Below are 63,435 nucleotides of genomic sequence, written 5' to 3' on the forward strand. Positions count from 1 at the left end.
ATTACTCCATTATCATTTGACCCTTATGAAGGGAAAATAAGCAAATATAACTGGTAATGATCCTATTATCTCAATAATTCTCCTCAATACACAGGTCACCCTCAAAATTCACAAAGTGACTTCATTCTTTACAGACATTGTACTTGTTGCTTTGGTCCTGGGCTGTGAATGTTAGGTTGTCCACCTTCTCAATCAATTCAATTTTTAAAAGATTAAGCATTTACTATATTAAGACAGAGTGCTTATGTTGCAGAGATGTCAAACACTGGACTACAAGCCACAATACTCCTAAATGTTGCCCAAACCAGATTAAAATTTAATTGAAAAATGTTTAACAAAATAAAAATACAAGAACATAGATGATATGTGGTTAATAAGTCAATATGCAACTCACAGGGATCCTTACATGTAGTTGAGTACAGTTCTCCATTTCTATTTGTTTGACACCACTGCTATAGTAGATATCTAGCTTCAGAGAAGATAGAGCTTCAAGTCTTACCTTGACTATATACTTGTGGTATGACCCTAGGCAAGTATGACCTCGATTCCCTAGCAACTCTAAAGTGCAGACCCAGTTGCCAGTTTCCACTGGTAGAGCTAGTTTTCCTCAACAGAAATATTCTATTAATGAAATCTCAAGTCTGGACCAATTTTTTAAAATGAAGGCATTATGCTACATGATGGAGAAAATAAAGACAAAAATGAGATAATCACTGCCTTTGAGCATCTTACATTCTACTGGGAATATAAATATGTAAATATAAAAACATTAAAAATTGGGAAGATCAGAAAAATATTTAAAGGAGTAGAAGGAACCTGAACTAGACCTCGAAGAAAATGTCCTAAGATGCTTAGTAAGGAGGGCACATATTCCAAATATGGAGAGGAGGGAGAGACTGCAAAGTTACAGATGTACCAGATGGGTGCTATGTAGTAATAAGTAAATCAGTGTGATTGGAACACAAGAGTACATGAAAGGGTAGTAATAGGCAGACTTGAAAAGTAGTTTGAACCTAGCTAGTTACAAGTTTTAAATGCCAGAGTAAGGAATTTGATTTTTGACTTGGAAATACTGGGGAGCCATGGAAACTTATTTTTAGCAGAGTAATGTCAGGGTTAGACCTAAGCTATAAGAAATATCTAGGTAGTGTAGTATGTAGCATAGCCAGATTTAGAGTCAACAAGGCCTCAAGTTATTCCTCAGAGAGTAGCTGTGTGATCCTAGGCAAGTCATTTAATATTTCAGCTTCAGTTTTCTCATCTGTTAAATGGGGGAAAATAACAGCACCCATCTAGAGTTATAGTGAGGATTAAAATATATAAAGTGCTTTGTAAACTTTGACACATTAAGGTTATTTAATTGTTTTGGCAACTGCACAGAAGATAAATGAGAAGATAGACTAAAAGAAAGAATAACAATGAAAAGATTTTCATAGTCCAGGAGATAGGTTATCAGAGCCTGAAATAGGGTATTGATTTTATTGCAGAGACTATAAGCAGTGTGAGATGCTGTGGAGGAAAAAAAATATGGGAAGCAAAAGATGGAAGAATAAAGGATGGTTCTAAACTGGTGATGAAACTATTGATTAGGAAAGTAAATATAAAATTAAACAATGTCTTCTATTTTACTGTGTTGTTTCAGCTAACTACCTCAATTCTACCTCTTATCATTTAGAATAAATGCATGGTACTTATCCATCTTGTAGATTACAAAGGGAAAATTAGAAAAAAATAACCAAGAAAAATCTGAGAATTTAAGTCCTGAAAATCTTTTGGGAAAGAAATGTTTTGCAAATACTCAGCTACCTCCTAAAGAAAAGATATTAGTGCCACATAAAAAGTGGCCCTCGATCCTTTTTTGTCATCAGTTAGCCACTGGCTTCTGATTTCTTAGTTCTTCAAAAAAGTTACTTCATAGCTGACAAACCAATGATTGTTAGACAGTGGCAGATAGAAAAGCTGTCTTTCCCCATTCTCGAAAAAATAGCAACTAAAAACTAAAATGTGAAATATTTAAGAATATTATTCATTGCAGTAACCAACCCATTTCTCCAGAGGACCTCTGGTGAAGCATACTACCCAATTTTTGACAAGGTAGAGTAATTGTAGAAAAAGCCTTTGCTTAGTTTGTTTAGGTTTGTAATTGGGATGGAGAACTGAAGACAAGACATGGTTAGCAATAATGATGTGAAACAAATGTCCATATTAATATTTTTCTGAATTCACAGAAAACAAATTCAGAAGAACAGAGAAGCAGGGTAGTTTTGAAAACAATGTAGAATTTATATATAGGATTTTTTTTTTAACAAGGGTATAAAATGTCTTATTTCATATAGAATCTTATTTTTGTATTCTGCTTTATATGTGGAAGTGCTTTCTTTTTGGGGGGGTTAAGTTGAGAATTTTTTTCTCTAAAAAATTCTTAGGTAAATATAGCATCAGAGTATATGAGTATTGTGTATGAGTTTGGGGATCTTTTTCTAAAATCTAGACCAAAAGGACTAAAAGGAAAGGCTGTCCTCTTTATAGGAAAAAGACCAGACATAATACAATCCACAGGATCTTTTTTTCTTCCATAAAGAATTTAAAGGAATAGATATATAACAACCCTGTAATTATCCTTTGTTGATAGCTAACTTTTTTAATTTGGAAAAGAAAGTAGAAATCCTGTATATACTATATATTTAACTGAATTGATAAGGGAACCAAGAAAAAGGACTTGGTGAGAAACGGGGATTTAAAAAAATAAAAAAGCATCTTCACAGGAACAGAAAAAGAAACAAATAAATACAAGATAGGGGCACAGGCAAAACAAAAAGAATGCTTTTTGCCCTTGAAGAAAGATGTTCTGTGTGTACCCATGTTACCATTTTAGAAAAGGTATATACAATGATTGTTACTTTTGACTTTCGAACATTTGTCTTTTCTGCTACCTAAGGTAAGTGGAGAGATCTGCAAAGAATAGAACTATCTCATATCTCTGTTTCAATAATGCTTCTGTGTATTTCTCTTGATCAAGGGGAAGAAATTTTAAATGCCAAAATCTCAGTGGTTTAAATAAATTTAAAGCAAGAGTAATGAGACTGATATATTAGAGCCCTGTGTCTCTAAAGATGAAAAAGAGTTCAGAAATCACCAGAATCAATTGGACTAGACATCCCCTAGTCTGATGGAATTGTTTCTTGGTGAATATATTCTTCTCAGTTGCCAGAAGGAGAAATATATCACCTTGGTTGTGATTTTCCTAGAGGCTGTTAACCTATATAGATGTATAAGACTTATGTGCATGTTCACTGTCAGGGGTTTCTAAACAAAATATGGCTCACATCACTAAAAGAGGTTGTGCTATTTTATACTGAATCTGAAAGTGTTCTTACACTGCAAATAAGTGTCTAAGAACCCCATACTCATGTACCCCAAACTCTTCAAGCTCCAAAAATCACAAATATTAGCAACTATTAACATATATTCTTGCTTTCTCATCTCTACAAAATTATTTACAAAAAAAAGTTGTTCCATTTTTTACATTAGTCATTTTTAGTTATGCTCCTTTATTGAGCTTTGTAACAAAAACAGTTAAGCAAAACTAATTGATTCTTAACTATATCTGTGGTCCACCACCATTCCGAAAGGATGGAAGTTTGTTTGCTATATGTTACATCATATTTACTTTATATTTTGCTTCCTTTTAATGCTCTTTTTGATTAGAATAGTCATATTTACATTGTTACCTATTTGTTATATTAATCATATATGTCATAACCATCATTAGTTCTACTCACTTCATTTTCTATCAGTTTATTAGGTTTTCTTGTATTTCTCTGAATTTTTGATATTCATCATTTCTTTCAATGTAACGATTCATTACATTCACATACTATTCATGTTTATCAGTGAATATCTACTTATTTCTAGTTACTCCCACAAAAAATACTGTTTGAAATTTTGTTACATGGGGAAGCTTCTATTTTTGCTTTCTTGCAGGCATGCACCCATTAATGGAATATCTGGAGTCAAAGGGTATTAAATGCTTTAAGAACCTTTCTTGCAGGGTTCTAAATTGTTTTGGGGAATGGTTGAATCAATAACTCTAGTAACAGTGTATTAGTGTGCCTGTCTTTCCCCTCCTATAATGACTATTTCTCTTACCACCTTTGCCACAAGCTTGTATGACACAATATGAATAAAGGGCTGGCTTTGGATTTAGGGAGATTTAGGTTAAAATCCTGGTTCTGTCACATGACGGATTTGTGACTATTGACTAGTCATTTGTGCCCAGGGAATTCCTTAATTTACAGAAAATTGACCAAATTTTATTGGTAAAGACTTGGATAAATGAAGGACAAAGAAACCATAAATCTAGATCCCTCAAGTCATTATCATGGGTGTGGAATAAAATACACAGAAGTATTCTAATCTGTATTTCTCTTGTTAGTAATTTGGAGGTTTTTAATTTTCACATAATTGTTGATAGTTTGCAATTCTTCTCTTGAAAGCAGTTCATATGCAGAGAAGCTAAAGCAGTGGGACACCCTGAGAGAGATACCAAATGAGTCTTTCCTTATAACAAAAATAATGGACACAGTGAACTTCTTTGACACTATTCCTCTTATAGCACATGCAACAATCAACCCACATGGTTCTCCATGACAAAGAAAAATGAATAGTACATTAATCTCTTTTCCAGGACAAAAATTGAAATTATCGATCAATAAGTATTTTAAAATACCTGCAACAAGTCAAGTATGGTGCTAATCATTTTTGTTATTCAATTATTTCAGTTATGTCTGACTGTTAATGACTACATTTTGAGATTTTCTTGGAAAAGATGCTAGAGTAGTTTGCCATTTCCTTTCCCAGCTCATTTTACAGATGAAGAATGAGACTATTCGTTACAATCAGAAACAGAAGTAAAACAGTCCTGGCTGTTAAAGGCCTTACATTCTCTCAAGGGAGACAATATGTGCATAGGAATAGATACAAAATATCTAATAAAATATAAAGTAGTTTTGTGAAGGAAGGATATTAGTATCTGGGTCAGTTTGTGAAGAGATTTGAATGATAAATGGGAATTTATGTAGGATCCTAGAAGTACTTAATGGATAGGATAGTGAAATGGTTAAAACTAAACTTTAGGAAAATTTTGGTGGCAGAATGAAGGATGGATTGGAGTAGGGAGAAATAATCTAGGGAGATGAAATAGGAAGCTATTATAGTAGTTCTGGTGAGAGATAATGAAGGTATGAACTGTGTGAAGGGAAAGAAAGGATTGTTTAAAAGATGTAGAGTAAAAGTGACAAGAATTGGCAACTAAATGAATATTTGGTGTCAAAGAAACTGTTATAAAGTTGGGTGATTGAGGTATAATGGCACCCTTGATAGTAATACAGAAATTCAGAAGAGCTAAGGAGATTTGTCATTATATTTGGAAGGAGATGATAGGTTCTGTTTTTAGACATGTTTAGTCTGAGTTGCCTATGGAACATCCAATTTAAGATGTCCATTAAGTAGTTTGGGCTGAAAGACTAGAGCTAAAAAGTGATATGAGACTAGGGTGGGATGTATAGATCTAGGAATCAGTTGTTTAGAGATGATGATTAAACCATAGGAATTGAAGTCACCAAATGAGAATATAAAGAAAATAAAAAATATAAAGAACACAGTCTGGTAGTACATTACAAATAAATGCTGTGACATGACTATCCAGCAAAGGCAATTCAGAAAGTGATCAGATAGGAAGAAAACCAAGAAAGAACATCTTATAAATCCAGAATTCAGAAGGAAATGATTGTCAATAGGGTTGACTGATAAAGTGAAAAAGAATGGGAACTATAAAGGCGCTATTAGATTTGGCAATTAAGGTCATTGATAATTTGGGGGAGAGCAGTTTCAATTGCGTAATAAAAGAAGCCACACTGAACAGGTTTTAGCAGAGAATCAGAGAAGAAAAAGTGCAAAGGTGTTTCTGTTGTTTGGTGTGTTTTTCTTTTACATTATTAGTTATTGTCTATTGTGTATTGTATATTTCCTTCTATTTGCTTCATCCTGTATCTTCCCATGTTTTTCTTAATTCTTTAGATTTATATTTTTTTACAGTTTTATGGCATTCTATTATAGTTTTGCCAATTCAAGTTGTTAAACCACTTTATTAGGTCAGTATACCCCCACTTTATTTCCAGTTTTTTGCTACTCCACAAAAGTGTTGCTATGTCTATTTTTGGTATGTATATGATCTTTCTGTTTTTGACATCCTCAAAGTATATGTTTAATGACAGGATTTCTGAATCAAAAGATAAGAATGATATTGTCACTTTTCTTGAATAATATAAAATTATTGGACTAATTTTTAACTACAGTGATATATGACTATGCTTGTCTTTCTAAACTCTTCCAACAATAATTATTCCTGTCTCTTATAATTTTCACCAAATTTTTGGTGGGGAGGTAAAATCTCAGAGTTTTTATTTTCATTTCATTGCTTTGGAGCAATCTTTCAGATAATTGTTAATAGTCTATAATAATTCCTTTGAACTTCTTGTTCATACACTTTGATGATTTATCTCTTTAAAAAATGGCATTTGGTCTTGTATATCCCTGTATATTCTAGATATATGATTTTATTGGAAACATTTGTAATAAAACATTTTTTTCCAACCTCACATTTTATCCTTTATTCTAGCTCAGGTGACTTTTTTCATGCAAAAGCTTAAAATTTTGTCTTTTATCAAAATTGTTTATTTTCTTTTTAAAAAATGTTTAGAGAAAGCATTATTTAGTAGATAATATTAAGGGCTTAAAGCTGGAAAGACCAGCATTCAAATATCAGCTTTGAGAGTACTTATCCTGAACAAGTCTCTTAAACTCTGTTTCCAGGAAACTTTCTCAGATTTATCAAAGTCATAAACCAGTACGGTGGAAGAAGTTTCCACATTTGTACTTCCTGACATTGAGAAAAGCACAGATCTTTCTTTTATGCTCATCTCTCTGTCTTATTAAATTAAGAATTCCTCCCTCTGACTATTATTGCAAAAAGCATGTCCTATTTTCCTCTCATTTCTCTGAATGATGTGATTAAAAAAAAACTTAAATTTTGTATGCATTTGGAATATATTGTGGCATATGGTCTAAAATGCTAATCTAAACCTAATTCTGCCTAACTTCTTTCTATCTTTTTAAACAGCTCTTCTCAAATGTGGAATCTTTACCTTAGTAGTTTATGTTTTGAATTTACAGAATACTGCCCTGTTTGTTTGGAGTTGCTTCAGACTCTTGCTCTTTTTTTATTCTTTCCCACTAATATACTTTTCTCTTCATTAAGAACAACAAAATAGTTTCTATTGTTGCTGTTTTATAAAATAGTTTGAGATCTAGAAATGCTATTTCTACTTTCATTCATTACTTGGAATTCTTGACTAAAATATGTGAATAACCAATAAAAAGAAAACAATACATCACATACTACTGCACATACTTTAGATCCTAGAAAACCTGAAAATCTAAGGGAAATGGATAAAAATCTTTCTTGTCTGATGTTTATAACTTTATTTCTCTAGTCTTATTAGTCTAGTGCTTTTGTTTTCAGAAGTAAGGCACATACAGGGAAAGGAATAAGTTTACAACATTTCTCTAATGAAAATCATGCTAGTTCTTAATTTTACACAAGTACCTTTTGAAAAAAAAAATATTTTGAGGTTAATCCATGCCAATACTTTTTAGTTTAGCTTAGTTTTGATTTTTAGCATAAACGAAATAAAATGCAAAATTAACAAACCATGAAATAAGAGATCTTAATCCAATATGAAAAAGAAAAAAGTAAACAACAAAAGAGGGTGAAGATGGAGAAATGACGATGACCCTGCTCTAGACAGATTTACAAGTTAATATAAAATAGGTAGATATTCCATTACCTATGATACAAAGAGAAAGAAAGGATTCTACCAAATTTTGAGATAAATACAATCTTAATCCTCAAACAAGGGAGAGAGAAATCAGAAACCATTTCTATCTCATTAATATTGATTAAAAAAATAAATAATTTCCTAGCAAAGATACTACAGCAATATAAGATGTTTCAGAATTAATCATCATGAGTAAGTTGTATTTATGTCAGAAGAGCGGTGCAACATTAGGAAAAAATTTGCAGAATCTAAATCAGAGGTATCATGTGGTCCTGTGAGGAAGGAAACAGATTAAAATGTAACTGTACCTGTAAAAAATACAATAAAATATAATCTGTTGAATTTTAAAATTAAGTCAATATGCAACTTGCAGAGATCTTTGTGTATGGACTTTTGGCTCCCATTTCTAATTAAATTTGATACCACTAATCTAAACAACAGAAAACAAAAAAACTTTAAAAATACACCACTCGTTTATGCTAAAAATCAAAACTAAGCTAAACTAAAAAAGTATTGGCATAGATTAACCTCAAAATATTATTTTTTTAAAAAGGTACTTGTGTAAAATTAAGAACTAGCATGATTTTCATTAGAGAAATGTTGTAAACTTATTCCTTTTCCTGCATGTGCCTTACTTCTGAAAATAAAAGCACTAGACTAATAAGACTAGAGAAATAAAGTTATAAACATCAGACAAGAAAGATATAAATTAGGCCTATTTTAAGGAGGCGTGAGAGAAATGTATTTAGAAAACTTCAAAAAATCAATTATTAAAATGTAATTGAGACATAAACATTTTGCTAAATACAAAAACCAGAAAGTAATGATAAATTTCATTCAAAATAACAGTAAAATACATAAAATATTTAGGAATTAACTTAAGTCTTGTGAGACACATAAATATAACTTTAAAACTTTAGAGAAATAAAGGAAGATAAATAATTGGAGGAATGTTCATGTTAGGGCCATAATAAAAATGAACATGTGTGGCATGTGAAAGATGAAATGACTGAGGAAAATGAAGATTCAATTTTCAGAACATACAGATTTATTAAGTAATGTATGCCAACTGTCTAATACAGTGGTCCTCAAACTTTTGTTCTCAATATCTTTATCCTATTAAAAATGATTGAGGATCTGTCCAAAGAGTTTTTGTTTATGGTTTATAGTTATAGATATTGATCACATTAAAAATAAAAACTAATTATGAATTTGTAGACACTCTGAAAGGATTTCAGAGATTCCCAGGATGCTCTGGACCAGACTTTGAGAACCACTGGAATAAATCAGCACCTGACCCATTCCTTAACACTGGATCTCCAATACAAGGGGAGACAGACTTTTATATGTTAAAAACAAGCAAGGCCAATCAAAATGAAACAATATTAGGTAAATTGATTTCTAATATTTGTAAATAATTGAGGGAACATGGAAACTATAATTAATCAGAATGGGGCCAGTTTTCAGATAAGACATATGGATTACTTGAGATGTACAATTTTTAGAAAACTTCTTGCATCACTCTTTGGATCTGGCTATTTGGTCAGTTTAAGTCTTGTTAAGGGTCTCTAAACAGCAGGGAGAAGTGGTCCAGTTTCCTAGCCTTGGCAGGGTTAGGTTCAAACAATACAATAAAGTTTTTTTCCGATGTCTACAACTGAATAAAGTTTTCTCAAAAGACAGAAGGTGGACTAGATCCATAATAGAATTATAAAGGAAGTGAGCTAGCTCCAGAATTAAGTCACAAGATGTATCACTAGATACCCAGTCAGATTCAAAGATTGATAAAAAGTTTTTTTTTTTTTCTCACACTTCATATTCCCTTGATTGTTTGTAGATGCTTTGGAGAGTGGGATATATCTTTTTCTGATTTCAGGGAAATGCATCCGTTTTTTCTCCACCTTCCAACTTCGAAAGTCAATCTTTCATCCAATTAGAAATCAAGATTTCCTAATGTTTACTTTTAATTAATTGGCCTTATTTGATTAATTTGCTTTTAGTATATAAAAAGTCTTGCCTCTTCCTGTATTTACTGCTCTCATGGAAAATGATTTAGTCCAAAGAAAATGATTTCCAACTAAATGTTGGTGGCATGCACTAGCTCACTAAATTTATCATCAATACATTTATTTTTAAATTACCACCACAGGTGATTAAGGATCCTGACCTTTAAAGTAGGAGAAAAATTAAAATCAGTTACATTTGTGAAATTGCATAGTCCTTTCAGTAATCCCAAACTATTTATCATTGCTAAAGCCTATATCTTTATCACCAGAATTCTTTGTCATGCTTTATGTTTATGGATCATAGAAAGCATGATTTCAGAGCAATTAAAATGACAGATAATCCTCAAGGTAATGGAATATATTTGACTAGCATGAGGAAACTACAACCACCCTAATTCAAAGCTTCAGGACCTTTAACCTAAACTACTAGGGAAAAAAAAACAAAAACCCTAATTGAGCTTGTTCAGTGGCCAAAGTGACAGTACTAAATTAAAGTAAAAGCCTGATTATGTCACATGCCTCTTTAAAAAGTTCAGAGACACCTCTATTCTCTCTTGGACAAAATCCACTCTCCTTTACTTTTCAAAGTCCTTCACAATCTAGTTCTAGCCTATTCAAGCTAACTGCCCTATGCTTAACACAGAGTCTAGACACTTTTTTAAGTACAGGATTTTTCTAAGTATAGGATTTGCTAAGTGCATCCCTTTTGTGTGTACCCCATATACCCCAGGCTTGAGATGTTATTTCTTCCTTAGCTCCACCTCCCTAGATTCCCTGCCTTCCTTTGAAACACAGCTCAAATACTACTACTTAGTGAAGTCTTCTGTGAACCATTCTCTCCCTCACCTGCAGGAGAAGCTACATGATACAATGAATAGAAGGCTAAACTTGGACTCAGGAAGAACCAGATTCAGCTCAAACCTCAGACATTTAGCAGTTGTATGATCTTGGGCAAGTCACTTAACTACTGTCTGCCTCAGGAAAATGAGGCTAATAGAAGCTACTTCCCAGGTCTCCTGTGAGGATCAAATGAGATACCATTTGCAAAACTTAAACTATGAAAAAAGAAGGAAAAAAAGATTGCTGCTGTTCAGTCCTGTACTACTATGTGTGACTTCATTTGGGATTTTCTTGGATACTTAAGTAGTTTGCCATTTCCTTCTCCAGCTCATTTTACTGATGACAAACTAAGGCAAATAAGACTAAACTTAGATACTACTCTAAGGCCTGATTTGAAATTAAAAAGTGTCTTCCTGTCTCCAGACCCAACACTCTACCCATTGTCATTAGATTATTTTATTTGCCTCATATTTGCCAAAATTACCTTGTTTTTACTTTATGTATGTATTTATTCATCCATTCATTTATATATGCACGTTTCTTCCTGACAATATGTAAACTACTCGAAGTCATACTTTGATTTTTGTCTTCGTATCCCAATTACCTAGAACAGTGGTTGTTACATCGTAAGTGCTTAATAAAAGATGCAGAAGGAAGGTTCCAGGATAACTCTTAAGGTAGAGAATATAGGTATGCATATGTGGATTCAGGCATACCACAGCAGCAAGGGGAGGTAGTTAGAGATGGCTAGAGGGAAGCTATATGTGCCCGTTCTACCCGGCTTTGTCAAAGCCTAGGTCTCCCGCGTCTTTTGTTTCCTGGCCAGCCACAGCCTAGTCAGATCCTATTCACAGGAGGAGGGATGGGATGAGGAAGACCAGACGTACCCGGTTCATGAGTTACGTCTGGGTGGAATCTTGTCTAAATTACCCCACGAGCCACTGAAGAAGCCGCAGGACGTGCACGGTCACCCGGAAGATGGAGATGGGTGGGAGAGGTCCAAATCCAGCAGACAAACGGTCCTCCGCCAGTGCATAATCTCGGGGCTCCCCCAAAGCCCTCTGGGCCCCTATCTTTGTGCGAGCCCAGCGCAGTCCCACGTGAGCCTGCCTCCGCCGCCGCCATCTTTGTGCGGGGCTGGGCTTCCGTCTGGGCTGCGGGAGCAGCTCGGGGTTTTCCCCGATGGCGCCGCGGCCGCCTTCGCGGCTGCTGCTGTGGTTGCTGCTACTCCTCCCGGCGACTCAGGGCAGACGGAAAGATTCAGGTGAGCGTCTCGGAGAAGCTCAGCGCTCGCCGTTTAGAGGTGGCTAAGCTTGCCTAGCTGGGATCGGGAGGAGGAGAGAAGACTCCAGCTGTTTTCCGCTTCTACATCTGCACCGGGCTGGAGCTGGGCGCTGTGGGGCAAGGAGCCAGGTTGGAGCCGGGGCGGCCGTACAATCCTAGTGTCACCGATCATTAGAGCTAGGAAGGATCGTCTGAAGTCACCTGAAGTCCCCTCTTAGTAAACTGTTCCCCAACAGAGAGGGATATAGTCCAAGTGTCACGGCAAGCCGCGGCAGCGCGGGACGGAGCGCCTATCTCCTCCCAGGCCTTCGGGCAGCCTGATTCCGCGAACACTTCCCTAGATAGAATGAGTACGACCCGAGCGGCGCAGGAGGCAGCGGACTCGGTGTGAAATGTGGCTGTGTGGTCTAGTGGCTGTGAGCGGGACAGTCCACGGAACAGGTCTCCAAGGGGAGAAACGAGCGGATGAGTTACCCCGGGACTTGATATGCCTGTGGCGTTGCTGCTGTGTCCTCCTGGGACGTGAATCTGCCTGGGCTAAGCTGAGCTCGTTGGCCCTAGCATCCCAGAGGCTTGAATGTTTTTCTTAAAAAGGATTCTGGGAACGGGATCCCAAAGTAAAGAAATGTTAAAGGCTGGTGGGAATCAGATTAAATTTAGGTGGTTGTGTGATTCACTGGGACAACCAGAATGGAAGAGTTTGATGGGGAGTTGTGTGTGTGTGTGTGTGTGTGTGTGTGTGTGTGTGTGTGTGTGTGTGTGTGTTTTGTTTTTTACTGAGACATTGAGAGTTAGTGAATTGCTGAGAGAAATGATGAGCAGCACTAGTGAATCTTAGGAGAAAAGATTATAGTTCAAGGCTTTCATTTTACAGATAAGAAAATGGAGTATGAAGAAAGTTAAATGTTTTGTCCAGGGTCACGCGTATAAGAGATGGGATGTGAACCTCTGCTCCTAGAATCTCAGTCCTACATGTTTTGGCTATCCCTCATTTCTGTGCCCTTGTTTTAGTTAATACGGTGGTAAATGGGCAGTGGACCTCAGTGCTGGACTTGGGATCAATCCTACCTCTAACTAGCTATAAGATTTAGGCAAATCACTTCCTTTCTTATCCCTAAAATGAACTACCTCTCAGAGTGGTTATGAACATGAGATAGCTTATGTAAAAACACTTTGCAAGCACTACATAATTGTTAGCTATCATTATTATTAGTAGTATTATCTATCTTTGATTTTCCTGCTTTAGGTCCAAAGTGGAAAGAATTTATAGACCAAATTAACAAATCTGTAGAGAACTACCAGTCATGTTCAAAAGGAAACTGCAGTTGCCACCTTGGGTGAGTTTTCTTTCAATGAAACTGTTTATTTCCTGACAGATTTTGCTCCTTGCCTAAATATTAATTGTGGTGTTTAATGAATTAATCATACATTTGTTATGAGCCTAATTTCTGTACAGATTTAGAACTCATAAATGAAAATTAGAAATGTCTTTTCAGACAAATTTTAATAAGGTGCTAGAGAAGTCCTGGAAATGAGTGTCTTATTTTCCGTTGGTGTTTACTATTAGAATGGACCTTAGAAAGATCTGTTTTAACCCCCTTTTTCAGAAGTGGAAACCTAGGCCCAAAGGTTTAAATCATTTGCCCAAGGTGACATAACTAGTAAGTGGCAGAATCCGTATTTAAATCCAGATCTTCTGACTAAATCCAAATTCTTTGAATCTAGAACTTAATACTCAGTAGTAGAGTATTTGGACACATAACATCATTTATCCAGTCTTAAGCAAGTATCTTCCAAAAAGTTTTAAAACAAAAAAGATTGCAATGTCATCACCTTTTCAGATAGAGTACAGAAAATAATTTTCTTCTAAGTTACTATAATCTTATCATTCAGAATTCAGTCTCTTAAAATCTGGTGAGAGCTGTGACCAGTGTATTACTCTTTATTTCTTAACTATTTTTTCTAGTGAGTTTTTTTTTTTTAATTTTCTATAGATTCTTCTCTGCAAAGACCCAACTTGTTCTTAATAGTAGATTTTGGGGAGAGTGAAAGTGGGAAGAAGAAGGCTAGAAGGGGAAAATTCGGGGAAAAAAAAAGAAACTGTCTCTTAATAAGCATACTCTTTAGATATTATGGAATGGGTCAGCTTAATCTTTAAAAGGACAAAAATAAGATTTTTAAATATCAAAGGATTTTCAGGCACTGGATTAAATGATATCTCCTGTGTTACAATTAATTTTCTAAAGCTAAATTATCTCTTCATAAACATAGAAAACTTTCATCCCTCTATATCTAAATGTTGTACTTCATTTCAGTGGCTCTCAGGAGGGAGGGATAATCTCTGGCTATGAGATCTTAAGAAAAGTTTCATGGAGAAGGTAGGACTTGAGCTGAGTCTAGAAGGCTATAAGATAGGGAGGCACATAATAGAATGGGTGAAGGAGTGGGTTGGGGAACATGAACGGATTTGCTTTTTATTTGTATGTGGCATTAAAGGGATATTTATCATCTAACTGCCCTTAGTTTGGGGGTCTACTCTTTTTTGTAATATCTCTTCTCAGAATTATGGTTTTAAATGCAGAAAACAAAATACATACTATTACAACAGAGAACAATTTTATTGAATTGCACTTATCAAAATATATTTCAAAAATTCACCAACCCTAAGTTAAAAACCCTTACCTTAATAACAGAAAGATTATATACATCCAAAACATAGGTTTTATGCCTTCTTCCCTTCCTCGTTATACTCTCTAATTCTAACTGCACAAAAAGTTTCTGATCTCACTTTTCCTCTAACAGCGCCAGTTGTAGCCTATTCATGCTGCTCATCCTATGCTATTTCTGTTCATGTGCAAAAGTTCCCCATTGGATGTATCCTGTGTATTAGAGGGCCTTTCTCCTGAAAGATCAATGGAATATATGAGCTGTCCACTTGCCATCCCTACTCTTACCACATGACAGCAGTATTAAAAGAAGGAGAAGACAAAGTGGTGTCTTCCCTTAGTTTATCCTCATTAGTGATTTTCATTCTTTTTCAGGGTCATGGAGAAAGATCTGGCCCCCTTCCAAGGAGGCATTTCCAAAGAGGTGATGGCCAATGTGGTTAACCGGAAACTAGGGACGCACTATCAGATTATCAAGAATGAATTATACAGAGAACATGATTGCATGTTCCCTGCAAGGTAAGAGACATATAGAATTTATTTTTCTATCTTCTGGCATTGTTATACATACACATTTTATTATAGCTAAGCCTCATTTCTGGGACCTATCCTCATCTTTCACTGATTCTATAAATAATTATTATAGTATTTGTGGTTACAAAGCATTTCCTTTGATTTAACACTTTATCAAATCATAGCGCCTGGCACACAGTAGAAGCTCCATACTTGCTTAAATGATAAAAGAATAAATAATCTCATTTAATCCACATGACAACTCTGTAACCTAAGTGATATGTGATTCCTATTTTGGGGGATAAGGAAACAGGCACAGAGAAATTAAATTATTTATTTCTGGCCACTCAACAGGCAGAGCCAGAGTTAGAACACAGAGTTTCAGATCACACAGATCATTCCTTTGGCTAGTTTCCTTTTCTTTCCAATTTATTCTTTATTCTTCCTCAGCTTAAGTCTTTTAGCATCTTGTGATGTCATTGGTCCCCTGATGTATAATGCAGCTTTTCCCATGTTTTCAAGATTTTTTTGGTGGTAGAAGTCTAGGACTTAGGTTGGTCCTCAGATCGTATGACAGACATCTAACCAATCACTGTCTATATACAAACAAACATTTCCAGCTTGGAAGGACCTGCCAGAATTTATATTCTCCTAATATACCCTTCAGGCACTTACTCTCATGTCCACAATATGATGCAGTATCAGAAAATATCTCCACCTTATTCTCCTTTTCATGTCAATAATGTGGTTTTTAGACATCTGCTTTGAATAATTCATTGGGGATACAGAGATGAACAAGCCTTTGTCTTCAAGGAACATGTATTTTTTTTTAATTTTTAATTAAAGCTTTTTATTTACAAAGCATATGCATGGGTAATTTTTCAGCATTGACCCTTGCAAAACCTTCTGTTCCAACTTTTCTCCTCCTTCCCCCTACCCCCTCCCCTAGATGGCAGGTAGTCCAATACATGTTAAATATGTTAAAAGTATGTCAAAGGATATGAACAGACAATTTTCAGGTGATGAAATTGAAACTATTTCCACTTCTATGAAAGAATGTTCCAAATCACTATTGATCAGAGAAATTCAAATTAAGACAACTCTGAGATACCACTGCACACCTGTCAGATTGGCTAAGATGACAGGAAAAAATAATGATGAATGTTGGAGGGGATGTGGGAAAACTGGGACACAGATGCATGCATTGTTTGTGGAGTTATAAACGAATCCAACCATTCTGGAGAGCAATCTGGAATTATGCCCCAAAAGTTATCAAACTGTGCATACCCTTTGATCCAGCAGTGCTACTACTGGGCTTATACCCCAAAGAGATACTAAAGAAGGAAAAGGGACCTGTATGTGCCAAAATGTTTGTGGCAGCCTTTTTGTAGTGGCTAGAAACTGGAAAATGAATGGATGCCCATCAATTGGAGAATGGCTGGGTAAATTGTGGTATATGAATGTTATGGAATATTATTGTTCTGTAAGAAATGACCAGCAGGATGAATACAGAGAGGCTTGGAGAGACTTACATGAACTATTGCTTAGTGAAATGAGCAGAACCAGGAAATCATTATATACTTCAACAACTATACTCTAAGAGGATGTATTCTGATGGAAGTGGATTTCTTCGACAAAGAGAAGATCTAATGCAGTTTCAGTTGATCAATGATGGACAGAAGCAGCTACACCCAAAGAAAGAACACTGGAAAATGAATGTAAACTGTTTGCATTTTTGTTTTTCTTCCCGAGTTATTTTTACCTTCTGAATCCAATTCTCCCTGTGCAACAAGAAAACTGTTAAGTTCTCCACACATATATTGTATCTAGGATATACTGTGACATATTTAACATGTATAGGACTGCTTGCCATCTGGGGGAGGGGGTGGAGGGAGAGATGGGAAAAGTCAGAACAGAAGTGAGTGCAAGGGATAATGTTGTAAAAAATTACCCAGGCATGGGTTCTGTCAATATAAAGTTATAATTATTTTTTAAAAATATGTTTAAGTATATGTTAAATCCAATATATGTAATGTATACATATTTATACACTTACCTTGCTGCACAAGAAAAAATGATCAAGAAGGGAAAAAAAAACTTCAGAAAGAAAACAAAATGCAAGCAAACAACAACAGAAAGAGTGAGAACGCTATGTTGTGGTCCAAACTCAGTTCCTGCAGTCCTCTCTCTGGATGTAGATGAGTCAAACAGTTGGCACTGGTTTGAATCATCTCATAAAGATGATTCAAAAGAGAGCCACATCCGTCAGAATTGATCGTTGTGTAGTCTTGTTGTTGCCGTGTATAATGATCCCCTGGTTCTGCTCATCAGTTTGATAATTTGTTGAGCATAGTTCCAAATGAGCATACACTTCTAATAGGATGGTTGACAGATACAGAAGTAAGTGTAATTCAAGATAAAATGCATTAAATGTAAAGGATAGATCAATCAGAATGAGAATAGAAAATCCAAGAAGGAAGAAACCATTTTAACTGTATGTAGAGGGGAAAGTTTTATAGAGGAGGTGGCACCTGAGCTGGGCCTGAAAGGAAGAATGTAAAAATAGTTTTCAGTACTCAATTTTGTAAGACATCGTGTTCCAAATTTTTTCCCTCCTTTCTTTATCTCCCCCCTCTCCAGGACAGCAAGTATTCTGATATAGGTTAAATATGTTATGCTGGATATTTTATATATATGTATATACATACACATTTGTACATATATATTTTATATATTGTACATATACCTACATACATATGCATATATATATATAATATGTATGGGGGAGGGGGAAGAGGGCTAATGTGTATTTTGAAAATGGATCTTCCTTTTTCATCTCAGATAAGAGTTACAACAGTCATTCATAGGCCCGGTCCCACTTCTGATCATGGTGAAGGCTTTGGTATGCTATTTCTGACCTTGACTGGTTCATCCTTTCTTAGGCAGCCTTATGCCTCCCCCTTTTCCTCTTGCCATGATTTCTAAACTGTCCCAAAATGATAATAGATTTGATGTGAACATCCAGTCAACTTTAGCCCTACTGAAGCTCATATCTCCCAAGCTCAAGTGATTTACCAGTCTTAATATCATCAGGAACAGGCCACTGAAGGTATTCACAACCACACCTGATTGGAGAAAGATATATTTGAAATAAAGGTTATGTTTTTTAAAAGATAGCAATAATATTTTTAAAATTTTGGAGCAAAAAATTGCAGTTTTGTATAAAATAAATTCCCAGGAAGAAGGGGATTTTACTTCAAACACCAGAAACAAATATAAGGATGTACAAATAAGGTCCAGAGAATGGTTGCATTTAATACATTTGGTCCATTTCAAGGAATTGTAGAACTCTTCACAAGGGAGCAAAAGTTTTTGCTTCATGAGTAGGTAAAAGATTCTTTAGCAAAGTCCCTGTTACAATACTTGAAAATACTTTATTTGAAAATATTTTTACTGATATAAATTGGTAGCTGAGGAAAAGGATAAGAGCCTTTCTACAGTCTGGCCCCATCTGTTCTTCTTTTCCAGTCTTATTCCATAGTCCTCCTGTCAGCATGTTCTCTGATCCAACCAAACTAAATTACTCAGCATATCATAGACACATCTCAAGCTTTCATTATCTCACGAAAAACTATGCCTTTGTTTATATTGTTCCTTAGGTCTGGCCTTTCCACAGAGTTTGTAATTTAGTAGAAGGGCCCAAAGATACAGGGAATTCAGAATGTTTGATATTGTCTTATATGTATAAAAGAAACACCAAACTAAGGATTTTTGAGACCTGAGGAGAAAAGATCATTATTGATCAGGGGCAGTAGGAATACTTCATGGTGAAGCTGAAATTTGACATTAGCCTTAGAGGGAAAAAAAAAACCAGATTAGGAGCCTGAAAATCTGAATTCTAGTACTGATTCTGTCCTTGGTTCGCTAAGTGTGACCTTTGGCAAGTCTGGTGAGTCAAGAAACATTTATTAATCATTTACTTTGTGTAAGGTATTGTGCTAAGTCCTGGGGAAAAGCAATCTCTACCCTTAAGGAGTTCACAATCCCAGTGGGGAAGACTACATGCAGACCTACTGTGTGCACATAAGCAATATACATTATAAAAAGGAGATAATCAATAGAAAGAAGGCATTAATAATAATAATAGTAATACTGACTTGCATTTATATAAGTACTTTAAAATTTATAAATCTCTTTATAAAATATCCCAGTCCCCAATTGATGGAGGGAAGGAAATAAGCATTTATTAAGTGCCTTCTATGTACCAGGCAGTGTGTGAAAGACTTTACAAATATCTCATTTTATCTTCACAATTACCCTATAAAGTAGATGCTATTATTATCCCCATTTAGTACATGAAGAAACTGAGACAGGAAGGAAAGAAACAGGAATTTATTAAGTGCCTTTTGTGTGCCTGGTGCTATGCACAATACCATACAAATATCTCATTTTATTCTTATAACTACCCCGTAAAGTAGATGCTGTTATTATCTTCATTTAGCAAATGAGTAAACTGAGTCAGAGGTTAAGTGCCTTGCCAAGGGTCACACAGCTAATAATCATCTGAAGCCATATTTGATCTCAGGTGTTTTTGACTCCAGGCTCAGCTGTATTCATTGCAACACCATCTTGCCTTAGAGAGTTGTAGAAAGAAAATAATAGAAAGTATATAGCTAGGCTGAAGAGAGCCATCTACAACCTACAAAGAAGACCTTGGGAACTAAGTGTGAACCACAATATAGCATTCTCATTCTTTCTGTTGTTGTTTGCCTGCATTTTTTTTTCTTTCTCAGTTTTTTTTCCTTCTTGATCTAATTTTTCTTGTACAGCAAGATAACTGTATAAATATGTATACATATATTGGATTTAACATATATTTTAACATATTTAACATGTATTGGACTACCTGCCATCTAAGGGAGGGGGTGGAAAGAAAGAGAGGAAAATTTGGAACAGAAGGCTTTGTAAGGGTCAATGTTGAAAAATTACCCATGCATATGTTTCATAAATAAAAAGTTATAATAAAAAAAAGTTTTTAAAAAAGAAAGAAAAAAAGAGAAATTACCCATGCATATGTTTTATAAATAAAAAGTATAAAAAAAGAAAAAAGAGAAATTACCTATGCATATGTTTTATAAATAAAAAGTATAAAAAAAAAAAAAAAGAGAAATTACCTATGCATATGTTTTGTAAATAAAAAGCTTTAATAAAATAAAAGAATAATCCCTTTTAGGGTCTAAAAAAGAAGAGAAAGTATATAACTGGGGGCATTTAGATGGTAAAATAGATAGGCCATGTACCCTCGAGTCAAGAGGAGCTCAGTTCAAATCTTGCTTTAGGCGCTTATTAACTATGTGACCCTGGGTAAGACACTTAGCCTCAGTTATTTTCCCTCAAAAGAGAAAGCATATATCTGACTCTTCAATCTCTCTGACTCTTACTCTGTACCCTCCCAAATTTCATCAATTGTCAAGGCCTCTACAACATTCCTTTCACCAATCCCTGCTTCTACTCTAGGTCCTTCTGTGTGAACTATCACAGAAGTCTCTTAATTTGTCTTTCAGTATCTAGTCTTTTCTCTCTGATCCCTCCTTCATACAGAAACCAAAGTAATATTCTTAAAATTCAACTCTGAATGCATTATTTCCTTAGTCAAGAAATGTCAGTGTTTTATTGTCCTTAGGATAAAATACAATCATATTTGTTTTACATTGCTTAATCTTCATAGTCTGGAAGATAGAATTTGAATTAAACTTCAGAGAAAAAAGGCTTATCTATTCCGTGCTTCAGCCAAACCATACTATTTGCCATTGCAATTTGATGATATTTCTTCATTGCCTTTCATGCCTGCAGTGTCTTTCTTTTTAATTCCATTTCTTGGAACCTCTAGTTCTCTTTTGGGTAAAGTCCAAAACTATAAGTCTTTAAGAGACCTTTCTGATTTTCCCAGTTATTAGTCTCCCTTGCCCTCCTCCATCACTGTATATTTATTTTGTGTACATTCTATATATACTTTTTTGTGAATATGTATTTCTCTCTTTGAGAGCTGTTTTTTGTATTTGTATCTTCTGTGTCTAGCACAGGACTTAGCATATAGTAGATACTTAGTAGGTTTTGTTGACTGGCTACAAAAATTGAACTTTAGGTAAATAGAACCACACAAAAATTTTGAAAGAGATCAGATCTGTGCAGAAGAGAGGTTCTGGCGCTGGGATAATAATAATAATAATAATAACTAGCATTTAAATAGCATTTTGAGATTTGTAAAGCATCTTATATAATTAGAGACAATATAAATAAACCTGTAACATCACATTTTAAAATTCTAAATAAAATCTCTGTGATTTTGAAATAGGTGGGTTAACCTCTCAAAGACTGCCTTAAGGTGAATTTTCATCTTAAAACAACTTATTTAGGTCTCAGAAATTGTAATCATATAAACTACTGAGATTTTATAATCCAGGACATGATGGGAACTAAAATATCCATTCAGAATTTCAGAGATGAGCAGAGAGATTTTGTTTATCAGTGGGACAAGAGATTTTGCAAAAAAAAAAAAAATTAAACTAATACTCAAGGAACTGAATTTCAAAGAGGCAACAGCACAAGGGACTCTTTGAAGGACCTCAAATCAAAAATAATGTGTTCTACACTGTTTTGACCCTGCTTCTATAATGTAGCTGTGAGTTGTTCATAAGCTTTGTAACCTTCCTTTCAAACATTCTATCCTGGTATAATGCTAGGATGCATGGTTGAGAATAGGAGAACAGACAGAGAAGAGGATGAAAGAGGTGCATGCTAAATCTATCTTCACAAGGGCATTTTATTTTCGCTATTTTTATTTACTCTTGTGTGGCACAGGTCAGGTGCAAGACCCCTTTACCAATCCTGTTAACTAATCAGAGACATCATCAGATACAAAGAGAAAACATTTATTTAATCCCTGCAGGGAGAGGCCCAGACATACTCCCAGGAGACATCTCATGCTCCTGCGATGTGCACTTGGAACCTGACCTGCTTCCGACTTATCCGACTTATTCTGATTTATTTTTAAAAGCAAAAGACTTGAGCCTTCTCATTGGATAGACTAATAGGATGTAACCATCCTTGACCAATGATCATCCTGACCAATGATCACTAATGCTGGCTGTCTCCCAAAGGTCATCTCACTTCCTGCAACTTCTTATATCTCAGGTTCAAAGTTCATTCTTCCAGAGAGTAAATGACTTTCCCAAGGTCTCAGTTTTGGAAACAGGGATATATGACTCAATGTTGAGAAATACTTCATCCAATCAATCCCATTCAACGCTTTACTTCATGGCATATGCTTTACAAATAATAAGTGCTAGGTCAGTGGTTTTTGAATGACTGGTATAGCTACATTTTTAAAACTAAGAAATCTCTAAGGAAATCTAAACATGGTACCTATGATAATATTTATGATAATGGATTGACTCATAAATTGATTTTAATATTGTTTTTGTATTCAGATTACATGTAATGGAATTTGAGTGTGGAAATGGTCTGTAGATGTTATTGAAACTAGTCTGAGGGATAGAAGACTACTTTGAGTGTCATAATTTTGAGGTTAAAATAGTGGAATTATAATTCAGCTTCTAGAAGCCAAATCTTTGGATAAGGTATAACAGTAACAACTTAGATTTCAAATCTAATCATAGTAACAATAATTCCCATTTCATTGACCCATTAAGGTATACAGGGTACTTTCCTCACAACTTTGTATAGCACAGAGTACAGATTTTCCCATTTTGTTAATGGGGTTTAGAATGGTTAATTGACTTGCCCAGGATCATATGGCTAATAAGGGTCAGAGTTGGAATATAGTTTGAACTATAAGGAACCATAGAGATAATCAAATCCAATCCCTTCATTTTACAGGTAAAAAAATTGAGTCTCAGAGAAGTTAAATGATTTGATAAAGATGATAAGAGATGGTCGAAGAACAGGACTAGAATCTAGTCTTTCCTGCCTTACCTCTACTACTTGTGCATATATGAATGGTACTTATTGAAGACTCCCTGAAAATGGTAGACTACAAGAAAACCAAATGGGGAGAAGTGCCAAAGTGGAGGCAAAGGATCAGTATTTGTCCAGGAAAACTTGTAATAAGGGAACCAGTGTGAACAATTATTCAGCAACCTGAGCAGCTAATGCCCAAATAGATAACATGCATAATTGTATAAAGTGGAATAGATCCCGCTTCCTGAATATTAACCTTCTGTTTCCCAGAAGCTGAGTAATATAAACATGATTTTGTTTTTCCTTGAGAGGCTAATAGGGATACCACTTCTGCCTTGGAAAAAGTGTTGCTATGGTGAATTTGTGATATTTATGCTTGGCAGGTGTAGTGGTGTGGAACACTTCATTTTGGAAGTTATTAACCACCTTCCTGACATGGAGATGGTGATCAATGTACGGGATTATCCTCAGGTTCCTAAGTGGATGGAACCTACCATTCCAGTCTTCTCCTTCAGCAAGGTGAGAAAAAGGAACCCATCTTTTGAAAGCTGATGGTCACATATATGATGTGCTTTAAGATTACTCTTACTATGATATAACAAAAAGCATCAGAACTAATTCTTTCATTTTTTTACCCACCTACAATTTGCAGTGTTTCCTTGCGTTCTCTAGAACATGAAGTAGAAAGAGGATTTTTACCATATGAATATAATTTTCATATTATTCAATCGCTATAGGTATATGATAGGAATTGAGTGGATTGTGTGTGCCAGTTGTAAAGAATTTTTTTTTTCCATTTGCACATGAGAAGTGGGCAAGTTGAATGTCTTCAATAAGAGAGGTGTTAAATCCGGGCTAGCTCTTTGGAGGCCTCAGGATCAGCCAGAGTCAGGATAAGTAAAAGTCCTTGGTCTTTAGGGGGAGAAGCCGGCAAACTGCTAGGAGTTTTGCCAAAGATCTCTTCTAGATTCTGGAGTCCAGAATCTCCACCTTTCTCCTTCTGTCCTGCCCCACCAAGTGACTCTGGCTTGTCTCACCCCACCCTCTAATCCTTGCCCATAATTACCTTAAGGCCAAACCTTGAGTAAGCACCAAACAGTGAGAAGAGCCATTTTCCCCAACATATGCCAATAGAGTCATTGTCTCTTATTCAAATAGGTAATTAGCCTTAAGTGCTCTATTATCTGATTCTAGTGCACCTTTTCATAGTTTCAACCCTTTGGAAAGGTTCCTCTAAAGTAAGTTTAGTAAGTGGGAGGATACCTAGATCTTCCTGAAAAAGATGTGGGATAGCCTTTGTTTTTGTTGTTTAGTTAGTTGTTAGTAGAGTTAGATGACTCTTCATCATCCCTACAGCAGTTTTCTTGGCAAAGGCACTGGAATGATTTGCCATTTCCTTCTCTGTCTTATTTTACAGATGAAGAAACCAAGGCAAGCAGGATTAATTGACTTGCCCAGGGTCACATAGCTAGGAAGTGTCTAAGGCCACATTTGAACTCAAGAATATGAATCTTCCTGACTTTAGCCCTTGCATTCTAGCCATTGCACCAGCTAGCTGACCCTTATTTAAAGCATCCTACTTTATTCTATCCAAATTTATGTAGGTTTTGATTTGTTAAATTAGTCAACAAGTATGTATTGAGCACTCAGGAAGTGGGAAGTATAAAAAGTAGTATATATAACATAATTCCTGGCCTCAAGGAGCTTACATGTTGTTTATGTACATGTTATGTTACATAAATATGTGTGAAGGACTTTAAAGCAAGTTTTCAGAGAAAGAAGATACTAAATATCATAAATGAAACTGATAGTCCCTGAGGTCCCTCCTATACTGAGAGTCTCTACTGAATACATTGGTGAAATATTTTCTTGAATTGAAAACTCAGTAGTGTTATGCTCATCTTTCCCTTAGAAAACAGCAGTAATTTAAATTCATCCATAGCCAGCTTTGCCATTTTATTTCTAGACATTACAAAGCGGGGAACAAAATTTCTGGAACAAAGGAAAACTCGAAAAAATGAAGATCTTGTTGGGAAACTTGTGAAAATGACTATAGTTGGTTTCTTGTCACTTCATCCCAAGATCGTTTTAGAGTGATTTTTATGTTTCTGTTGAAGACTTCTGAGTACCATGATATCATGTATCCTGCATGGACATTTTGGGAAGGGGGACCTGCTGTTTGGCCAATTTATCCTACGGGTCTTGGGCGATGGGATCTTTTAAGAGAAGATCTTGCAAGGTAAGATTTTCAGGAGGTGTATTTTCCCTCTTATATTTGTTTCCTTTGCAGAACTTGTAGATAAGAAGATGAAAGTGAAAAATTTAGAAAGAAGTTATCATGTAATCTGACAGGTTTCTACTGTATTTTGCCATTATATCAAAATGCCAGTTTAGTCTATGGGCATGTATTGCATGTTTGGCCATACTTTAGAGTAAAAATGAAGTTTATAGCATTTTCATTTATCTGCTTTTGTTAACTTGTAAATAGATTTTGTCTCAACACAGCAAACATTCCCCGTAAGCTTCTTATGAAGTATATTGCATGAAAGTTTTTCAATTATTCCCAGTAATAATATGACCTTTAACTTTGACAGTGCAGTAGTAACATTGACAGTTGTTTTTGATCATAATTTTGTTGCCTCTTTAGGCTGAGTATTTACATTGTTGCAGTCAGTATGGACATTGTTCTTTTGGCTCTGCTTTCTTTGCCTGTATCATTTCATTCCACCCTTCCCCAGGTGAATTCCTCTTATTTATTCTTACAGTGTAGTAATTGTTTATTATGTTCTTACACCACATTCTCAAATTACTACCTTTTCCGAGAAAGGTGAAAAAGTTACTTTTAAGATGGAAAAACTATAGATATTTTGTGAAGCAGAAATAGGTTAATGTTACTTTTTGGAAACTCAGTAAAGTAAGAATGATTCAACATATTTATTGATGACCCTGTATTCATTTTAATTCAATAAATATTGTTTAATCAGTTGTTTCCAGAACAATGAAGTGTATAAAGAATATGAAAAGTACTAGAAGAAATACATTAAATATTAAATAAGACAAGGGCCTTGCCTCCTACTCCTTGTTCAAGTCTTTTCAATTCCAAAAAAAAAAAAAAAAAAAAAAAAAAAACCGAACAAATCTAAAAGAACCTTCTCTTGCATTTTTTTTATCCCTTCCAGTTACTGTCTGATTTTTCTTCCCTTCTTTGCTATGAAACTTTATGAAAAAGTTATCTATAGTCACTGTTTTCATTTAAATATTGAGATTTTCTTTCTCCTTTTTTTTCTCTCTTGAAAATGGAATTCTGACTTTACTATTTCTGTCTATTGTCTAATTTCTGTCTATTGAAACTACTCTGAAATCATCAGTGACCTCCTATTGATACCATATCCAATGATCTTTTTTATTCTTCATCTTCCTTAACTAACTCAAGTGTTTGATAGTATTGACTATTTCTTTCCAGAAGCATGTGATCCCTTTCATGAGCTCTTTATGTTTTTAAGACATTATTTGTTTTGTAATTTTTATTATTTGCAATGTTACTAAAAACTTGCATAAAGAATCTCATTTTGTCAAAGTATCTTTTCTCATCAACTGCTTTGTATATTTAAAATTCATTTTAAATTTTATTTTGTTAAATAGTTCCTGTTTACATATAAAAATTAACATTAAATTAAAAATTTTTGAGTTTCAAATTCACTTTCTCCTTCCTATCCCTCATCCATTGAAAAGGCAAGCAATATAACTTTGATTAGACATATGAGGTCATGTAAACCATGTTTCCATATTAGCCACATTGCAAAAGAGAAGACACAAAAACCCCCAAGAAAAATAAAGTTTAAAAAACAAGCTTCAGTCTGCACTCAGTTCATCTGTTCTCTTTTGGGAGGTAGTTAGCATTTTTTATCATGGATCTTTTGGAATTATCTTGAATCATTGTCTTGATCAGATTAGCTAAGTCTTTTACAGTTGCTCACTGTTAAAATATTGCTGTTATTGAGTATGATCTTCCCTTGCCACTGCTCACTTCACTTTGCTTCAGTTCCTATAAATCTTGTCAGATTTTTTGAAAATCATTCTGTTCATCATTTCTTAATTGCTTTATAATTTTAGAGATGTATAATCACCAAAAGTTTTTAATTCATCAGTAAAGAGAAATAGAGAATTCCCAGATAAGGCCTATAAATGGAAATGTATAGGGTGTGTATGGTGAGGAAGACAAATAGTTTAGCTTTATTATAGCATAGTGTGTATGTGTGTATATATATATATAGCAGAATAATATGAGATAAAGCTGGAAAGATAGGATGGTCCTAGATTATGGGGGACTTTGAATGCTGGAGTAAGAGATTCTCATATTACTCAATAGTGCCATTGAAGGGTTTTTGTCAGAGGAGTGACATGGCTATATCTGACCAATATGTCTGTATTTTAGGTCTGCAGAGAAGTGGCCATGGGAAAAGAAAGTATCAAGAGGATACTTTAGAGGATCTAGGTGAGTATGCTTGTTGACATCTTTGAGAGTCTCAAGTAATATCATGAAGTAATAATATAGCTTCAAAGAAGAAATAAAAAATATCCATAGGGGTAGTTCTCTTCTTTTTATAATATATAATGGTTCTCTCAGGGAGCAGGTTTCTTGGGGAGGTTTTCTGAAAGCAACCGTAGTTTCAGTTCAGAGTAATAATCACTTCAAATACAGCCAGCTGATAAAATCCAAACGTTTATTTTCTCCTTCCAAGTCCTATCTCTTTCCTTGGGCCCGGCTAGCTTTCTTAGAGGCCTCTCTCCCTCCTTGGTTCCAAGAGCTCTTGCAGCTTGTCTTTTAGCTCTTCCAGCTTCTGCCTGTAGCTCAACTCCAACTTGTGGCTTCTCAATCTCCAACTGACACTCCCGTCTCAATCTTTTCAACTGACTGACTGACTGACTGAAGCTCTAAGAGCTTCTTTATATATGAGCTCTTAAAGGTGTGAACCCAAAGGTTGACTCCTCCTCTGAGAGAGTGGGATTGTGGGTTTCTGACTTGTGAATCTCATACTGAATACTGACTTGTGAATCTCCCCAAAGTGTGAACTCCAATGAGTATTTAAATACATTAGTGAGCTAGAGAATTTGCTAAGTACCATGCTAAATTAGGCAACTGACATCACTTTGTAAGGGTTCTAACACAAAGCATTATAAATCCAAGGTAAATTCAAACCCAGTCAGAAATAAACAAAAAAACAAAATAAAACAAAACAAAAAAAGAGAATGTTAGAACTGGCAGAAAATCTAGAAAATATCTAGTCTTACCCCATCATTTAAAGCAGAGGAAACTAAAATTTAAAAAGGTGACCTGACCTATCATTTTAGCTCCTGAACACGTTGGCATTTTTTGTAAAAATTAATTTGAAGCTGATCCCTATTAGTTTACAGGGTTTGCATATACAGGATATGATCTTTCACATCTTCATTGGTTTTAAAGCAGGAAAGGAAAAGGGTATATGATTATGTGATAGATGCTCTTACACATAAAATAGTTCTCATTTTATTACAGATATTCCTTAACATTTTACCATAATAAAAGAACAAAGTCATCTCCATGAAATATCTTCTCTTACATCATTCTGCTAGCCATTTCACATGCTATTATCAAGCAAATAGGAGAGTTAGAAGGTACAGTACTTTAAAGATAAAACATCCTGATTTTTTCAATCTTCAGACTACAGGCCATTGAAACTGGATTTTAATTCTAGTCAGAATCATAGAACATATTAATAATGTTTTGTGAGCGTTTGCCTTGAGAAATAGTGATTCTTGACTAACTTAATTTTCTTTTTTGTTTTTGTTTTTTGATAGAGTTGTTATTAGCTATAGGAATGCCATAATCCCTGATCTCTAAATTTTTTTGATCACTAAAAAATTTTTGAGAACTCTCCTTATCCCAATTCCACTCCTACCCCAACACACACAGCTAGGTGACACAGTGAATAGAGCACTGGATCCGTTTCAAACAGATATTAGCTGTGTGATCCACGACAAATCAATAAACCACTGCTTGCCTCAGTTTCCTCACTTGTAAAATAGGTGTAATAATTGCATGTACTTCCCAGGTTGTCTTGAGGACCAAATGAAATTATATTTGCAAAGCACTTTGCAGATCTTAAAGCACCATATAAATGTTAGCTACTATTAGCTACTATTAAAAATGTGTATATATTTACAAAATATGTTATTGTGCTGATGCCAGTTTATGCAAAAAATAATAAATTAATAAGTTGAGATAAAAATGAAGCATATAAGTCATAATAACTAGAGAGCCATTGGAATTTATTGAGTGGATTGGTAACATCATCAAATCTCTGCTTTAGAAAAATCACTGAGCTTTATGGAGAATGGATTGATGAAGGGAGAGACTTGAGGGAAAGGACATCGGTTAAGAGACTGTTATAATACATTAATCTGGGCAAGGGGTTATCTGGGCCTAAACTTGGGTGGTGACTATGTGAGAAAATTAACAGGAACCTCTCTTGAAGGGTTGTAGGAGGCTCAAATAAAATAATGAGTAATTATCTTATTAATGCTAATAGTTAATATATAGCTCTTTAAGGTTTGCAATTATTTGATATATTATTTGATGCTCACAATAACCTTGTGAAATAGATGTTATCATTTTCATTTATATATACATAAAAGCTTTTTTAAAATGCTATGTAAATGTCATGTTATTTTTTATTATTTTCTAGTAGTCATTTTGGAGAACTTCAAAGGACTTTACATGATCTGTTTCTTTTATAGGACAAGTCCAGAGCGAGATCCCTTAATTCTTCTATCTCGGGAAAATCCAGGACTCGTTGATGCAGAGTACACTAAAAATCAGGCCTGGAAATCTGAAAAAGTAATTATTGACAGATTTTGTACAGTAGATGTTTAATACATAGAATTCCAAGCCAGATTTACTTTGGGTGGTGGGGTGAAGAGGGAGACCACTTAATATGTTAGTAATTGCTAATAAAGAGACCACTTTTTAGTTAACACTGCAAGCTAAGTCAGCATTATTCCTGGTAGTTTTTATTATGGAAAGAAAGTATGTGTCCTTATATGCCTTCATTTGCCAAAATGATGTTGATACCACCTGCCAGACAACTTTCTAATTCCTTGGAAAGATACTGACCAGAATATGACAGGTAAATGTAATCTTTTGAAATTTGGAAAGACTTATATGAATCAGTGTCATGAGTGGATTGAGCACAATAACAGAATACAATAATAAAACTATTATAAAAAACAACAATAATTTTGAAAGACTTAGGAAATCTAATCAATGCAGTGACCAACCAAGATTCCAGATAACCCAATGATAAAACATGCAAATCACCAACAAAGTAACTATAGTTTTATATGTATATGTAGCTTAAATAGTTTAACTATAGTTAAATTTTTTTCTTTTTACATGTCACTCTCATTTGAAGGAATAAAAGATTTAGAATCTAAAGGGAAATAATGACAAAAAATGCAAATATAAGGGAACATTGTATTACCAGAGTTCAATTTGTATTATAAAGGCCTATTTATCAAAATTGTTTAGTACTGGTTAAAAAAAGTAAATTAGCATACAAATTGTATAAGCAAGAAACAGAATTATTTGAAAACAATAGCTCATTATTTGATAAAGCTGGGGACATAAATCAGAGAGAAGTTCCCTTAGTTAGAAAGATGTGGATGGTATAAGGCAGTTTGACAGAATTTAGATTTGATCAGCATGCAATATGATATTATCACAATAAGCTTTCAGTGGACATACCACCCTGAGTAATTAAAGTGCTAATGGACAGGGCTCTTTTAAGGCTTACAAAGCACTTACCTGTATTATCTCTTTTGATCTTCACAGTAATCTGTGAAGTAGGTGCTGTTATCCTCATTTGACAGATGAGGAAACTAAAGTTGAAAGAGTTAAAATAAATTGTCCAGGATCATTCAGCTGGGGAGATAGGACTTGAACTCACATCCATTGACTGCAGGGTCACCATTCTATCCAGTATGCCAAACTTCCACTCTAATATAATGTGAATATAAAAAGTCACATTATTAAAAAATAAAAGAGAATGAGAGAGAAGGTATCTTTCTCCCTCTAAAATTCTTAACCAAAGTAGGCAATTATAAGTACATGAAATTAAAAAGCTTTTGCATAAATAAAACTATAGAAAGAATAAAAAGGGAACTTGAGAATGGCAAAAATATTTACATCAAATATAGATGACAAATCTCTAATATCCAGTCAGCATAAGTATAGAATTAACACAAACATATAAGACCTTAAAAGCCATTCCCCAGTACAATGAAATAGCTTTTCAGAATAATTAGAAACTTAAAATGATCTTTTGAAAACACACTACAAGTCATTACTCATAAGAAAAACAAAACAACTTGGAGGTTACAAACTTCCCTTAGACTTTGTTTCCTCATGTGTAAAATGTGGTTGGATCAAATGACTTCTGAGGTCCTTTCCATCTCTAGATCTATGATTCTATGATGCCAGACTCTTTAGATTAGCAAAGATGGCAAAAATCAGGAACAATCAGTTCTTTGGAGATACTGGTATACTAACACATTGATTATGGGGCTAGAAATTGGTTGAAACTTTACAGATATCAACTTGGAATTATGCTAAAAAAGTTTTTTAAAAAATCCATATTCTTTAACTCGGAGATTTTGCTATTGAACATATAGCCCAAAGAAGTCAAAGACAGAAACAAAGCTCCAATATATTTCAAAATATTCATAGAAGCTCAATTTCTGATAACAAAGAAACAGAAACAAAGTGGATATCTATTGATTGGAGACTTACTAAAGAAAAACTAAATTATGTAAATGTAATAGAATATTATCGTATCATAAATTATGAATATAAAGAATTCAGAGAAACATAGGAAACTTTAAATGAATTGAGAAAAAAGAACTTAAAAAATGTGCTTGATGACTACAACAATTTAAATAAAAGAATATCTGAAAGGAAGCTAGACTTTGGGAAATTAGTAACTAGTGATGGTCCTGGAGAACAAATGAAGAAACATGTTTCTCCTCATGGCAAAGAGGAAGTTAACTATGAGGAAAGAATGAATATATCAGAGACAATCCCTTTATCAAGTGGTTGTTACTTAGTTGTTTTTCCTTGTTACAAGAATTGATTCAGTTTGGAGGAGCTGGAAAGATTTTTTTTTCTTTTTCAGAAATAATTTTGATGTAAAAATGTAAGGTACCAGTAAAGTTTGAGAGGAGGAGAAGGAGGAAAAGGAACAGAAGAAGGAAAGAAAGGGGGAGAGAGAGAGAAAGAGACAGAGAGAGGGGGAGGAAGGGAGGGAGGGAGAGAAGGAGGAAGGGATGAAGAATGGAGGATGGTTTATGGAAGCTGTTTGATGAACTCTTTTTATTTTAAGGGTCTATAAATTTCATGATTTAGTTTTGAAGTTCACACACCGAGAGGTAATCAGACTTTTAGGTATAATCAGCTTCTTAAAACTTAAGTAAAACAGAATTACTAATTTGTAATGGAAGAAATATATAGTAAGAGAATCAATAACAGTAATCCATGCAAGTCCCTTCCTCTGGTTAAATAAATCCACTCCAGATTCCAAATTATAAAGATTGATATGGTTGTTTCTTAAGCAAAGGGAGTTAGATGTTGTTAAGGCAGCTCATTTAATAGCAACAGCACTAGCTCTAGTCTGTGATTCTCACTTTTTTTTGAGTCATTGACTTCTTTAGTAGTCTAGTGCAGCCTGACTCCTCAGATTCATGTTTTTAAATGCAAAAAATATATAGAATTACAAAGGAAACATTATACTGAGTTACAGATTTATTTTTCTTCCCAATCCAAATTCACATAACCCCTGAAATCTGTCTGTGGACCTCAGTTTAAAAAAAATCAGAAAGACTTGGTTTTGATTTCTCTCCCTGTCCCTTATCTAGTATGAATAAGTAATTTCTCTGCAATGTTTCTTCATTTGTAAAATGGTGATACTACTTCCTGCCTTACCTACCTCCCTACCTCATTTTCTACTTCTCAAGAGTTGTCATGGAGAAAGATCTTTGTAAATCTTAAAGCTCTGTATATGAATACAGTCTTTTTTTTTTTTTAAATTAAGAATAAGGATTATTTCCATTGAGTTAGGATAACTAGGTAAGTAATGAATTAGCCTCCATTTTAGAGATATTTCATCAAAAGAATTGATACCAGTTATCCAGAATCAAGGCACTTTCTTTTCTTCAACAGTCTTGTGTTAACAATCATTGGAAATATTTTACTTTTAGACTCTCTACTCTAGACTCTGGGCAGAGCATCACCTTTATGACATTGATTTTGTAATTAAATAAATTAAGTAATTAAGTATACATTATTCCCTTGTGGATTATTTCTACTGCTATATAATTTCATCCATTTTCCATTCATTTTTTGATGTCTTTAAATTGTAACTCCCTGTGCTATGATTTCACAGTAGTCTTTGTGAGTCAAAAAATTGAAAAAGTATAGGTCATGTACTCTTGAACTTCCATTCCAAAGCTTTTCAGCAGAAATTATTTAAAAATGAATTACATAAAATTAATTTTTAAAAATTTTCTTCTTATTTAAAGGATACTCTTGGAAAACCACCTGCTAAGGAAGTCGCACTTGTGGATCACTGCAAATACAAGTAAGACTTAAGTTAGATATTTATTTCTCTTTTCCTCCAATCAATTTAATCATTAACTCTTAGTGAGTCAGTTTTAATACTCAATACCTAATTGGAATTTAAGAACAAAAATAGAATAAAGGTGATGGAGATCTTTATTGATAATTATGCAAAAACTCCTTTGGATCACAATTCAAGCAAACATTTGCTTAGATAATTTTTTTTCCTTTTAAAAAAAATTTAATAATAGTTTTTATTTTTAAAACACATTCACTCTTGAAAAAACCTTGTATTCCAAGTTTCCCCCCAGCTCCTCTCCTAGATAGCAAGTAATCCAATATAGGTTAAACATGCACAATTCCACTATATATATTTCCACATTTATCATGCTGCACAAGAAAAATGAGAATAAAAAGGGAAAAAAAATTAGAAAGGAAAAAAAAATCAAGCAAACAGCAACAAAAAAGTTGAAAATACCATGTTGTAATCCAGATTCATTCCTCATAGTCCTCTTTCTGAATGTAGATGGCTCTCTCCTTCACAAGTCTGTTGAAATTGGCCTGAATCACTGTTGAAAAGAGCCAAGTCCATCAGAGTTGATCATCACACAATCTTGTTGCTATATACAATGTTTTCTTGGTTCTATTCACTTCACTTAGCATCAGTTCACGTAAGTCTCTCCAGGCCTCTCTGAAATCACTCTGCTGATTGTTTCTTATAGAACAATAATATTCCATAACATTCATATATCATAACTTATTCAGCCATTCTCCAACTGAGTTTCCAGTTCCTTGCCCCTACAAAAAAGAGCTACAAATATTTCTGCACATGTGGGTCCCTTTTCCTCCTTTAATATCTCTTTGGGATACAGGCCCAGTAGAGACACTCCTAGATCAAAGGGTATGCACAATTTGATAGCCCTTTCAGCACAGTTCCAAATTGCTCTCCAGAATGATTAGATCCATTCACAGTTCTACCAACAATGTATTAGTGTCCCAGTTTTTCCTGATAACATAGTTCGTCATTATCATTTCCTGTGTCTTAACCAGTCTGAGAGGGATATAGTAGTACTTCAGAGTTTTCTTAATTTGCATTTTTCTAATCAAAAGTGATTTAGAGCTTTTTTTATATGACTAGAAATGGCTTTAATTTCTTCATCAGACTATTTTTAAAATTGGGCCCTGATCATTTATGGAAACAGAAAAATGTTTGTGGCCGTTGTAAATTACTTAAAGGGAATAAGGGAGACTGTAGCAGAATTTAGAAAGAGGAGAAGAAAAATAGAAAGACATCATCAATGGGAGAAAAGAAGAAACAGACAAATAATTTTAAAAAGGTGCCATTTGTGGCCAGAAATACTTAGTATCTTTCTCTTTTTCAGATACCTTTTTAATTTTCGGGGTGTAGCTGCAAGTTTCCGGTTCAAACACCTTTTTCTGTGTGGCTCACTAGTCTTCCATGTAGGTGACGAATGGCAAGAATTCTTCTATGCACAGCTAAAACCATGGGTTCACTATATCCCAGTCAATACAGATCTATCCAATGTCAGGTATGGAGCTGCTATTATGTCAATTTACTGCTAATGATTTTACCTCTCCCTTTTATTTTTGAAAGGCTTTTATTTTAATGGAAATTTTTATTTTAGCTCTTTTAAGCCAAAATTTGAGATTCATACACACAAACATAGATATATGTACACACATATTGTGTGTGCATATATACACACATGTGTGTGTGCATGTATGTATAAAATATTTATCTTCTACATTAATTGGACCCCAAACTAGATTTGGTTTAGAAAAAAAAGTAGCGATCACAGAAAGAATGCTGGCTGATTTGTTATTATTCATCAGTCACTAGATATCTATTATGTCTGTTAAATGTACTGTATTAAATGCTAAAGAACATTCAGAGGTAAATAAGAAACACTCTTTATTCTCAAAGAACTTGTATACAAGAGGAGCACATTTTAGTCTAATAGAGATTCATTTGAATTGTGAAATAGGCCAGCCCTAATTTCTTGAGAGTAAACATACACCAATCTGATGTATCTTAAATGATCAAAAAGACTTTAAGATGCAGCTTGCAAAAGGTTTAAATTAAATTTTTAAAAATCTCTAAATTATTCCTTCATATGTATATAGTAGCTTTAGAATTCCATGGAAAAAAAGATTTGCAAAAGTAAGTTGTGAAAAATTAAAAAGACTAATGATTCCCTGGTGTGTAAAGGAAGATTCAAAGTGGTCTTCAATAAGAATTTCAGATATTAAGGTGAATACTATGATACCAGCCCAACTGAAAGGTATAAAAGAATTTACTTCAATATTCGCTGGCTCTTTTAGTTAGCCTTCCTTGTTTCTCCTCTTATGTCTCTCTTCAGTGTTCTGATCTTTTCTTTTCAACCTCTCAGCTTTACCCCATTTTGCTTTTTCTTTTCTCTGCCTTATTATAACAGAAAATTACATTGTTGTTTAATTGTATTGAGTAGTGAACTTTGAAATGTCATGGTTTTTTTTAATTCAGCACAGGTAAATTGAATATTTTATATTTCTTTTGGAAGAAATTCAGAGCTACCCTGAATTAAGTAGCTTTTAATTTGTTCATGACCTTTGATAAACATTATCCCTGCTTTAAGCAGAGTACCTGATCTCATAAGTTTTTGTGACCTATTTGTGCTGTTTGTGACTTTTATTTATCTGTGATATCCCTGTCTTCCATTAGAGCAATTTTATGTCATCCATGTTTGGTATAGTCTTAGATAGTTCTTTTCATTTTAGGGAACTCCTACAGTTTGTGAAAGAAAATGATGATCTAGCCCATGAGATTGCTGAGAGGTAAGTTTTATTTCCAAATTTCTTTATATTTCCTACCCTCCTCCTAGTTTTTCAATTCCCTTATGTTTTTCATCTTCCCTGATTAGAATGTATGCTTCTTGAAGGCAGGGATCATCTTTCTTTTTCCTTGTATTTGTATTCTCAACACTTAGCATTGCTAGGAACATATAGTAAGTGCTTAATAGATTCTTCTTAATTTGCTTTGCTTACTACTTCCTTATTATTTCCAGTATGCTTTATATTAAGGGTAGCTAATCTTTTTGTGTGTGTCATGTACCCTTTGACACAATGATGGAGCCTATAAAATAAGGTTTGTTGCCTACATTTATAATCGAAGGAAAAGCTAAGTTGCAATTAAAGGTTAGTGAAAATTAAGAAATAATTTTAATTTTTTTATATACAAGTTTATGGACCCCCTGAAATCTGTTCATATAACAGGTTAAAAATCCCTACTCTAGATAAAATGTCTTAATTTTATCACGGGCATGTCATGAAAGGATTTACCTCCATTCAAGGGATGTATCTTGTGGTTTTGAAAGAAGAATGAAGAGTGTTCTATTTCTTTAAAAACAACAAAAAAAAACAACAGATTTTTAGAAAACATTTTTAAAAAATCTCTTTACAAATACGTCTATCTAGATATATTAGTATTCACAATTTTCATTAATGATTGACTTATCATTCCTATCACTTTTTCCTATAGGGGGCGACAATTTATCATCAACCATTTGAAGATGGATGACATTTCCTGTTACTGGAAGATTTTGTTGACTGAATATTCCAAAACCTTGTCCTACAAAGTGAAGAAAAAGAAAGACTATAGCAAAATTTCCCCTAAACCTTTGAAAACAGAACTTTAAGAACTACTGTGATCCTCATGGAAGAGCGACTGCATTTAGATATCTTTGTGATAAGATGCAGAGTATCTCATTCATTTGAATGAAATTATACTTGTCTGTGCTAACTTGTGTCTTATAAGACTGTCATCTAATTCTGACCAAATAACTGGTCTCCCTTATCTTTCTATAATAAGAGATTAGAAAGATCCAAACTTGCAGAGTCACACAACAATAAAACATATATTTAGAAAACAGATTTGTTGTCAGAGAATCTAGTATATAATCCTGGCTCTGTTGGACAAGTTACTAAGCTTTCTAGGCCTTGGTTTTCTTATTTATAAAACAAAAAGGTTAAACTAGAGGTCTTTGAAGGGCTCTTCTAGCTCTAGTTTATGATCATATAAATAGCTTTTTTTTTTTTTTTTTGCTTTACATTAAATAGGGACTAAAAATCAGACTGTGAGTTTTTATGTCTGTGTCTTGGATTAGCTTTGTACAATCTATGCCTCTTTTTACTTATCTATGTAAGAATCATGCTAGTTATATATGCGATCACTGTGAAATGAATAATCTCTTTTTAGACCTTTTGGGTAAATTATCTAGATGAAAAAAGTTGTCATTTGGAAACATCATAGGTTCTGTCTCTGGAATTCACTGTTTCCTAGGTTTGAGCCTACTAGCTAATTTTAACTGATGTACATAAAATATTTAGGGATCATTTCCTGAAAGATCCATGGTAACAGAAAGATATGTCATGCAAATTTTTTTACTTTTTGAAAAAATATATAAATTTTTTTATACCTGGGTAAGAAAGATTTTATATTTTTGTGTTAAATGGAACCAATTCTTAATTATTGCAATTGGACTTCTAACTTCACTTCTAATCTTCTCATAGCACATTTTATTGAATTTATCCAATCAATTAACATAAATTTGTTAAGCACTATTATATGTTAGCTACTATGCTAAGCACTGGGGAGATAAATAAAAGCAAAAACAATCCTTGCCTTAAAGCAGTTTATAACATATTTAAATAGGTACATAAATACAGGATACAGAGTGGATGAAAGATTACCTTAGAGGCAAAGGCTACAGCAATTCAAAACAACTTCAAAAAGCTATCTGTATTTGCATCTTTTTTAAAAAGACATGCAAAACACATAAATCTTTACTACTTACTGGAACTGACACTAGTAAGAATTATAATGAGTATATATTTTGTGGATAACACTAGTAATCTACTTAAATAAATAATGCCAGCTGAAATTTGTGGCACTTCCTACTCTCGGACTCTCCTATAACTCACTTTTATAAAGAATGTATTTCATGCAAGATCATATAGGACTCTTAATTTTTTTCTCCTATGTTTTTAGATAATGGTGAGATCTCTAAAGAATCCATCTACAATATAATGAACTATGAGGGCTGGGGATGAAGAGAAATTTGGGTTAAATCAATGTAATGTGTGCTGGAACTTATTATATTCATAATATATCCTCTTTAGTAAAAAAGAAATACTTAGTAATGACACATGTTAAACATTCTCTGAGGATGCTTCATGCTAACATTTAGAACAACAAGTTTCTGGACTTTTTTCTATAGACATACTGTAGAAGGATTGTCATAAAGAATCACTATGGAACATTTTATTTTCTCATACTTTTATTTTTTCTTTTGTTTTTACATCTTCATATCCAGTGATGTCTCTTCCCACCTTCTTTATATAAAGCAAGTTATCCATGGTGACAAAGAGAAAAAAAAGAGGAGAAAAAAAGTTCATTCAAACCAACCCATACATCAACCATGTTTCACAGAATATATATAAATAATCCATACGATTATTTTCCTACCTCTATGAAGATGAGAGAGGGTTGTATCTTTTAAGCTATATTCTATAATGTAGATATATGTAAATAAGGTTTTTTCAGTTTCGATGTAATCTGCTCTGTGCACCCATCCAAATGAAGTTCCAATGTTATTGTAAAACAGGTGATGTTCTTTAAGTGATCTTCAGATTTAATTGTCACTGGGGCTTAAGTTTGATCAGTACCTTGCAATTGCAGGTCTACTTCTATTGTTCCTATCATGTATTCTATGTGTGATGTTTTTATATGAAAAAGACTAAGAACTAAGTTTTTGATTGTTAGACAACTTTCTAAAGCACTAATCTTTTCATATATTTCAACCTTTGGATAATAACTATTAGATGTAATAACTGGTCCTCCATTTTCCCTGAAAGAAATGGGCTCCAACATTTTAATACGGGACCTTTATTTCTTTCCCTCCCTTTCATCCATTTATTTCCCTCTGTATTTCTTCCTTTTCCTCTTTGGTTTTTATGATGTTAGCTATTTTTTTTTTTAATGTTGAACTCATTGGATAAAAGTCTGATATTAGATATATAAATTTTGCTCTCTAATACAGTGTAACTAATACAGTGACCAAAAAAATGGAGAATAGATGTATTCTCTACTCCATCAACCTTTCAGACCTCTCCAAAACAGGAATTATGTGCCAAAAATAAAGTATCTTCATGGTCTCCATGGTCTAGGATAGAGGTGTGAAACAGCTACTTAAAACCTCCCAAAACTACCCAGTATTGCTTAAAACATAAAAAAAAAGTAATTTGGAAATTTTTAACAAACTAAAAATACAATGCAACATAAATACTGTTTATTTGTGTTTTTTTAAGTTAATATGGGGGACTTATTTTTTCTATTTGAATTTGACACCACTAATCTAGGACTCTGAATCTAAGAGAAGGTTAAAAAAGAAAAAAAAGTCAACTAACCCCACCTACCCTGTTCCATCCCCATTTCTCCATACTATTACTAGCTGACCCCAAAATCTAACATTTCTATTTCCCCTTTTCTCTTTCCTGTGTTATGCAGTCTCACGAAAACTCATTTGGATACTGTTCCAAGGGTAAAAGCTTGCTTGCACCATGATAGACAATACTAGAGCCCACTTGCCATATTGACTGCCAGCACAAACTTTCAGTGGTTTGTGCTGCAAAAGATCTCTGCAGGAAATCAGGAATAGAGGAAAAGGAGCAAGATCAACGACTAATTTTGAAATAGGGCCTAACAACACACCTCCTCAAAGAGCTTTAGAAACCCAGACTACAGAAACCAAACCAAGAGCACCTGCTTAGCAATGTTCTGGCCTATTGCTACTGAGCCAGAGAGCTGAGGAACAGAGTAACATAGGACACCTGGATTGAGTTGGAGTTGGGGTGAAAGTGGAGGGGAGGGGGAAAGGAGAAGTGGCTATACAGCATTCTATTACTCCTCAGGAAATAGCCCACCATTCTGTGGAGGCCAATTCTGTCCACCCAAAGTAAGGGGAGAGAGACCTAACCCGGTGAACTATGAATTGCCCAACATAAGAGGAGGCTGAAACTAGGAGCTAACCCCCAAGGAAACAACCATGGGAGGGGAGGAAATCAAAAAGTAAGAAACAGGAAAATTGGGGGTGGGAGTAGGGGAGAGACAAATTACCAAAGACCTCTGGAAGAAGAAAACTCAAAAAAGACTTGAATTTAAGCAGATAAATCAATAGGGAAAACATTAAGAACAAAAGGAAATTATAGCCTCCAATTCCAATAAGTTCACAAATCTATGAATAAACGCTATAAAACAATGGAAAATGATCCAGCACTGTGGAATGTGAAGAGAACATTAAATCACAACATGCAGTTCCTGAGTGGTTTAAAGTAGAAATGAGAATTATGAAAGCAAAAATTAAAGTCTGTAATGCAAAAATAATGGGCAAAATAGAAAAACTGAAATCTGAAATGATGTATCATCAAAGAAACAAAAATAACATAGATTGGGAATATAAGCAACACAGAAGGGATGGACAATCTAGAAGAAAAGCAAAAAACAAGCAAACAAAAAATACATTGATTTCGATGCAGAGAAATAGCCTAAGGACCCATATGTGTTGCAGAAGTATATAATAAAATGAAAAATCTGAACATAAAAATGGAATAAATAATAGGGAAAAAACTGTCCAGAACATCTGGACAAAAAAAATAAGTACTAATGAAAAGAAATCATATATTATCTCCAGAAAAAAAAATTCCGTCAAACCAAGTTTGAAAATTCCAAGACACTATTAATTAAATTTAACAATTCAATTTAGAAACAAGTTCTGTATGCCATCAGGAGAAAACCCGTCAAATATGAAAGAAAATAAATTCAAATAATACAAGATTATTCTGCAACAACCATAAAATGCTGAATCCCAAAGAGTAATGGAGCACAAAATAACACAAATATTGCAAAAAATATTAAAAAGCAAAAATAGTAAATATATCCTGTATAAATAAATGATAATGCAATAAAAATAGTAATTAGTTCAAGGACCACAAACAAAAGATACAGACCAAAATGGAAACAATAATAAAATAGTAATAGATACTTCAAAGAATAAATGATAGAAACAAAAATTATGTAAAAGAAAATGATAATGAAGAAAAAAATGCAACACATTTTCTGAGATACAGCTAAATCAGTCCTCAGTGGGGAAAACATATTCTTACACACATACATTAATAAAATAGAAAAAAAGCAAGGGTTAATAAAAGGCATGTGCATTTATTTATTTTTCAAGTCTTTTATTTTCCAAATACAAGTAAAGATAGTTTTCAACATTCATTTTTGTAAGACTTTGTGTTCCAAATTTTATATATCAGTTAATATATATACTTCACTAATCTCAAAAATTGAAAAAAAAAAGCACTCTAAAAGAAACATTTTATGGGACAGATATAGTCCTACTACCTAAACCAAGGAAAGACAAAACATAGAAGGAATACTGTAAACCAATATAATAAATGGAAATGGATTCAAAATTCTAAATAAAATCTTGTAAGTCTGCAATTATTTATCCAAGAAATCATTCATTATGACCAAATAGGATTTATATCAAGCAAACAAGATTTCAGCATTAGGAAAATTTTCAGCATATTTATATTAAAAACCTAAATATTGAAAACTACATAATCATCTCGGATACAGGAAAAAGTCTTTAATAAAGGATAGCAGATTTTTTTTTAAGTCTACAAAATAGGCATCATATATAATGTATACACTAGAACTTTTTCCCAGTAAATGCAGAAGTGATGCCCATTCTCCCCACCACTATTTTATATAATTTTGGAAATGCTAGCAACCATGATAAGAAAAGAGAACAAAACTAAAGGCATAGAAATAGGTTTTTTTAAAAGTATAAAACAATCCTTATTTATAGATGATGTGATGGTATATTTGGAAAATTCTAGGGAATAAGCAAAGATACAAATTGATTGCAATTAGTAATTTCAGCAAAGTTGCAAGCTACAAAATAAGTCCTCAAAAATCAAAAGCATTCCTATATAACAATAAAACACAAGAAGGAAAAGGGAAACCCCATTTCATATAATTACAAAGTAAATAAAATATCTGGAGATCAATGTTCTAAACAGAAGATTCAATTACAAAATATTTCTTAAAAGAAATAAAAATAACTTAAATAGCTAGAAGAATATTAAGTATTCATGGCTAGCAATATAATATAAATGACAATGCTATCAAAAATAATCTTAATGCTATGCCAGATTACTAAAAGGATACTTCATAGAACTTTATAATAATATTCATTTGGAAAAACAAAAGATCTAGAATATTAAGGAAAAGAATGAAAAGAAGTCAGGATGAAAGGAGGATAGTACTTTCAGATCATGTTATAAATTACAAATATGAATATGTATACTTCTATATTTTAATATTAAAACCACATTGGAAAGCAGTAGTCATCAAAATCATCTGGTGTTTTAAAAATAGATCAACGGAACAGACAAGGCAAGAGAGAATTAGACACTATGGAAATCAATAATCTAGTGTTTGATGATGTAGAAAATAAATTGCCAATAAAAATTTCCTTATTTATAAAAAACTGCTGGAAAAACTGGAAAATAGTCAGAAATTGAGCTTGGACCAACACCTCGTACCATATTCTACAATATATTCTAAATCTAATACATACTAACCTTAATATTAAGAATTATATTATAAAAAATCAGAAGAGAAGTAGATCATGTATCTCTCACAGTTATGGGTAGGAAATACATATGTAAGCCAAACAAGTGACAGAGGCAATTACATGAGATAAAATAGGTAACTTTGATTATATGAAAATGAAAAGCTTTTGCAAAGACAAAATTAATGTACTTAGGATAAGAAGGGAAGTAGTCAAATGGCAAAAAAAGAGAAAATTTATCAAATTTCTCTAAGAGTTTGACACCTAAATATAAATCATATATATATGTATACTCTGATATATCTTCTCTCTATATATATATCTGATGTATATACACACACACATATATTATTGGTCATATAAATACAGTATGTTCAAAGGATAGGGACAAATTATTTAAAATAAGAATTGTAAAGTATTCAAAACTATATGAAAGAATGATCTAAATCATTAATAAATGAAAGAATGCAATCAACACAATCCTGAGATTTTACCTTATGCCTTGAAAACTAGCTAAAATGGCCAAAATGGCAATATTCAATTCTGGGGAACATGTGGAATAATAGGCACACCAGTGAATCATTGGTGGAGTTGTGAAATGGTAGAAATATTTTGGAAAGCAATATAAAATTATGTAAATCAAGTGATTAAGATGTCCATACCCTTTGGACCAGAGAATCCATTATTGAGTCTATACCTTAAGGAAGCTATTAAAAAGAAATTCCCCATATACATACCAAAATATTTATAGCAGCACATTTTTGCAATAACAAAGAATTGGATACATAAGTGGGTATGCATACCATATCACATATTTTATATGAACAAATGTTCTATAAGAACTTTTTTTGGGGTAAAGGGGACAGTGTTTTTTGTTTTTGTTTTTTAAACAGATGAGGGAACAGAGAGTGATTCCCTAGGCACACAGTTGAAGATCTGAGATTAGAAAGAAACCGAGCCTGTCTGTTTTAGCATTCATCCCTCTCTTCCTTAAATAAAGCATGGACAGAATTATCTATTTTTTGCTTCTTTTCTCTGCCAGGTAATGGCTTGGTTCATTAGGGAAGAGAAGATGGCATGAAGTCCCAAAAATGTTTATAGGAATGGCTAAGAATAACAAAAAGTTGAGATAAGGAACTGATGGATAAGTAAAGGTGTGAAGATGACAAATTTAATTTCAGATACAATTAACATTGTAAAAATGAACAACTTGGTTCCCTCCCCCATTCATCATATTTTCCCCTAAATTACATGTTAAGATAGTTTTCGACATTCATTTTGTAAGAATTTGAATTCCAAATTTTTCTCTCTCCTTACCCTCCCCAAGACAGCAAGTTATGGTAAAACCTGAACATGTACAATTATCTTAACATATTTCCACGTTAATCATGTGAAAAAACAATCAGTACAAAAGGAAAAACCATGAAAAAGAAAAAAACTTAAAAAAAAATAGTGAAAATAGTATGTTTCATCTGCATTCATACTCCCCAGTACTTTCTCTGGATGTGGATACAAAAAATGAGTAATTTTGAAAGGGGCCACTAGGTGGCACAGTGCTGGCCTCAGGTACTAATCGTGTGACCTTAGGCAAGTCACTTAAACGCTTGTTTCAGTTTCACCAGTAAAAATGAAGATAATGGCATCTGCCTCCTTAAGTTGTGTGAAGATCAAAGTACAATTGTGAAGTGCTTAGCACAGTGTGGGGCACATATAAATGTTAACTATTTAACCATCTCCTGACAGAATTTGTGATATATATACATGTCGAATTTCCGAACACGGTCAATGTGGGAATTGTACTTGTGCTTCACTAAGGGTATTTGTAAGAAGGGTTTTATTATTCTTCTCCCATCCCATCCCTTCATTTGGAAATGGGTGAGAGAAAAACTTATTAAATAAAACAAATGAGAATAAAATCCCATTTTCTAGAAAGAGGTAGCATTCATTTGTACCCTAATCTCAATGGATGCACTATATTACTATCTGCCAGGTTTACTAGATTACTAGATTGCCAGGTTGCTGTAGAGGATGATCTTCTCGGGGGTAATGAGGGTGTCCTCGTCATTCTGGGCTTCTGCCCTTCCCCCTCTACAGGATGTAAGCACACAGTAGCCGCTTGATAAAATAATTTATTCATTTATTTTATTTATATGTTTATTTGTTTATTTATCCTTTATTTATCCTCTCTAGGAAGTTTCTTTGTAATCTCAGATCTTCACCTGTGTGCCTAAGTAATCATTTTCTCCGTTTCCTCATCTGTAAAATAAGGGAGTGCCGGATTCCACAAAATAAGGGGCTGTATCCCACAAATTATATAAGAGTAGCGGCGGCAGCAAGCAGCCGAACGCACGTGGAAAAACGCCCACGCTCCTTCGGTCGCTAGGCAACGGCGTCCCGCGCAGCCGCATCGCTGAGTTGAGGCCGATAGCGTAGACAGGATCAAAGCCAGGATTTCCTGTCAGCTGCTGAGAAGAGTTTCCGGGTGACATCCGAGAAACCGGTAGAGGACGGAATCCTAGAGCCGGAAGGAATCTTGGAGGTCATATTGTCCAGCCCCCTTTCGGTTTTTCTTTTTTAATTGGTGGGGAGGAAATTAAATTGGAAAAATAATTGGTGGAGGGGAAAATTAAAACACTGCCGCACGGCCACACAGCTAGCAAATGTATGAGGTGGATTTGGAACTTTGGCCATCTTGACGCTCCTTGTCTCTCGCCGCCCTTCAGAACTCGCCGACGCTTCTCAGCTTCGCAGGGACCCTCTACCCCGAGTGTTGGGGCCCCGAACTGGGGAGGACACGAAGGTAAGAGCCCGCCCCTGGGCTCACTCCATCCGCATGAGACGCAGACAAACCGTGTGTGTATGGGTTATACACTTGTGTATTGTGTACACGTGTATGTGTACGTGGAGCGTACACATGTAGAAACCACATCCGGAGAATGGACAGCACAAACCCATATAAATGTGGGGAAGTGTCAGTCTTTTCTCCCTTTCTTTCTCTTTTCTTCTTTTTTCTCCTCCTCTTCCCCCATTAGTTCCTTCCTACTTTGCTATTTTTTTGTCCCTGCCTTTTTTAATGTACGAAGACTTCCATTACTAGCATTTGTCTCGACTATTTTCACAGTACCAAGACACTGGGATGGAGAGACCTACGAAAACCTGTTTGAGAAGAGCATGGGAGATCCTAATCCCTTTTCCAAAAGTCCTTGCTGAAGAAAGTACAACTGACTCGAGCCCTTCCTATGAGAAGACTTTACCCTCTCACATTAAAGGCCCAGTTTACCCAGAATCAGGATGGGACCGCCTTAAGGAGCTCTTTGTCAGAGAGTAAATATAATAATTAATGATAAGTTATTAATAATGCATGTTTATTGGAGAAGTTGAAGAATAGAGTTTTAGCCTAAGTACAGTCTATCATAGGCCTTAAGTTGAACTTTGAGATTCTAATGTTTTTCTTATTCCCACTTATCCCTTACTAAACTTTTTCCACCTGGTTGCTGGTTTTTATTTCATTTTAAAATATACAGACCTTGTAGGTCTGTAATTGTCTGAAAAGCTATCACAGTTTTCTAGTGGTAGCATCCAGGTATGGTTAATAGCTTTGTTAGGAATAAAAGACTTCACAGCCCTGAAGTCAGGAGACCTGAGTTCAAATGTGACCTCAGATACTTAACACTTCCTAGCTGTGTGACCCTGGGCAAGTCACTTAACCCCAATTGCCTCAGCAAAAAAAAAAAAGAATAAAAGACTTGAGTTCACAATTCCCTTTAATTGATTTACCTGAAGTTGTCTGACCCAGGAAACTAAAATAGTTTCAGAGGAAGAGATCCTAGAGATAATCAGTTCAACCCCTTCATTATCAGATGATAAGAAAGAAACCCAAAATTGTCATTTCATCGGGTTTTATTATTCTAGCCTCCTCTTGTCAGAATTATGGTTGATCGTCTGTGATTTAACCCAGTTTAAAAAAGCCTTAATTCTTAATAGTAGTAGTAGTTAACATAATGGCCAGAATGCTGAATTTGGAATCAAAAAATTCTAAATTAATATTTTAACTCTGCTTTATGGAGACTTTGGCTCTTGAGATGAAGATGGAGAGTTTCACTTTGTGAATAATGAGACCCAAAGGATGGAGGAGTGTGAGGAGATTAAGGGGTAGTAGAGGAGACCTTCCAGCATAGATTGGATGGCCATTTAGGGATGTTGTAGAGCAGTCCAGTACAAAGGGATAGACCTGTTGGTGTCTGAAGTAATTTCCAGCTCAGATTCTGCTAGTCTTTGCCTACATAAATTTGGGCATATTCTTAAGTTTGTTTCTTAAATTTGTCATTTTAAAACTAAAATTGGATTATATAGTATTAGCACTCTTTTCTACCTCTAGATCCTAAAATTCTTCTTGCTCTTTAATTGGAAAATATTCTTAATTTTTAAAATGAGAATTCCTTAGTATTACTGTCTATAGAATATATATTCTAAAGTGGAATTAAAGTAAAAATTTTCATTAATATTTATAACCCTAAGTGAGCTGGTGTGGTGAGGAATTGAAACTTCCTTTGTCTTTTTGTTGATGTTTCAGTGAACGCCTGCCAATTCCACAGGAAATTGAATATATTTACAAAGCAGCAGCTTCAGGAGCAGTTGTTGGTTGGATATATGGTGGCATACCTGCTTTTCGTCATGCCAAACAACGTTATATTTCTCAGAGCCATGCAGAGATTTATTATAACCAGTTTGATGCTATGGTATGTATATATATTTAAAAGAAGCATGATAGGATTTGGTTGCTAACCTGTTTTGAAAATTATAATATTAAATGATTTTCTGTCAGGGTGTTGTGATTAGAAATGTTTAGTCCAATTAAATATTATACTGATGTGTGGGAGGAAAGTTGAGTTGATAAGGTTAGGAAAAGAAAAAATCCATATTTACCTGTTAAATTAACACCAAAAAATACAGATGTACATAAGGGTAAATATTTGAACAGAGTTGGTTTAAATGAGACTAGTCTTTTTTCTTTCTCTCTAGACACCTCATTCATTCTTAGTTTCTCTTTTTTCTTATATTATATTCTCTGCTTGTAATCTCTTTATGATTCTTCTCCATTTATCTAAAGTCTGCCTTTCTTTCAATCCCCAGGAGTTTTATTCTTTCGTGAAACCTTCCCTGAGTATTCCAAACCACATTAATCTCTTCTTTTTCTGATTTCTCATGATATTTTAGGTTATACCATATAAAATAATACTTAATATCTTCCTATTTTCTTATGTATATATCATTTACCCAACAAGAATTCCTTGAAGGCAGGAACTATATCTTATGTTTTTGCATTTCACACATAGATACTCACTAATTAGTTACGATTGATGTCAACATTTCCTAATTTCCTTCTACTATTTGATAGAATGTCAGTTTCATAATTAGTCCATATATAATAGGTCCATAATCAGTTTATCTCTTGTGTGTTAGATGTCAAATATATTTAACAATATATTATAACAAAATATGAGACATTGTTAATTAAAATATGTACTGTCCCATCATAATCATGTATAGCATAGTTATATTGTTAATTTTTAGAATTTGTGGCAGAGAAAAATCCAGTTCACTTAGTTAAGGTAATGATTCTACCTCTTTTTAATATATCTTACATATATATCCGTAGTAATATCTCCCACTCTTCTACACATAGTTCTGCCATATCAGACAGCTAATCAAATTTCCCTCCATTTCAGCAATCTGCCCATAGAGCTGCCATCCGAGGATTTATCCGGTATGGCTGGAGATGGAGTTGGAGAACAGCTGTCTTTGTGACTATATTTAAGTAAGCTCTCTTTGAATACTGGTAAGAACAAAGAATACTTTCAGTAAGGCATTTTATTACTTTATATTTTAATAAACTGACTTAAGGACTGCATCTTTCCAAATTCATAACTGCTATCTCTCTTCAAAGAGGAAAAAAGTATCTATCCCTTTCTCAGAGAAACAGGGATGGATACTTTTTATTTCTTGCATTTCATTAAGGGCTAACTGCTTTTTAATGTTGTTATTCTTTATGTTATTTTGGTCTTTATGTGTATCTTTTGGTTTTGTTTTCTTCATTTTATATCAGTCTTTTTTTTAAGTTCCTCATTTGCATTTTTTCATATAATACAATGATATCATATTCATATTCCACAGTTTTTTTGTGTGATTTAATAATGATTTTTTTTTTTACAAGATGCCAACTTTTAATATTGGACAGGAATTAGTGTTTAATTTTACAGTGTTAATAATTATCGTCCTATAAAACATGTTACATATGGAAAGACTCAGCAAAACTGAGACTTTCCATTATCTCTGCCTGAGGTTTTTTCTTTGGGACATCATGCAGTTCAATTCTCCCATAGAACATTGGGTACTTCTTTTTAGCATAGTACTACTTGTGATTTTCTTGCCTATTTGAACTCCTCCATTAATTATTTGAATGTAGAATGATCCATTTCAACATCTATGAATATTTTTAGGTTGTTGCATCTTTCTTCTTTTTCTTCCATTTCATCATTATCTTTTTGGTGAGCTTTGATTTTATTTTGAGATTTATTCTTTCTTGAGTTTATATTAATTTTGAAGGCTATTGTGAGAAACTTGACTTCTTTTAGCCTTTCACTCTACCATTTTCTAACAATATATCTTTAAAAGTATTAGGCAGCAATGCAAATGTGGCCTTTGGCATATCTTAGTTATATTTTTCCTATATGGATTAACAGTTGAAATATGATCCTGTGGGCTTCCCATAAAAAGGAATCTGGATAATCTGCCCTAATGAGTGGAATGGATGTCAGTAGGGGTCCCTGCCAAGTATCCAGCAGGACGTTGATGTCTGCTACTGTATGGTGAGCAGATTCCGAGGAATGGTGACAGAAGTAAAATGTAGGCATTCCAACCATGATATGAGGGCTGGCAGACATGATGGAGCTCATCCCGTATCACTCATATGCACTTTTTAGCATTAGAATTAAATGTAGAATTTGAGAACATACCTTCTTAAGTATATCTGTCAATCCTTTACTTACATACAGCATGAAATGTTTTGGTCAAAAGGTGTTTTATCTAAGAATATGATTGTTTTGACAAAGAACAATAGTCCCCAAATGATACATTTTCAATACTTATATAATGTGTGTGATAGTTATAATTTCTTCATAGTAAATGATCCTTCACAGATTTAGATATTCTGATTCCCCCACCCCATCTCCAAATGTGTATTTTTTGGTATCATTATTTAAATTATGCACTAGTGGCATTTGCCAGTTTCATGTTTTACAAACAAGACTACAATTTTTTAATCAATAAATAAAATAATATTTCACAGAAATCATGCCATTTTGTGCATGAGTTGAGGGAAAGCAAGTGCACAAGAGTGTGTGATGATGTCTTATTTTACCAGATATTTAATCAAGCAAGATAAGGAAAATGTTACTGATTTTACCTGGCTTCCATTACAGTAAGCTGAATAGAATGCCCCAAGGGATATATTCCACAATTTGTCCAGCTATTCTTTGATTGTTAGCACTTACTTTGTTTTTAGTTATTTGCTACCACAAAGAGTGCCACTATGAATATTTTGTTAAAGGACCTTTCTTTCTGACATTTATCTCTTTGTGATATGTATTCAATATTGGGGTCAATAGTTATAAATAATTTAATGACTTTTTCCCTAGGATTCCAAGTTTTCCAGAATGTTTGAACCAGTTTTCCCAGCGTTATCAACTAAGTGTTAGTGGGATGAATATATCTTTGTGACTTTTTTTTCCTAAAGTGTCTTTTATTTCTCTTACTTTGATTTTCAAAGCCTTTTTTGAGCTCTCCATTGCCTGAGACCATTCCTTACTTTTCTTGAAGGTTTTGGATGTAAGAGTTTTGATTTCATTATCTCCTGGGTGTATGTTTTGATTTTCCTTGTTTTAACTTTTTTAAAACTTATATATATAAGTATGGTGCTTATTTCTTAGTAAAGTATGTTTGATTATCTTTGTAGGGTGTGTGGTCCTCAGCACCAGAGTATATGGATTTGTTACTAATGTGGCTTAAAGATTCTAAATAGAAAGGGAGGAAACAATCTGGATGTAATTTAATTTCTTCATTTTCAACCTCTAAGTTAGCTTGTTGTAGAGAGACTTGGCAAGAGTAGTCAACAGTTAGAGCTTTATTTTACAAACTCCATATTGTAGGGTTCAGGATTCATAGAGATTCTGAAGCATAATAAAGAAGTAACAAAGATCTGGAGTAGGGTTAATGAATGAAATGCTAGCCTACTTCTTTTGTTAAAAATATTATCAAGAAGTATCTGGGTTGAGGAGCTTTATGGTCATGATATTGGGAGAGAACTGTCAGTATGCTCAAAAACGTAATTTTTTTGCTTTTTTTTTTTTTGAATCTCTTTAGCACAGTGAGTGTTGGTCTGAATGTATACCGAAATAAAAATGCCATGAGCCATTTTGTTGTTGCCGGAGGTAAGTAGTTTTTAAAATTTTTTAAAACATTTCTCATTGTATGCAAATGGTTTAATGATTAGTGAAAGGCACTGAAAGTTCTAGGCCTTCTGCATCAATTCATCTTTTCACTAGATATATTTTGAAATTCTGCCTCAGAACTTTTATAATGTAAAAGGAGTTTGTGAAACTTGCTGCATGTAAGATGTTTTGATGGGAAAAAAAACTTAATTATTTGAACTAAAATTACATAGTTTACTGGAATAGAATTAATTGAAATGGGATCAGTAAAGCACAGTTACCACATACCATAATTTAGCATGTAGGAGCATCTTTGCTAGACATTATGTGGCATTAAGTCATTTTTTTGTTAGAATGATCTACCTATATTTCAGTGGTCATGATTCTTACTGCCCATCAGAAGTTTTGGGTTCATGCAGATATCTTTTAGATTTGATATTGTTTATAGGAAGACATACTTTTTAAGAATTTGAATAATTTGTCTATAAGTTATTAAAATTAGCAAATTCTCTAGCTTGTTTAATTATGAGAAATAATAGTTCTCATTTTTGGAAAGATAGTAAATGTCCTTGAAGGGCGTTTGTAAGCAGTTTTGTTCATTCAGCAAACATTTACTAAGTATCTTCTAGGCACTAAGCTAAGAATTGTGTAGGAAACTAAAACCTCAAGAAAGAAAGCTTGCCCTCAAGATACTTATGATTTAATGTGGGAAATACTATATTTGTCTTTATGGTTATTTTTGTAAATGAACTAAAATGCCACCAAATGGGGATATGGAAAGAGCTGTTGAAATTTAGAGAAGAGATAAGAGAACCTCTATCAGATTTCTTGGAAGAGGCTGTGAGTATTTGAACTGGGCCTAAGAGATTGGGGACGGTATTAACAAGTTAAGGAGAAAGGGATATTTCAAGCAAAGAGCTTAAGGCCCAGAGAAGAAAGTGAAAAGATCTGTGGAGAACTTAAGGTTTTATTAGGCAGACGATATATATAATATAATATAATACATAATATAAAGTAATTAAATTGAATAAATGAATGAATGAAAAAGCATTTATAAACAGGTGTGTTTTCTGAACTGTGCTAAGTTCTGAGGATTCAAAGATTAAAAAAAATCTTTTTAAGAGTCAATTCTTGCCTTCAAATAGATTACTATATCCAATTTCTGGAGGTAACAGATACATATGTAGAAACATACAAGATAATTTTTGGAGGAGAGTAAGGCAGTAGTATAGTAGCTGGGGAGTAGGGTAGGGAGTATTAGGAAAAGACTTTATGTAGAAAGTAGCAGTTGAGCTGAGGCTTGAAGGAAAACAAGGTTTCTGAATGGTAGAGGTGACTAAGGAATGTGTTCTGGGTATGGAGGATAGCCCCTGCAAAGAAGAAGGTGGGAGATGAAGTGATGTATTTGAGCTACAGTAAGAAAGCCATTTTGCCAGATTGTAGAATGCAAAGTTCTTTGTCTACAAAAAAGACACAAAACCATTCCTTGGCTTTGGGAGTTCATATTCTAATAGAGGAGACATCATGCAAAAAGTTGTACATAGAAGAGATATGTATAGTATGAATGGAAGGTAATCCCAAAAGGGAAGGCGCTAACAGTAGGAGTATAGGAAAGGCCTCCTATAAAAGGTAGGATTTTAACTGAATCTTGAAGGAAGCCCAGAAAACTTAGGCAGAGGTGAGGAAGGAGAGCATCTGAGTCAAGGGAGAATTTCAGTGAAAAGGTACAGTCTAGAGATGAGAGTGTCAGCTGTGAAGAACAAGAAGGCCATTGTTGCTTTATCATAGAACGTGTGAAAGGCATATAGGAGAGAAGACTTGGAAAGAGAGGAAGGGGCCAGGTTTCAAAGGGATCTAAAAGCCAAATAGAGGATTTTGTATTTGATCCTGGAAGTAATATTTAGAAGATACTGGAGTTTCTTAAAGGGTGGTATGTGACATGGCCATATTTGCACTTTAGAAAATCACTTTGGCTGGACCCACACTTAACACCATATACCAAGATAAGATCAAAATGGGTCCATGACCTAGGCATAAAGAACGAGATTATAAATAAATTAGAGGAACATAGGATAGTTTATCTTTCAGACTTGTGGAGGAGAAAGAAATTTGTGACCAAAGATGAACTAGATACCATCACTGATCACAAAATAGAAAATTTTAATTACATCAAATTAAAAAGCCTTTGTACAAATAAAACTAATGCAAACAAGATTAGAAGGGAAGCAACAAACTGGGAAAACATCTTCACAGTTAAAGGTTCTGATAAAGGCCTCATTTCCAAAATATATAGAGAACTCTAGTTTATAAGAAATCAAGCCATTCTCTAATTGATAAATGGTCAAAGGATGTGAACAGACAATTTTCAGAGGATGAAATTGAAACTATTACCACTCATATGAAAGAATGTTCCAAATCATTATTGATCAGAGAAATGCAAATTAAGACAACTCTGAGATACCACTACACACCTGTCAGATTGGCTAAGATGACAGGAAAAAATAATGATGAATGTTGGAGGGGATGCGGGAAAACTGGGACACTGATGCATTGTTGGTGGAGTTGTGAATGAATCCAACCATTCTGGAGAGCAATCTGGAATTATGCCCAAAAAGTTATCAAATTGTGCATACCCTTTGATCCAGCAGTGTTTCTATTGGGCTATATCCCAAAGAAATACTAAAGAAGGGAAAGGGACCTGTATGTGCCAAAATGTTTGTAGCAGCCCTGTTTGTAATGGCTAGAAACTGGAAAATGAATGGATGCCCATCAATTGGAGAATGGCTGGGTAAATTGTGGTATGTGAATGTTATGGAATATTACTGTTCTGTAAGAAATGACCAGCAGGATGAATACAGAGAGGACTGGCGAGACTTACATGAACTGATGCTAAGTGAAATGAGCAGAACCAGGAGATCATTATACACTTCGACAACGATATTGTATGAGGACATATTTTGATGGAAGTGGATTTCTTTGACAAAGAGACCTAACTGAGTTTCAATTGATAAATGATGGACAGAAGCAGCTACACCCAAAGAAAGAACACTGGGAAACGAACGTGAACTATCTGCATTTTTGTTTTTCTTCCCGGGTTATTTTTACCTTCTGAATCCAATTCTCCCTGTGCAACAAGAGAACTGTTCGGTTCTGCAAACATATATTGTATCTAGGATATACTGCAACATATCTAACATATATAAAACTGCTTGCCATCTAGGGGAGGGGGTAGAGGGAGGGAGGGGAAAAATCGGAACAGAAACGAGTGCAAGGGATAATGTAAAAAAAATTACCCTGGCATGGATCCTGTCAATATAAAGTAATTATTAAATAAAAATTAAAAAAAAAAAAAAAGAAAATCACTTTGGCAACTAAATGGAGGATGGATTGGAGTCTGAAGAGATTTGAGGTAAGAAGTCCTATAAGAAGGCTTTTGCAATAGTCCAAGGGAGAAGTAATGAGGATTATACCAGGATGGCAGCTGTAAGAGTGGAGAGAAAAGTACATATACAAAAGACATTGTGAAAGGAGAATCTCAAGATTGAATTGAATATTCTTCAAATGATACTCTATGGCAGCAAGTCATAAATGCTACAGTCTCTGAAGAATTAAGTTTCAGGGTCACTCAGAAGTTAATGGAAGGCATGAACAGCCTACAGCATATTCCTAATGAAGAACTGTGCCAAAGAAGCTGCTTAATTGATATCTTCAGAGAGATGTAAGACTGGAAAAGGACATAGAACAGTCACGTATCAAGAGTGGTTAATGGTAGCCAGTAGCTAGCATACTGCTTTGGCATTCTGAGGATGTCAGGAGATCTAAAGGAATATCTATGGCATTTGGGACAGTCTCATGGAAAGAGATTACATGAGTACCTGGACAGTCATCTGGGAAAAGAGGCAAGCATTAATAAGCCTCTCCTAAGATACCAATGACATAAAAACCATAATGAAAGTCTCTGCCCTCAAGGAACTTACAATCTAATGAGATTGTGCATATATGTAGGTGTGTACAAAACACATACATGTACAACAGATCTAGGGGTAACCTTGGGAAGGAAGATACTGTCCACTGAGGGGACTGGCCAGGAGAAGCCTCCTGCAGAAGATCTTTGAAGTTAACTAGAGGCAGAAGTGATGGGGGGAGGGGCGCCTTCTAGGAATACAGGGATAGAGTGTGGAGGGGGAGTGAGAGTGTTGTGAGTCAGCAGCAGCAAGAAGGACTGTTTGACTGGACTGTAGAGTGCCCAGAAGGGATAAGGCTAGAAAGAAATTTGGGATGGGGCCAAGTTGTGAAGAGCTTTAAAAACACCAAACAGAGCAATCTATCTGATCTGAGCGGGAGACATGAGAGTTTATAAGTTAGGAGGTGACATGGTCAGGCCTGCACTTTAGGGAAATCCGTCAAGTGGAGGATAAATTGGAGTAGGGAGAGTCTTGAGGCACAGAGACCAATTAGGAGACTATTACAATTGTCCACATGAGAGGTGATGAGACCCTGAAGAGGGGTGGTGAATGGGTGATGGTCTGCATCTTTGGAGATGTTACCAACACTGATGAGATCACAGATTCTTCTATCTGGTTTTGGCTAGTCTAGCACACTGATTTTGGGGGCAGCATGACATAGGGGTTGGAATGCTGCACATAGGAAGGTCTGAGTTCAGGTGCTTTTCGACCCTGGAGGTAGTATCTAGGTCCTCTAATTTCAAGACCTCCAGCTTTGCTGGTACAACTTCTTTTCCAATCCAGATTTCTGAAATATGGTTTCAGGGATTTTGTTTCATCATGATTTTGTAGGTGGCCAATGATTTTTAGATCATCTAAGCAAGTTCCTTTTTTAAGTTCAGGTGCTTTGGTTTTTCTTTTCCAAATTCTAATTTATGGGTTCATTTTCATTCCTTATATCTTCTATTAAAAAAAAATTTTCTTTTTTCAGCATATAATTTCAGTATGTAAAGGGTAGTCTGTGAAATGGAACTTTTGAGTTGCTTTTAAAAATTTTATTGTAAAAGCAGCATGGTGTAATAAGTAAGTTACACTAAAACCATGAAGACCTGGGTTCAAAGCTAGCCACCATTGTATATTGGCTATATGACACTGGGGCAAGTAACAACTTCTTAGTGGTCTGGGCAACTCACTAAGACTTTATAAAATGCAATGCAAAAACCTGCCTTAATGAAGGGAATTTCTTTTTTAGGGAGTTATGTATACCAGTGAAATCACAAATCTAATCTCTGTCCTTTCATTTAATTTTAGCACATAGAAATCAAATTGCCTTGTTTGTGATTTGTTTCTGAACTTTCCTTAAATGTTTTCTTGATGATCCTTTAAAAAAAAAAAACTTTGTATTCATTAAATTATCTTTAATTCTCCCAGTGCAAACCCTTCTTTAAAACAAATAAGTAGAGTCAAGCACAACAAATCACTTTATTGTTGATCATTTCTAAAAATATGTCTCATTCTGCTCCATCAGTTCTCTTTGAAGAGGCAATCTTCCCTTTTATCTTCCTGTCATTTTCTTATTCAACATCTTGACCACATTGAGTATCTTGTGGTAATTTCATTCTTACTTTGGGAGGTTAGTTGTTGCTACAGTATTATTTCCATTTGGAGATTTCTTTTCAATTCCTTTTACCCATAGTATTTTTTTTTCATGGTATAAGACATGCCTTTTTGTTTTTTATTTTTCATTTGCCAACACCAGTCTATCCCTGTCAACTTCCCCTTGTGACAAAACAGCTAAGCACAGCTACAGACATGATGACCGCATCTAGCAGGGTATGCAGCCTTTTTGTACCTCCACCTCCACAGTAAAAAGGGACAGGCATGCCATCGTGTTCTGAAGCATCAAATTAGAAATAATTGTGTAGTGTTCAGCTTCATCTTAGGTTTCTTTTTATTTACATTTATTGTCATTATATATTGTTTTCCTGGATCTGCCTGTCTCATCCTGCATTACATCATAAATATCTTCCCATGTTTATTTGAATTTATTATTATTATTATTTCTTTTGTTTTTGCTTGTGTTTTTATTTTTTAAACATATTTATAACAGTGACAATTGGCTTTTATTTTCATTATAAGCAAGAGAGTGCTGGACAAGGAGAAAGCGATAACTTACAAAGATTAACAATAAAGTGCTGTAACGATAGAAACTGAACAATAAACAGAAAATGTTTATGACTAACCAGGCAAAAAACTATTGTCTGCAAGGACTAGTATTCATTTGTCAAGTATCAGATTGTTGTTCCAGTTGTGTCTGACTCTGGGAACCCTTTTGGAATTTTCTTAGCAAATATCCTGGAGTGCTTTGACATTTCCTTTTTTTTACAGATGAGGAAACTGAGGCAAGCAGATTTAAGTGACTTGCCCACACAGCTGAGGTCAGATTTGAATTCAGACTGTGTCCAATAGTCTGATGTATTGCACCACCTAGCGGCAGAAGAGAAAAATAGAGAACTCAGCTTCATATATCTGACCTGTGGGAAAATTGCTAGTGGCACAGGTACTGGTGCAAGTACTGGGATGAATCTCAGAAACCATCTCATTCAGCTGATCTCTGAGTGAGAATTCCTTCTACAATATATCTGACAAGTGGTCTTTTAGGTTGGGTATGATGATTTCCTATGAGGTTCTAGGTTTAAAACAAAAAGCAAGGGGAGTGAGAGCTAATAGTTAAATGGTCATTGCTGAATTTTAGATGTGAGCAGTTATATCTTGGAAATCAGAAAATGCCACAAGTACAGGCTTGTTTTCTTGTTTTGTTGATTGCTTAGATTTTAAAAAGCAATGCAGAAAATGTTTTTGATGCAGATCAGGTTTTAAAGTATATGTATAGGATAGAGTACCAGCCCTGAAGTCAGAAGGACCTGAGTTCAAATCTGCCCTCAGATGCTTAACACTTCCTACCTGTGTGACCCCGGGCAAGTCACTCTACCCCAATTGCCTCAGCAAAAAAAAAAAGGTATGTATATACATTTCCCTTCCTTCCCCCCATCAGCAGGGTGAGACTAGACGGAACTTTGGAATTTACAGTCATTACTTCTTATATAATGGTAGAGTTTGTGTTTGAATTCACGTTCTGTTGATGTCTAATTCAGCTTTCTATCATACCAAAGTGCCTCTCAAAGTGGCCGGGTTCTAGTTCTGATTAGGTTTTGCTCCACACTTGCCACTAACTAGTTTTGTAACCTTAATCAGACCACTTAACTCTGGCTCTCATTGTCCTCATCTCTAAAGTAAGGGGATTTGAGTAAATGATCTCTAGTTCTAACATCTAAGTTTTTTGCTGTCAACAATTTGGGCTAGAGAAAGGTGAGGATGCAATTAGAAATTTCTGGAGAAATTCTAGAAGGGGATGTCAGTGAACTTTCAAGGAGTTTTTTAAATGCTGATGCTATTCTTTAAAACTTATGTCTCCTTCTCCTTGATAAAAACGTTTCATAAGCAAGGCTCTTAAATTATCAATCACAGAATAACAATGGTTTTTGAAGGCAAGGGTTATAAAAATAAAATGATAAGGGTGGGAATAAGGGAGAAAGAATTTTTTCCGTTTGAGTTATTTTGGTAAGAATTATAGGGAAAAAAAAGGAGCAAGCAAAACATTTAAGAATTTATACATGTGAGAAATTTGCCCATGGTAGAGTTAGCTGAGTTATGGTCAAAGATAGAGGAAAAACAAATTTTTCTTTTAATAATCCTTTGAGGTGGTAGGGCGGGTATTAATGTTTTCATTTTGGAGAAAAGGAAATTGAAACTCAATAATGTTTATTTACTTGCCCTTGTTCACATGTGTAGTAAATGGTGAAGTTGGGACTCAGTCAATGATATTTTTAAGATGGGAAAATTTCTTCATCTTTAGAGACAGAAAGGGGAAAACCAGTTGGATAGAAAGAGGTTAAAGATGCTAGAGAATGAAGAATGGAAGCAAGATCATGCAGGAAATAGGAAGGGGTGGTACTTAGAGAACAAGTGAAACTTTTTTAGACATGTGAGAAAAAGAAAAGAGCCCCTTTGAATAGGCAAGAAAACATAAAAAGATCAATGTAGAGATAACAAAGATACTGGAACTGTAGCTTATAGAGTATTGACCAAAAAATGCAACAGAATTTCTGTGCCCATTTTAGCAGAAGAAAAACTGTATGGAAAAAAAAAAGTATGAAAGGACTGAGACTTTTAGTTCCAATGTTTAATTTAAAAATCTGCCTTTTCTGTTTTTTAATAGCTGCTACAGGAAGTCTTTTCAGAATGCATTTGGGTTTGACTAGTCTGGTGGCTGGTGGTTTATTTGGAGCCATTCTGGGGTATGTTTTACATGATTTGTGTCAATTAGCATAATTTTAGTTAATGCCTCTGATTATGATATATTCCCCAAGATAAAAATTTAATCTTTATAGGGTTAGAAGATCATGACTCTTAGAATGATAGGGTCCTTCTGTCACTTTTTAAAATAGTCTATGTCTAATCATACAATAATAATCCAGTGCTGATTCAAACCTTTTTTTCTACCACTACTTTTTCTCTAGACAGATCTCAGTAGAAATGAATCCTTTTTAAATACCACTGGTTATTCCAAACATATAGAAACAGAATTTGAACTAAATGGTTTGTAGTTAAGGATAGGAAAAGAAATTTAATTTACAATTTTGTATTTTTGTTTTTGTTTTGAAGTATTATAGCTACCTTAAAAGGGAAAGTATTTAAATGTGTGACAAAAGCCACTTTAAACAGATTCTGTTAAATTCAGGGAAAAAAAACATTTCCCTATTCAAGCAACCTTTGGTCAGATTTTCTTCACTAATACAGTAGCTGTCTGCTTAGATGAAATAAGACTATGGAGATATAAACAAATGCCAGTTTATTGGAGCAACCTAGGGGTATTTGCACAAATATTTGAAGACTCCTAAAGGGAGCTTTGAACGTAAAATCATTATCAGAATCTCCTTTTAGTGTGGTCATATGGAAAGAGTGATGGGTTTGGAGTCAGAGAAGAACCTGGCTTTAAATCTCAGTTTATGCACTGATTGCCAGTATGCTCTTTGGCTAGTTCATTTAATTTTTCCGTGTCTCAATTTTATCATCTTTAAAAATGATCTTTAAGCAAGATAACCTGGTTCAGATCTAACTCTGATGTTTCAGAGAACTAATATTTTATAACTTTAAAGTGTTGGGTCTTGTTGATGTGATCTATGGTGTGGTTTTTGGCACCAAATGATGGCAGGCACCAAAAGCTAGGGTTTGATCCCATGAAGAATTCACAATGCCCATTCTCAAAGGTAGATTTATTTAGGGGAAGTGGTTATAGACAAAATGAAAGGATACAATAGATACCAGGAATGACAAATATGAAATGGAGTGGGAGATATGTGAAAGACAAATTCCTTAATGAAACTCGCAATTACCCATTAGAAAGAGAGCACCCTATGAGGTAGGGGCATGTCCTTAGCTGGCAGAGTAAAAGGGACTTCGTAACTTAAAAGAGTTAGTTAGCTGTAAGGAGGACAAGTGGGGTTGAGAGACACAGTGGAGTTAGGGGAGATACCATATGGCTTGGAAGGGGAAAGGGAAAGACGACACCACGAAGCACTTGAGACAAAAAGCTGTGATGGACCAATCCAAGGAAGGCAGCAATGATGTCATGGGCTATAAGCTGTCTTATAGAGAGAATTTCGTCTCAAGGAGTTGACATAACTTGGATTTCTGACTGGATTACTTAAGGCCACAGAACTAAACTGATCTCAATTATCAGAGCCTTCTTCCTGTCTGTGCCAGGGAATAATTTTTATCAATTTCTCTGCTAACCACATTGAAGACTTCATTGTGAAAGCCAACAAATTAAAATTGTTATGAACAGTATAGTCTAATTATGCACTAACATTCTTGGGCATTTATAGATTAATAAAATCATAGTGTTTAGAATTGCACAGCACTTTAGAGTCATCTCATCCAGCCTCTGAAATAGTATATCTCCCTCAAAAAAACTATCTTTAGCATCCTTGACAGGTTCCTTTGAAGTATTATAGCTACCTTATTGAAGGGAAAAGTATTTAAATGTGTGACAAAAGCCATTTTAAAAAGAGATTGTTTAATAATTGTCAAAGATGAAAACTAACCAGTCAAATTCAGAAAAAAAAAATTTATCTAGTCAAACCACCTTTAGTTAACACATATAGATTGCTTACTGTGGGACCAAAACACTTCTAGGTACAGAAGATAATGAAAAGGAAAATAAATCACAGATCCTGATCTTGAGAAGCTTCTGGTTTATTTGAGACAATCAACTATACAGAATCAATCAGTGCAAGGCAGTGTGATGAAAGGTTGACAACTGTCTCAATGTACAAGAATTTGGTTCTGCTCATTAGTCATTAAGGGTTGCTTTAGCTCTACCTTTGATGGATCCATCGATACCGTCAACCTAAGGTTGTTAATAAGTTTTCCTCTGAAATATATATTTTGTAATTCTGGTTTATTTTTCTCCTGTGAGAATGAATCCTAGAGTCTTTTTCTAGGTGTGATGTTAGATCTTTTACCTGTCAGGACATCTTCCTGATTTTCTCTTTGTTATTGCCTCTACATAGAGAGCTGTTCCATTGTTGTTGTTGGTTATTTTTTTTTTTTTATTTTTTGACGCTGATCTCAATTGTTCCGAGTACCAACTAAAGCTTTCCATAGTGGAAGAGCAGGAGACATTTCCACCTTGATCATTATTTAACTAATTGTCACTTAAGGCTCTGTGTAGTATTTTGTGTGTTATGAAATTGCATTTTTTCTCTTCACCTGCTTTCCCCCAAAACTCCCAGTTCATCAAACCTACCCAATTCACAGAACTAGTAAAACAAAGTAATAAGAAGCCATTATTATACTCTAAATAATTAAACAAAACAACATAAAAAAGTGATTTTTAAATGTTGTTGTCTGTGTGCCTGTTTAGCTTTCTGAAGCAGTTATTCTTTCTTTTTAATCTCAGTGCTCCTTTTGGACTCATGTTCATGATCATACAGAAGTTTCAAGGGGAGACTGTTTGGGACAGAAAACAGAGGGAGCGAAAAGAGAACTACGAGTTCAAGCTGAGTGAATGGTAAGTAAGCAAGGTGCCCTTGGGTCTCACTTCTCAGACCCGATGGGCTTGGCCTCATTGGGCTTCTTACCAGTCAGCTTTTTCATTTTATATATCATTTCATTCTAAAATATATTTAGTAAATTTTTTTTTAATTTAGATGACAAAAATTAATTTAAATACATTTATCACATTTATTTTTGCTGTGAAAAATAGTATAGCATGATGGATAGAGAGCTTATTTCAGGAAGACCTGGATTCAAGTTTCACCTCTTGTCATATACTGACTATATATCTCGGCAAGTCTCCTTATTTCTCAGGGACAAAGGAGGTCCCAACCTTCATGGTTAAAGGA

General features: G+C 34.3%; 2 protein-coding genes across 2 annotated transcripts in view; both read left to right on the forward strand.

Moving 5' to 3' along the window:
- Positions 1-10,184: 10,184 nt before the first annotated feature.
- POGLUT1 (protein O-glucosyltransferase 1) lies at positions 10,185-37,763 on the forward strand. Its single transcript, XM_051985337.1, has 11 exons — positions 10,185-12,008; positions 13,275-13,365; positions 15,070-15,213; positions 23,571-23,706; positions 25,305-25,426; positions 27,623-27,682; positions 29,965-30,064; positions 33,799-33,857; positions 35,218-35,385; positions 36,614-36,670; positions 37,374-37,763. Exons 1-11 carry the CDS (start codon positions 11,927-11,929, stop codon positions 37,528-37,530), a joined length of 1,176 nt encoding a protein of 391 aa, XP_051841297.1. The 5' UTR covers positions 10,185-11,926; the 3' UTR covers positions 37,531-37,763.
- Positions 37,764-46,022: 8,259 nt separating this feature from the next.
- TIMMDC1 (translocase of inner mitochondrial membrane domain containing 1) overlaps positions 46,023-63,435 on the forward strand; it is a 20,699-nt gene continuing 3,286 nt past the window's right edge. Inside the window, exons 1-8 of the mRNA XM_051985343.1 lie at positions 46,023-46,274; positions 46,306-46,333; positions 46,655-46,857; positions 48,107-48,272; positions 49,263-49,351; positions 51,955-52,022; positions 60,246-60,324; positions 62,991-63,101. Coding sequence (XP_051841303.1) covers positions 46,198-46,274; positions 46,306-46,333; positions 46,655-46,857; positions 48,107-48,272; positions 49,263-49,351; positions 51,955-52,022; positions 60,246-60,324; positions 62,991-63,101 — 821 coding nt within the window. The 5' untranslated portion in view covers positions 46,023-46,197. The remainder of the gene's footprint in view (positions 46,275-46,305; positions 46,334-46,654; positions 46,858-48,106; positions 48,273-49,262; positions 49,352-51,954; positions 52,023-60,245; positions 60,325-62,990; positions 63,102-63,435) is intronic.

This window comes from Antechinus flavipes, chromosome 3 (assembly GCF_016432865.1).
Source record: "Antechinus flavipes isolate AdamAnt ecotype Samford, QLD, Australia chromosome 3, AdamAnt_v2, whole genome shotgun sequence".
NCBI lineage: Eukaryota > Metazoa > Chordata > Mammalia > Dasyuromorphia > Dasyuridae > Antechinus > Antechinus flavipes.

Excerpts from the sequence above, each read along its gene's own strand:
- POGLUT1 (XM_051985337.1), top strand. The coding sequence starts at position 11,927 with ATGGCGCCGCGGCCGCCTTCGCGGCTGCTGCTGTGGTTGCTGCTACTC. Across the intron at positions 12,009-13,274 it reads GGGCAGACGGAAAGATTCAG|GTCCAAAGTGGAAAGAATTT; the intron begins GTGAGCGTCTCG and ends TTCCTGCTTTAG. Across the intron at positions 25,427-27,622 it reads TTAAGAGAAGATCTTGCAAG|GTCTGCAGAGAAGTGGCCAT; the intron begins GTAAGATTTTCA and ends TCTGTATTTTAG.